The 72,089-nt window shown below is 48.7% G+C and overlaps 1 protein-coding gene across 1 annotated transcript; it reads right to left on the bottom strand.

Annotated features, from left to right (window-relative positions):
- Positions 1-17,499: 17,499 nt before the first annotated feature.
- CLRN3 (clarin 3) lies at positions 17,500-42,286 on the bottom strand. The gene is made up of 3 exons (XM_075352255.1): positions 41,993-42,286; positions 33,987-34,169; positions 17,500-18,202 (listed from the first exon to the last, which is right to left on the bottom strand). The coding sequence occupies exons 1-3, from the start codon at positions 42,225-42,227 to the stop codon at positions 17,928-17,930; spliced, it is 693 nt and encodes a 230-aa protein (XP_075208370.1). The 5' UTR covers positions 42,228-42,286; the 3' UTR covers positions 17,500-17,927.
- Between the last annotated feature and the right edge of the window lie 29,803 nt (positions 42,287-72,089).

A 72,089-nucleotide genomic window follows, 5' to 3' on the forward strand; every position in this document is an offset into this window, starting at 1 on the left:
CCCCGCTAGTAGGATGCATCAAAAACGGATCCGTCGCATCAGTTTATCCACAATCTGAGAGGGATCCGTCAAGAAAACGGATTGTGACTGATGGCAAAAAACTGATGTGTGAAAGGGGCCTAAGACTATGTCCGCACGCTGCAGTTTTTTTCGTTAACAACAAAATTGCCCCTTCTGGAAGAAAACTGGCAGAAAATGCAACCAAAAACGCATGCGTTTTTGCTGCATTTTTTTCCATGTGTTTTTTTGTGTGAAATCAGTGGTTTGAAGGGCAAAAAAAAACGCACAAAGAATTGACATGTTGCACAAAAACTGCCAACAAAAAAAGCAAATCTGATTGGTTCTAGACTTTGCTGGAGAAGGAAAGACACCAAAAAATGCGGCAAAAAAAAAACAAAACAGCGTGCACATGGGGCCGCTATGTGCGCACCAGGCGTTTTTACCGCATTTTTGTACGTTTTTTCGGGTGCGTTTTTGTTCAGAAAACTGCATGACTTTGCTTCACCAGCAAAGTCTATGAGTTTTCATTTTTGCTGTCTTCACACAGCGTTTTTTTTAGCTGTATTTTTGTAGTGCCCTCAAAAACGCAGCATGTCAATTATTCCTGCGTTTTTTCACCCATTGAGTTCAATGAGATGTTCAGAAACGCAATGAAAAAACGCAAATTGCAAATATAACTGTGTTTCTATGTCAAAAAACACAACTATAAACGCAAATGTGCCCCCACCGTGCCAGCAGCCAGGCTCCACAGCGTGGCTCGAGGGATTCTACCGGACCCGGGGGTCGCGCAGACACGTCAAGCAAAAAGGGGACGTATTTGTACAGGGTGTATTGTATACTGTCTGTGACGCCACCCACGGTGTATGGTGAAGTGTAGCACCACCGCTGCTGTTGTATGGTACCCGGGGGCGATGGAATGGCAGCCGGATATTAACCCCTCCGTGGGTAGGGATGGATGCCCCGGGACCCAATGTCTCTGTGCTGGGGATGGTGATTGCAGGGGCCGTCCGACCGGGGACTGCTAGTTTACTCACGATTTTGATAAATAATTCAGACAAGTCCAGTGGTAAACCAAGGTGATGGTGGCCGGCCGCCGTGGCCGGGTGCATTCGGGTCCCATGCCCGGGCTGGTGGTCTGTATCACTTCCCTCTGCACTGTTGTAAGTTCTCTTTGGGCTCTCCGGTATGGAACACGGAAGCCCGCTCCCAGAACTACGGGTGGGAGCCATGCCCGCTGACGCTGGCTCTTGGGATCTAACGGGCCCTGGCGGATGCTCTATCCCCCGCGATAAGCTTTTGGGACTTTTGGTGGGACAGGACCTATAAACCTGCCCTCAATTGGTTAATTAGCTAGGCCGTTGGTTCCGGTCCTGGCTTCAGGATCCAAGTAGCCCGTCTGTGCACGGTTTCCGGGTCGGTTCTCTGGTGTCGGTACAGGCGGTCTCCTACCCTGTCCCGGTCCACCTCGGATCTCCGGCAGCCGTCTTTCCGTCTCCTGCAAACACTGACCACCATCTGCCACCTAGCCAGCACGCCGAAGCTCCAACCCCGACGACTTCCACTCTGGTTTCAGCTTCAAGTCTCACTCCTCACAACTACTCCTTCAACTTGAACTGCCACTTCAGACTGCAAACTTCAACTTCAAAACTTAACTAACTGTTTTTTCCGCCCCAGGTTGTCTAGACTCTTCGGTGGGCGTTCTCCATCCGCCTGGTCCGGACCCCTGGTGTGCCTGTCCTACCCTGGGGGGTTGACTAGGATTTTGTCGGCTGTGTGTAACCCTTTGGTGGGAAGGTGTTGTGCGGGGGCCTAACACTGTGTGACTACCTGGCGTGCCAGGGCGTCACACAAGGGGTGGGTAGTACAGTCACGTGTACAGGAAGAGGATTGTACTCACCCAGCATTTCTTGTGTTGGTAAACACAGTAGAGTAAATCCTCTCGGTACCGCCACCCCTGCTTCCACCTCTCGTCCGGCGCCATGTCCGGGCAGGAGGTGGAAGCGGCTGCGAAATCAAAAGTGAACAGTAGAAAAAAAATCATACTCACCTGTCCGCAGACTCCCGGGACCCGTCCGATCGCTCCAGGACCTGCCAGTGGTCAGTTGATACGGTCACCTTATGGCATCAGCAGACAGTATAAGTCCAGCGGTGAGGCCGGCTTTTTACCGCCCGGCCGGTTTAAACTATCAGCTGATGTTCTCAGGTGAACGCATCAGCTGATTACCGCCAGGTCCTGCAGCGATCGGACGGGAGTCAGTACAGAAGTGTGTAGTTTTTTTTTCTACTGATGCATCAGCTGATTGCATAAACGACTTTTATATAATCAGCTGATGTGTCATGTGATTCACGTCCTTGAACCTGACACATCATCTAATCGCTTTGCCTTCCTTCCGGCAAACTGATCAGATGATATTGGATCCGGATTGGACATCGTGGGACCTTTGACCCAGGATTACTGGGTGGTTCTTTAGTTCAATAAAGATGGAGTCACTAATTGTGTTGTATATTATTTCTAATAAAAATATTTTTCTCTGTGTTGTGTTTTTTTTTATCTTTACTACAAATTCATGGTGGCCATGTCTAATATTGGCATGACACCATGAATTTCGGGCTTAGGGCCAGTTGATAATACACAGCTAGCCCTAACCCCTTATTACCCAGCGAGCCACTCGGCACCAGGGCCACTGGACGAGTTGGATACAGTGCCAGAAGATGGTGCTTCTAAGAAAGCGCCATTTTCTGGGGCTGCTGTGGACTGCAATTCTCAGCAGGGGTGCCCAGAAAGCTTGTGCACCCTGCACTGCGAATTCCAATCCCCAGCTGTATAGTTGTACCTGGCTGGACAGAAAAATTGGGCGAAGCCCACGTCATTTTTTGTTTGTTTTTTTTAATTATTTCATGAAATAATTAAAAAAAGGGCTTCCCTATATTATTGGTTCCCAGCCGGGTACAAATAGGCAGCTGGGGATTGGGGGCAGCCCGTACCTGCCTTCTGTACCTGGCTAGCATAAAAAATATGGCGAAGCCCATGTAATGGTTTTTTACGTTTTTGGGCAAAAAAAACTCCTGCATACAGTTCTTGGAGGGAGCATGCTGAGCCTTATAGTTCTGCAGCTGCTGTCTGCTCTCCTGCATACACTAGTGGATGGAGTATGCTTAGCCTTGTAGTTCTGTTCCGTCTGCCTCTCCCTCCAGCATACAGTCCTGGATGGAGCATGCTTTATAGTTCTGCAGCTGCTGTCTGCTCTCCTGCATACACTAGTGGATGCAGTATGCTGAGCCTTGTAGTTCTGCTCCCCCTGCCTCTCCCTCCAGCATACAGTGCTGGATGGAGCATGCTGAGCTTTGTAGTTCTGCAGTTGTCTGCTCTCCTGCATACCCTAGTGGAAGGAGTATGCTGCGCCTTGTAGTTCTGCTCCCCTTGCCTCTCCCTCCAGCATACAGTCCTGGATGGAGCATGCTGAGCCTTGTAGTTCTGCAGCTGTCTGGTCTCCTGCATACACTAGTGCAGAATGAAGGAGAACAGATTTATGAAGGAAATGACATCAGGTCTTTTTTTTTTCTTCACCAATCTTTAATGGCATTGTCACTGATAAAAAAACGCATAAAAATGCAGTGAACAAAAACGCAGCCAAAACTGCACCAAAACGCAGTAATAACGCATGCGTTTGTGTTGCGGATGCGTTTTTTGCGGCCAAAAACGCAGCATCTTTGGAGCTAAAAAAAAAGTGATTAGGTGCGTACATACCAGCTCCTAGGTTCAATGCAAAATTTGCAGAGATCTCGCTTTCCATATATCGTATTGCATAGTAGCCTCAAAAAGAACCTAAATCCACATTAAATACAAGAACCCCCTCCATGTTGGTAGGCTTATCATGTAGGTATCACCCCAGGACAACATGCAGTAAAATAAAGGAACCACTATTTGTGATACCTTAGGGCCTTGCTAGGTTCCTAAAAGATCAGGGGCCCAACCTCCAAAGTACATTTCTCCCCATACAATCCCCTTCCCACAAGTTAAAAGATGATCTATACTGTACATATAGAATTATTGTATACCAATGCTAACCCTAAAATTATACAAGGACCAATATTACCAAAATTATTACCGTACTATACAACACCAAAATAATACAGCTACACAATGTCCACTACCATTACCACTACATAGTGGATAAATAATATTATAATATGACAATTATCTCTATATAACAAAACACACTGTACAAAGACCACTAAGATCACCCAACACTTTCCACTACATGACTGAAATACATCAAACTGTTACTCAGAGACAGAGCTAGGATTTCCAGCAACAGGGACAAAAATTCAGTTTAGCACCCCCTCCGATACACAGCTTAAACGGTTTGAGTAGTCGTCATGTGACCGCTCAAATGCCGTTTGCGCAATTACAGTGACATACTGACGAGCTGCTCTTCATCATTCTCTCAATGTTCAATGGAAAAGTACAGCCCCTGCTTCATTGAGAGAAGGAGGAAGAGAAGCTGGTCAGTAACGTAAGTATGAAAGTCAAATATGACAGGTCACATGACCGTTTGAAGGGCTGTGGATTGACGGCTGTTGATGAGTGCCATGGTGTGATTACAGCCACCATTCACTGTGTGTTGCTTGATGAAAGAAAATGCACTGGAACGCCATCATGACTGAAAGCCGAAGGCTGCCAGGAGGAATAAAGACAATTTACTCCTGGTAGCCAGGCGTTCAATGTGGGCAGTGGGAAAATTGGAACACTATTAACCTGCAAATTAACCCCATATTTGCAGATTAATAGCATTTGAGGACGTGACAGGTTCCCTTTAAGTGATTCGCCCTCCACGCTGCCCACTTTCCATACTGGGACCCGTCTTCACACTGTTCCCCTACACTTTGTTCTCCGATTACTGCCAAGTCTCTGTACTGTGCAATCTCCTCACACTCCCTCCTTTGCATGCTGTCATTTTCTTGCCTCCCCCTCTCTATACTGACCCCTCACATTACCCAGTCTCTATACTTTGTCACTTAACACTTTCTCCACCCATATAGTCCCCTTACACTTCCTGTTTATACTGTCCCCTTACACATTCCCCCATACTATCCTCTCAGAGGTCCTCTCCCTCATACTAAACTCTGTATCTTCAACACCAATTGGAACACTTACTTCATCGCTGGCGCAGAAGGAGCACTTACTCCTATGCAGCACAGGTGTGATGGCAGTAGTGTGGTCAGATAACATGATGTTGCCCTGATACAAGAAATGCCGATGGTCAGACATTCATTTGTACTCATGCCTTAAAGACACGAGCCCAATTGAGTGCAGGGATTCTACAATGTACATTGTGAGGTAAATCCGGAGATATGACGATAAATCATGATATTCAAGTTATGTCAGGAAGCCCTCTCCTGGTGTCACCCCCCCTTTCCTTCACACAACTCCTTCAATCAGAAAATTTACCACAGGGATAAACGGTTTGTTTAGCAGATAGGTGTCAAAGGAACTGGTCTGTGTTCCACTTACACCTCCAACGGCCATCTCCTGTGATATGGAGATTAGATGATGTGGGAACAATGGACACAGGATGACTCCCTGCCGTGACCCTGTGGTAGGGGCTGCTATCTAATTAGCAAGCTTGGAAGTATCCAGACAGAACGACTCCAGTAAAATATGGTTCATATCTCGCAAGCCATATTTCCGATAAATATGGCAACCATAAAAATGGTGTCTCTGCATGCGGACGATGCTGGCACACCTTTTTTATGGGAGTAGGACATTGGGAAGTACCCCAGGCGTGATATCAGCCAATGGGGAACTAGTAGACAAGTCATGAGTCCTCTCGTTCTGTAGCTAAATTCATAACTGTCACAATGAGAGCGTTGGCGTCCGCCTACGACGCTCCCAGGCAAAGTTATGGCCCATATTCCATGTTGTGGATATTGTCCATAACTCCAGCCAGGGGTGGAGCAGTGCTCCCTCTGAGGTCACTAAGGTAGGAGGGGACCTGGATTTGCCCAGGTTGATAACCCTACTTCGGCCATTTTCCAGTGTTCTTTCGCTGGGGGTCACGTGTAGGAAACATCTGTGGGAAGGATCCTAGAAACCTGGTCTACAGCGCCCCCCTGTGGCCAGACGCACAAGGTAACTGCTGGAACTGTGTATGCCTGTTTGTAAACCATGCTTTATCTGTAACTGTACTCTGACATATGTATATTCTGTAGATTCCCTATTGTATATATTGTAGTTTCTAGTGTGCTTTAGGCTGATTAAATTATATAATTAATCTTGGGCTGTTCTGTTATCTCGATCTTGAATCCCACGTCTGTGTGTTCGGCTAATAGTTACCGTGAAGCGGTTGGTGGCAGCGAGTTGTGCCAAGGATTATTGTGGGGAGGCCAGTGAGATTCGGGGAGGTTTTATATATTCCGCCCGCGGAGGTCGGGGGAATATATACCCTACTCTCACCGGGGACCCTTCAATAATCGGCATAAGTAGTATAGCGGCCTCCTTGCTTATTGTCGGGCAATTCCATAATTGGCCTGACTATAAGAGGGGCGCTAGAGAGCGCGTCACGTGCTCTGTCTGTCGGTCGGGAGGTATAAAGGAGGGGTGACCCCCACTTGTTACCCCCCGATTGTGACGTACTGGTAGCCAGCGCGGGGGATTTCTGAGTGACCCCCCCGGTGGTTCGTGACATATTGGTGGCATAGCGGTGGGATCGAGATAATAGTGTGTGTGAGTGTGAGACCCATACTCCCAGACACTAAAGACTGCCTGCAGCAGCTGTGGCTGCTGGGGTCTTCAGACCAGACCAACACTAGAGTGTCAGAGTGCAGATACTGTAAGGTGTGTGGGTGCATCAGGTGTCAGTTCTGTGTCAGTGACCAAAAGTCTGCAAGAATGGCTGATGGCACCAGGAGCAAAGCCAAAGGAATGGCCGATGCTCAGGCCAGAGACGATGAGGAGGTTGTCCACGAGCCCTCCAAGAGCCCGACGCCAGAGAACAGCTCTGCAGAGGACATCGCACAACCTGGCACTGCTGGACAAAATGAGGAGGAGCTCGCCCAAGGGTCCTCAACGAGCCAGATGCCAGTCCTCCGCTCTGAACTGGACAGTGAATCACCTGGCTCTGCAGCGTGCCGCAGATCACCACTTGCCAATCCCTCCGGCCTGAGAGGTGCAGAGGCCCTCCTTCAAGCTGCCTTGGCCAGGCTTATGGCTGGAGACCGGGATACCTACGAGATACTCATGGCCGAGCGTGAGCGACAGGCAGCGCGTGACGCTGAGGCTGCGGAGCGGCAAGCAGCGCGTGAGGCTGAGGCTGCGGAGCGGCAGGCAGCGCGTGAAGAGCGACAGCAACAGGCAGAGCGTGACCACCAGCTGCAGCTAGCTCAGCTCCGGCCCTCATCAGCCACACGTGACCTTCAAGACACCAAACTTCCAAAGGTCCGTGTTGAGGACTTCCCAGTGCTGGAGAAGGATGGAGACTTGGACTCTTTCCTGACTGCTTTTGAACGGACTTGCTTGCAGCACCATCTGGACAAGGATCAGTGGGCCAAATACCTGACCCCCCGTCTAAGGGGTAAGGCCCTGGATATCCTTGGGGACTTGCCTGCTGAGGCAGATCAGGGCTACGACACCATCAAGCGGGCCCTGATCCAACAGTACAACCTCACTCCGGAGTCCTACCGCAAGAAGTTCCGGACCCTGCAAAAGGGACCAAAGGACTCCTGGGCTGACCACCGGCGGGCACTTGCCCGAGCTGCCGACCACTGGACCCAAGGCCTGCAGCTTTCCACCGGACCGGAGATCCTGGACTTGGTCATCACAGAGCAACTCTTGTGGAACTGCCCTGAGGATCTCCGCCAGTTCATCCGAGACCAGAAGCCAAAGGGGTCCACGGCTACAGCTGCCCTGGCCGATGACTACACCAACAATCGGGCTCCTGAGGCCAGGAGAGCAGCCACCAGCAGCACCTGGAGAGGGGGTAAGATGAATTCTGCGACTGCCCCACCTGCCCCTAGACTGCAGGGGGTGTCCCCCTCAACTCCCCTCTCCAGGCCCGTGGCAGAGCCAAGACGGTGCCACCAGTGCAACCTACCTGGACACTTCAAGGCCATGTGCCCTCAGCGTCCCAAGGCCCCGGCTCCGTCCCCGTCCCAAGGGCCGCCCAAGGTGTATTGTGTGGGTGGGGGTGGTGGTAGGTCCCTGGACAGCTTCCAACCTGTCACCGTCGGCCGGTCTGTGACCATAGGACTGCGAGACAGCGCCTCGGAGGTGACTCTGGTGCGGCCTGAGATGGTGTCTCCCCAAGACTTGATACCTGGAAAAACCCTCGCTGTCTCCGGGATTGGAGGCATTGACCCGGCGCTGCCTGTTGCTGGCATTTATGTGGACTGGGGCGCAGGGCGAGGGGTGAGAGAGGTGGGGGTAACTGATCGGATCCCTGCAAACGTGCTACTTGGGACAGATTTGGGGCAGATAACCTCCCAGTTTGGGCCCCCCCCAAGGGCTGACCCTTCAGCCAGTACTGACATGCCTCCTGACAATGTTAATGTGTTCTCTATGAATGATGTAAGGGAGGAGGGAGTGAACTCTGATTTTTCTGCTTGCATAGACACACACACAGCTGCAGCTGTGACAGGAGGGGAGGGGGTCAGAGAAAGGTGTGACCATGCCTCTACAAGTAATCAGCCTGTGAGCTGGGATCTGTTGCCCTCTGCAGGGATAAGCAGAGAGCAGGGTGCTGCAGGGGGAGAACCAGTATGTGGGGTGGGGGCTACCACAGCAAATGTGGGGTCCCCAGAGATTTCACAGCGGGGTTCTGTTGCTGCAGGGGGGGAACAGGCAGGTGAGATTGGGGCCGGTCCCGGAGTGGAAGTGCTCCCAGGTAAGATCTCGGTGCATGGTTCCCCCACAACCGGGGTGTCAGGAAGCCAGGTAGGTCTGCCTGAACCGGCGACTTGGTCAGGAACGGAGGAGGAGCAGGCACGACCCACGGTCGCAGCGGCTGTGGCCGCTGTCACCCGCAGTGGGAGTGCTGGAAGCCAAGGGGCCTCCCGGAGGTCCGATAGCTCTTCCCCTTCTGACCAAGTGGCAGCCGAGTCAGGTGGAGGCCAGGACACAGGTCCCGGGGTACTGACCGAAGATGTGACAGTCTCGTCGATTCTGGCCACATCTAGTCAGGGGTTTCAGGCAGCGTTAGAAGCTGACGACAGCCTGAAAGCTCTAAAGGAGCAGGCGGCACAGCCTCCCTCGGACTCGGACCCGGAGCGAGTGGTCTGGGACCAAGGACGGCTGTACCGGGTCACGGTCCAGCAGGGTTCACCGGAGGCGTGGCCCAGGGACCAACAGTTGGTGGTACCCTATCCGTTCCGGACGGAGTTGTTGCGGATCGCACATGAGATTCCGATGGCCGGACACCTAGGGATCGCTAAGACCAAGGCCAGGTTAAACCAGCATTTCTACTGGCCAAAAATGGGGGCCGATGTGGTTGCCTACTACCGTTCGTGTGAAACCTGTCAGAGAGTGGGGAAGGCGGGGCCACACCCCAAAGCCCCACTGGTATCTCTGCCCATCATCGATGAGCCTTTCAGGAGGGTGGCTGTGGATCTGGTCGGCCCGCTGGCCATCCCCAGCAGCTCCGGGAAACGCTTCATACTAACGGTAGTGGACTATGCCACCCGGTACCCAGAAGCAGTGGCCTTGTCGTCCATTCGGGCTGACAAGGTGGCCACCGCCTTGCTGGAGATTTTCTCCCGAGTGGGTTTTCCCCAGGAAATGCTCACTGACCGGGGGACCCAATTCATGTCCCAGCTGATGGAGGCCCTCTGTAAGCAGGTCCAGGTGCGACATCTGGTGGCCAGCCCGTACCATCCACAGACTAATGGCCTGTGCGAGCGGTTCAATGGCACCTTAAAGCAGATGCTTAAGATGTTGGTCGACTCCCACGGGCGTGACTGGGAGCGGTATCTCCCACACCTGTTATTTGCTTACCGGGAGGTTCCACAGGCCTCAACAGGATTCTCACCGTTTGAGCTCCTGTACGGGCGACGTGTGCGGGGCCCCCTGGCTCTGGTGAAAGAGGCTTGGGAAGGGGATTTAGCCACCCCTGGAGTGTCGGTTATCGAGTATGTCATGCGCTTCCGGGACAAAATGCAGGCCTTGACGCAACTGGTACACGACAATATGGCTCAAGCCCAGGCCGATCAGAAGCGTTGGTACGACCAGAACGCTTGTGAGAGGACCTACCAAGTGGGTCAAAAGGTGTGGGTACTGGTCCCCGTACCACAGGACAAGCTTCAGGCAGCCTGGGAAGGCCCATACCTCGTGTACCAGCAGCTCAACCCTGTAACGTACCTGGTCACCCTGGACCCTGCCCGTGGAAGGCGGAAGCCCTTCCATGTGAACATGATGAAGGCACATCATGAGCGGGAGGCATGTGCACTCCCGGTGTGCAACCTGCCCGAGGAGGGAGAAGCGGAAACCCTCTTGGATATGCTAGCCCAGGTTAGGGCAGGCGGATCCATTGAGGATGTGGAGGTTGGCCACCAGCTCTTGGAGGACCAACGGTCCCAGCTGTGGGCCACCCTACACCCCTTCCGGGGGTTGTTTACCAACCAGCCCGGAAGGACTGACTTGGCTGTCCATCACGTGGACACTGGGGATCATCCCCCGATCCGGCGTTCAGCATATCGGGTCTCCCTGGAGGTGCAGCAACACATGCGCCAGGAGATTGACGAGATGCTGAAGCTGGGGGTGATCCAGGCATCCAACAGCGCTTGGGCCTCGCCTGTAGTCCTCGTCCCTAAGAAGGACCGAACCACTCGGTTCTGCGTGGACTACAGGGGGCTCAATGCTGTCACGGTCGCCGATGCGTACCCAATGCCACGCATCGATGACCTGCTCGATCAGTTGGCCGGGGCTCAGTACCTGACCATCATGGATCTGAGCCGGGGATATTGGCAGATCCCCCTGACTCGCAAGGCCAGGGAACGCTCTGCCTTTATTACCCCATTTGGACTGTACGAGTCCACGGTGATGCCATTTGGGATGAGGAATGCCCCTGCCACTTTCCAGCGGATGGTCAACACCCTGCTCAAGGGACTTGAAGGGTACGCGGCCGCGTACCTGGATGACATTGCCGTCTTCAGTCCCACCTGGGAGGACCACCTAGAGCATCTAGCACAGGTGCTCAGGCGGATCCACCAGGCAGGTTTGACCCTCAAGCCGGGAAAGTGTCAGCTGGCCATGAGCGAGGTCCAGTACCTCGGTCACCGGGTAGGCGGGAGAACACTGAAGCCCGAGCCTGAGAAAGTGGAGGCCATCGCGTCCTGGCCCACCCCCAGGACCAAGAAGCAGGTGATGTCCTTCTTGGGGACCGCTGGGTACTATAGGAGGTTTGTTCCATGCTATAGTAGCCTGGCAAAGCCCTTGACGGACCTCACCAAGAAGAAGCTGCCCTCTGCAGTCGATTGGACAATGGACTGCGAGACAGCCTTCCGGGCCCTAAAGGACGCCCTGTCCAGCCCGCCCGTGCTACAGGCAGCCGACTTCACGCGGCCGTTTGTAGTACAGACCGACGCCAGTGACTTCGGCCTCGGTGCGGTGCTCAGCCAGGTGGACTCTGCGAGCCAAGAGCACCCAGTCTTGTACCTGAGCAGGAAGCTGTTACCAAGGGAAGTGGCCTATTCCACGATGGAAAAGGAGTGCCTGGCCATAGTGTGGGCCCTGCAGCATCTGCAACCCTATCTATACGGGCGCCACTTCATCGTGGAGACGGACCACAATCCCCTCAGCTGGTTACACACTGTCTCCGGGACGAATGGCAGGTTGTTGCGATGGAGCCTGGCGCTCCAGCAATACAACTTCACCATTCGACACAAAAGGGGCCGTGACCACGGTAACGCAGACGGGCTGTCCCGACAAGGAGAGGTCGCGGACGGGCGCACGGGGGAACACCGGAGTGTGCTGCCCCCTAGCGCCCTCAAAAGGGGGGAGGTGTGAGGTAAATCCGGAGATATGACGATAAATCATGATATTCAAGTTATGTCAGGAAGCCCTCTCCTGGTGTCACCCCCCCTTTCCTTCACACAACTCCTTCAATCAGAAAATTTACCACAGGGATAAACGGTTTGTTTAGCAGATAGGTGTCAAAGGAACTGGTCTGTGTTCCACTTACACCTCCAACGGCCATCTCCTGTGATATGGAGATTAGATGATGTGGGAACAATGGACACAGGATGACTCCCTGCCGTGACCCTGTGGTAGGGGCTGCTATCTAATTAGCAAGCTTGGAAGTATCCAGACAGAACGACTCCAGTAAAATATGGTTCATATCTCGCAAGCCATATTTCCGATAAATATGGCAACCATAAAAATGGTGTCTCTGCATGCGGACGATGCTGGCACACCTTTTTTATGGGAGTAGGACATTGGGAAGTACCCCAGGCGTGATATCAGCCAATGGGGAACTAGTAGACAAGTCATGAGTCCTCTCGTTCTGTAGCTAAATTCATAACTGTCACAATGAGAGCGTTGGCGTCCGCCTACGACGCTCCCAGGCAAAGTTATGGCCCATATTCCATGTTGTGGATATTGTCCATAACTCCAGCCAGGGGTGGAGCAGTGCTCCCTCTGAGGTCACTAAGGTAGGAGGGGACCTGGATTTGCCCAGGTTGATAACCCTACTTCGGCCATTTTCCAGTGTTCTTTCGCTGGGGGTCACGTGTAGGAAACATCTGTGGGAAGGATCCTAGAAACCTGGTCTACAGCGCCCCCCTGTGGCCAGACGCACAAGGTAACTGCTGGAACTGTGTATGCCTGTTTGTAAACCATGCTTTATCTGTAACTGTACTCTGACATATGTATATTCTGTAGATTCCCTATTGTATATATTGTAGTTTCTAGTGTGCTTTAGGCTGATTAAATTATATAATTAATCTTGGGCTGTTCTGTTATCTCGATCTTGAATCCCACGTCTGTGTGTTCGGCTAATAGTTACCGTGAAGCGGTTGGTGGCAGCGAGTTGTGCCAAGGATTATTGTGGGGAGGCCAGTGAGATTCGGGGAGGTTTTATATATTCCGCCCGCGGAGGTCGGGGGAATATATACCCTACTCTCACCGGGGACCCTTCAATAATCGGCATAAGTAGTATAGCGGCCTCCTTGCTTATTGTCGGGCAATTCCATAATTGGCCTGACTATAAGAGGGGCGCTAGAGAGCGCGTCACGTGCTCTGTCTGTCGGTCGGGAGGTATAAAGGAGGGGTGACCCCCACTTGTTACCCCCCGATTGTGACGTACTGGTAGCCAGCGCGGGGGATTTCTGAGTGACCCCCCCGGTGGTTCGTGACATACATGTATTTTGCACCACCTGTCGGAGAATGGGCAAAACGATGCCGCCTGTGAGACACCTGAGACTGGTTTATTCAGTTTTCGTAAACTATATAATAAAACAAACTGAAAACACTCCGCTTCCAACACAAGGATACAAACTGAAAATTCCATATAAAGCTGCAGGGTTCACCTGCTTATTATAATGTCCAGCTCTTAGCAAGCGCAACATCTGTGGAGGTCTGCACACCTCCACACACAGACACCTGAATGAGACTAATGGTCTCCGTTTTACCTCTTTTACCACACCCTAGGGTGGATATATGTGAGCAATCATTCCAACCCATCTCACAGACTGCCCTGACATGCTCTATTAACTCTCTCAGCATTAACCATGCTGGAGCCTGCTTCCGGGCTTATATCACTGAGGCTACCAACCTTGACCCACAATAGCTCATGCTGGATAAAAAAAACGTTAGTAACTTAGCATATCTTTAGTAACTTTCTGATTAACTTGACACCATCCCATAGGTTGCTTACTTTGCGACACTTTTTACATCTAAACTGCAAATTGGTGCATTGTGTAGAATTTGAAGCCACATCCCCCTTTCTGCCACTCTTCCTTTCACATGTGCAATAAAGTATTTTAAAAACATAATAAATAGATCCACAGTCCTCTGAGCAGGTATCCGGTTCTTATGTTCCTGTACCCAAGTGTCAGAAGAACGAAAGAAGCGGGGAAGCATCTGCAGCAACCTAGTTACAGTACAAACCAGAAGTTTCCATCCAATATCTAAAAAGACACACCTGCAGGTTTTTCCCTCCGCTCTCTATAGACACACCTGCATGTTTTTCCCTCCGCTCTCTATAGACACACCTGCATGTTTTTCTCACTATCTGACATGAAATAAGAATAAACCTTTCCAGTTTTTGGTCAATTAGGAACCAAAATTATTTATATTTGTCAAATGCCAGAATAATGAGAGAGAATGTTTTACGGCATTTTTATTACTTTCTGCAAAGTCATACATTCATTAGTATTCGGTACTATTGCTCTTAAACTGTATGATTTCAGTGAAACATTTTCTATCTCCTTCCACAAGCTTCTCACAATAGTTGGTGGGAATTTGGGCCCATTCCTCCTGACAGAACTGGTGTAACTGAGCCATTTTGTAGGTCTCCTTGCTCGCACCGGCCTTTTCAGCTTTGCCCATACATTTTCAATAGAATTGAGATCTGGTCTTTATGATGGCCACTTCTAAACATTGACTGTTATCCTTAAGCCACTTTGTAACCAGTTTAGCAGTATGCTTCGGGTCATTATCCATTTGGAAGACCCATTTCCGACTGTTGTGAATGTCATCCGAGGGGGGTGATGGTTTGGAGCTCCCTCTGGTGCTCAGGACTGGGGGTGAAGCTGACTGTGCCTCAACACGTGTGGGAGTTAATTGGGAGTTTAGGAAGCCCAATTGCAGATCAGCCTGGGTTATATAGAAGAGCAGTGTCTGCTGGCTGAGGTTGGTTATTGATGTTGTTCCTCTGTCTCTGAATTGACTTGGAGTTGTCCTTCCAATTATCTTGTGCCTGTCCCATTCCAGATAAGTTGCAAGTTATTTGTTTTATTGCCTGATCCACATCTAAGGGTGTTTGTTTTTCTTTTTGTTTTGCTTAAAGTCTGTTTGCTTGCAGTAGAGGAATTGTCTTTCTGTTTTGATGAGCATGGGGGTTTCTCCTCTGCAGTTACCACTGCAAGAAAAGTGAGATTCTCTCTGTTCTATTTGATTATTTGCACTTTTGTATTTCTTGTGTTATTTTTGGTATTTTGTTTCTCCCATTACTTATAAGAGTACCTGATATAGTGGGGAAGAGTCCGTGTGGTCTTAGTATTTTTCTTATCAGGAGATTGGTATTTTTCCGCAGTGTTTTTGCACTGACTGCAATCAGTTATCTGTGCTGTCCTGTTCTATCTAGGAAGTCAGGCCTCGCCTTTGCTAATCTAGATTGCCTATCTGTGTATAGTGTTTTCTTACATCACTGTTGCCGTTATATGTTGGGGGCTTGCTATTCTTTTGGGGACTACTCTGAGACAAGATAGGTTTCCTCATTTCTTTCTGTGAGGTGTAGTAAGTTTCTCCAGCTGTGACATGGCCTCTAGGTGTGTTTAGGAACGCTCCACGGCTACTTCTAGTGTGGTCTGACAGATAGGGGATTGCGGTCAGCTCAGGTTCTAACTACTCTTCTGTTTTTTCTGCTTATGGGATTTTTGTGATCATCCACGGTGACCAGCTCATAACATCCGACCTAGCTTTAAGTTCTTGGCTGATATCTTGAGATGTTGCTTATTGCCACATAATCTTCTTTCCTCATGATGTCATCTATTTTGTGAAGTGCACCAGTCCCTCCTGCAGCAAAACAACCCCACAACATGATGCTGCCACCCACGTATTTCACAGTTGGGATGGAGTTCTCCCTTTTTCATCCAAATGTAACAATCTACATTATGGCCAAACAGTTCAATTTTAGTTTCGTCAGACCACAGGACATGTCTCCAAAAATTAAGGTCTTTGTTCCTGTGTGCATTTTCAAACATTAATCTGGCTTTTTTTATGTTTCTTTTGGAGTAATGTTTTTTTCCTGGCAGAGTGTCCTTTCAACCAATGTTGATACAGTACTTATTTCAGTGTGGATAATGGCACAATCTTACCAGCTTCCACCAGCATCTTCACAAGGTCTTTAGCTTTTGTTCTTGGGTTGATATGCAAATGTCTGACCAAAGCACATTAGTCTGGTACAAAGAACCCTTCTCCTTCCTGAGCGGTATGATGGCTGGACATTCCCGTGTTGTTTGTATTTTCATATAATTATTTGTATAGATGAACGAGGCACATTCAGGTATCTGGAAATTGTATCCAAGGATGAACCAGACTTGTGCAAATCTGCAATTCTCTTCCTAAGATATTGGCTGATTTCTTTTGACTTTCCCATGATGCTACACAAAGAAGCAGTGTGTTTCAGGTGTGCATTAAAATACATCCACAGGTGTGTCTCTAATTAAATCATATTTTACCAATAAAACTATCAGAAGCTTCCAAAGACCTATCAGAAGCTTCCATCATCATATGGACTGTCCCATATTGTTTAAAGGCATAGTACTCTTAGGGGGGCTTTGCACGCTGCGACATCGCTAGCCGATTGTAGCGATGCCGAGCGCGATAGTCCCCGCCCCCGTCGAAGATGCGATCTCTTGTGATAGCTGCCGTACCGAACATTATCGCTACGGCAGCTTCACACGCACTTACCTGCCCTGCGACGTCGCTCTGGCCGGCGACCCACCTCCTTCCTAAGGGGGCGGGTAGTGCTACGTCACAGCGACGTCACACGGCAGGCGGCCAATAGAAGCGGAGGGGCGGAGATGAGCAGGACATAAACATCCCGCCCACCTCCTTCCTTCCGCATAGCAGGTAAGGAGATGTTCCTCGCTCCTGCGGCTTCATACACAGCGATGTGTGCTGCCGCAGGAACGAGGAACAACATTGTACCTGTCGCTGCAGCAAAATTATGAAAATGACCGACACTACACAGATCACCGATTTACGACGCTTTTGCGATCGTTTATCGGTGCATCTAGGCTTTACACGTTGCGATGTAGTTACTGGCGCCGGATGTGCGTCACTTTCAATTTGACCCCGACGATATCGCAGTAGCGATGGTGCAACGTGCAAAGCCCCCCTTAGTGTATGTAAACTTTTGACTTTGCAAAAAGTAATAAAAATGCCTTAAAACATTTTCTCTCTCTAATTTTTCTGGCATTTGGCAAATATAAATAATTTTGGTTCCTAATTTACCTAAAACGAGAAACGTTTATTCTGATTTCATGTCAGATAGTGAGAAAAACCTGCAGATGTGTCTTTAAGGAAAACTTCTGGTTTCAATTGTATAACGTGTTTTTATATTGTAACTGCTCCAGGCTTTCAAGAGTAACCTGCATAATTGCATCCGACTAGTCGTCATTTCCAGGAATCAGGTGCATTCATTGCAGAGAATTTCTGATTAATCGGAATCTTAAATTTTTGGAAAAATTATAAAAAATCGATTTGTTACAGGGCGATTTGCTCATCTCTGCTAATGAGGGTTCTGTAATTGAGAACTAAAGATAAAGAGAATATCATCCAAATATAAAATTTAATAAAACTTCAGATTAATTAACAAACGCTTCATATATTATAACCAAGTGACTGCTCTCCGGCTCGTCTCGGCTCCCCCGGTGGGATCCTTTACACCGTCCCTACAAATAATGTCAGCGCATGCTGTGTGGAAGGATACAACTCCTGCCGTTAACAAAGAGAATAATTGTTTAATATAAATTGGCCCCCACAGTTCGGAAACGTCTCCTAACCTAACAGTATATACAGCTATTCACTTGTGGAATCTCGTCAACCTAAGACGTCCAATAATTATGGGGTATTAGAGTATTAAACGATCGGCAAAGCACGATCGTCCCCAGGAATTCCTGCTGCTTTATTACGAATGTCTGGTAAGACACATAATAAAAGGCAATTAAATAATAAGTCTCTTCCTCGGTGAGGAGTAGTGGCCTTTCTTTCAGAATAGGATAACGTCCCGGCTCGCTGTCTCCATGGGTCTTTCTTTTTCTACTTGTTGGCTGTTTCTCATATGTTGGTAATAGTTAATAATTAATATTGTGCCGATATTGAGGAATAGGCTGAGTAGCAGGAGCCAGAATGAATATCCATACGTGTTCTGGGTAGATCCAAAAACATCATTTGTCCCGTCCAGAACGATTGCAATTTCCTTCGGCAGTTTGTTGACTTCTACATTTATTGCAAACAGGATCATGGCGAGAAGGATGGGGATCCCTGGAAGAAAAAAAAAAACAGTCTATTAATTACAAGAAATAATCAAGAAGTGTCAGAGACGACCTTCCTTGTCTCATTCCAATTAAATATAGGTATAAGAAATTTGTACAAATGCAGGAGATACATTTTCTTTAAAGGGAACCTGTCAGGTCCCCTATGCCCCCCAACCCAGCAGCATTCATAGCTGTATGACTAAAGTCCCCCCTAACCAGCCCTGTATAATGCTATTCACTAATACAAATGTGTAAAAAAAAACACTTAGAAACCTCACTTACCCTGTGCTAATTAGGCTTTTATGGCGCCTCTGCGGCTTCAGGCGTCACAGGGCACTGCACCTCACCCAAGGTGCAGTATTCATCTTGGATATGGAGGAGGTCGTCACCGGTAATCATCACTAACACAATCATCCAACACATAATTACGGGAGCTCTTCCACTGGGACTGGGCTAGGGTAGGTGCTAGGGTGGCCATCACGAGCTATGGGACCTCTTGCCCACTAGTTTAGCTACCCGGGAGGCAGGGCACCGATAGGGGAAGTTAGGAGCTACCTCAGACACAATTCAGTCAGTCGGAGGGGAGCTCCGGGTGCAGTAAGCGTCAGGAGGAGACTCAGGCACAGACAAGCAAGCAAAGGAACGGATAGTTCAGGGCCCGTGGTCTGGAGTTGGAGGCTCGACCTGGGTTCTTAGGAATGAAGGCAGATCCCAGGATTCGCAGGGAGTGTGGAAGGCACCCGTGACCCATTCCACGGCCCAGGAGCTGGAGTGAAGGGAAACCGTAGAAAGGTGACGCACAGAAGGAAACACCAGCCTTGACCTCCGAAGTATCCAGGATCAGCTGAAGCCCATCACAGCGCAGCCCGGCATTCCAATGGCAGCGTGTTTTCAGTGACTAAAAGAACTTAAACTGTCGTCCCTGCCGGCGCTTGCAACCTTGCGCCCCTCCGCCATAGGCAAATACTACCTCAATCATCTTCCCTGGGGCCTGAGCTCTGCCTGTGGAGAGCTGTACCATATGAGCTGCGTTATCATCCGCCCCAGAGAATAAGTCCCGCAGCGGCAGCTAATATTGGCCGCACACCATAGGTGGTGTCACGAACAACTACTCCCATCATTCCCATCTTTATTGACACCGCCGGGGTCACGGAACTGGGCAAGGCCACCGCGGCGACCCAGGAGAAGAACCGCAACCTGGTAACGAGTAGCTCCCCGACCCCGTGGGCGCGTCACTTGTGGCTAGTCACAGGGGTGTTCGTTCCCAGACTAGTCGTCCCTCTTTCAATGTTATCACGCCCCTGTGGGTAAGATAACAAGATTTCCATGAGCCGGCGTCACTGCCAGCTAATGGAAATCTCGCACATGTGAAGAGGGGAGCCAGGTCATGGCCGGCAGTCCTTCCCTTTGGATTATGTGCATGTATTCCGCCCCAGCTGGGGGGTGCGACATTTACTTGCGCCTTAGATTTATCGTCCGTCACCCCCTTCGCCAGTCACCATCATAGACATCGTACTTGGGCAACACACCACAGAAAACAGTTTCTCTCACTGTAAAAATTAACCTACCCTTAAAATTATAGACTGTTCATATCTTTGTCAGTGGGCAAACTTACAAAATCAGTAAGGGATCAAATAATTATCTCCTTCACTGTATGTACACAGGTAGAGTTTGTCTGAAACCCGCCTGAAAAAGCACTAAAGAACACTGCAAAGAATGAACACGTGCACGGTAACGTCAGAGCGTCATTTTAGTGGACGTTGCGTTTTACTTTGTTTTTTTTCTTTCTTTCAACCGCCTAACGATTCAAAAGTCATGAAGTGGCTGGAAGAAGTAACATGGTCAATCTTCGGGCATCTTCTGCTTGGAAACTGCTCTTAATTTATAGTTTAAAGTTCCAGCAAAAAAGATGGTGGTGAAGACGCTTCGAGAAAAAGACTGCCAAAGTTTTCCTAATCTGTGCCTTGAAAAACTCAGCAACTCCGCTGCAGTCGTCTGCACATAGCCTAAAAGTAGTTTTATTTTTGGAAAGGGAGACAAAACTTTTGGATTTCTGCTAGGGTTCACCTTGCTACAGATCCTACAAACAGTGCCCCCAATGTGAAGTTATGGGATGAGCGGAGCTGTGCTGTAATACATCATGCGTTGCTAATCAAGAGCATCGTTAATAAAGATAACATGGGCTGAGCTGACATTAAGCTCTATAAGAGCATTCTGCACTGACCTTTAGAAAATCAAGACCTTTAGCTGAATGTCTTGGGGGATCGGAGGAGGATTTTCCATTTTTATATAGACAAATATTGACCCATGAAAGCAAAATCCCCTTTAAGAAAACCTGTGTACAGTCAGCCAAGCATACTCAGCAGCTAGTACCTCTCCTAAAATGCATTTGTGCATTAATAGGGATCTTTAAATTGACCCCGTACCAAAATTATTATACTGAGACTACAGGTCGTTATTTTTTTTCCAAGGCCACGTCATTCATCTCATGAAACAAGAGTGACTACATATAAAACGTAAAATATCCTCTATGTTATTTATCCAGAGGAGCAAATGAGAGACTGTGACCGGTGTGGAAGTGTACCGCCCAGTGGCCTCGGCTGCGACCGCCGAGCCGCTCGGGTCCGGGGGTCACGTCGCTCTGGAAGGGTGTAGTGGCGGTGCACGCAGGTGTTGTGGGGTGGTTGTATTGTAAAGTTCGTGACGCCACCCACAGGTTGTGGTGATGGTGGACACCACCGCTGCGGTCAAGGTGCGGGGAATCCCGGGAGCAGTGTAGGGGCGCAGCTAGGTGTTGACCCCTCCGTGGGTAGGGGATGTTGGTCCCGTGGGCCGGTAGCGAGGGCCGGGATGCAAGGGCAGTATTGCAGTGCAGCGCAGTGCGGTTCCCGATGGCACTGGTGTACTCACAATTAAACCACACAGAGTCACTGGTAAACCAAACGGGGTGACGAACGGGGCCCGCAGCCGGCTGCAGCTTCTCCAGATAGGTTGGTAATGTCCGCCTTTCTCCTGCACCTGTATGTGATCTTGGCTACCATGCCTGGGCACGGGTAGCCCACTCCCCGGCGTATATGTGTCGTAGGAGCCCATTTGCCCGCAGACGCTGGCCCTTGGATCTCTGGCGGTGGCTACTATCTGGACAAGTTGGGCTGTTGCCTTCAATTGGGACTTAGGTGGGAATGAACCCCTGAGGTCCAGACCGCAATCAGTTGATTTGACTATGGTGGTGGCATATAGCCTAGTTCGGGGTCTGAGTACCCTGCCTGGTGCTCCGGTCTCCAGTTAGCTCCCCGGTTCGGTTCCGGCGGGCCACTACCCTGTCCCAGTCCCTTACGGTTCCGCTGGTCGTATTCCCCGTCTCCTGCAGGCAGCCACTACCATCTGCCTGCCTGACTGATCTGGGGTCCTAGGCTCCAACCCAGGCCCCACACAGAACTGAGCTCCTCACTCTCCAAACTCTGAACTTGAACTCCCTAGTGTTTTCCTGCCTCAGGCCAGCAGACTCCTCGGAAGGCATGTCTTTCTGCCTGACTCCGCCCACCTGGTGTGCCTGTCTGACTCTGAGGGAGGCAATCAGGTCTTTTGGTTGACTGGTGATACCTCACTGGGGTAGGGGTGTATGTGGTGAGTGTAATGACCTGTGACCCCTGGGTGTCCAGGGCGTCACAGAAGGCTAAACCACCCGGCTGCACGCCTCGTCCCGCCACCACCACCACCCCACTGCCTCTCCCCCTTAACAAAGCGACGTGGCCCCTGGTCCGGAGGCGCTCGTGCTACCGCCAACCCGAGCCTGGACCTCGAGCGGCTCGGCCCGAGCAGCGGAGAAGCGGCCGGGCACCTCCCAGGGCGGTACACCTCCATCTTCACTCAAGGAATGTGGTAGAGAGCCTGGTTGCTAAGTTGCGTAGGCAGGCACAGTGGGGAGGGAGTAGTGAGCCGAATCAGTTAGTGAAGCTCAGGGAGAGCAGTCGCAAGGAGGAAACCTGGAGGCTGTCACTAGTCGGACACCACAGGTGTAGTGGTTGCTGACGGGGGAGAACGGTCACCTGGGAGTGCCACCCGAAATCCACCTAAGGCCGGAGTGCAGAGAGGTGGCTGAGTACGGGTACTGCCAGGCGAGGACCAGGCCCGCACGGGGTTACAGGTACCCAGAGCAGGGGCCATTCAGTTGGCCTGCTCAACCTGCAGTTGGGGGTACTTCATACCCTCCACCAAAACACCACAAAGTCCGCAGCCACGTAGCAATGAGAGGGCCCATAGATCACAAGAGGCAAGCAACCGGAGTGACCTGGTCCAGGCTACAAGCAGACGGGCCGAAAAAGGGGAGAACAGGCAGCAGAAACTTCCCTGGGTGACCCCGTAGGACTACAAGTCTGGGTCACCACAAAAACACGAGGGCTAGGAAGGCGAGTCAGTAGCCACCCCCTAAGTCAGCCTGAAGGAGCCTGGTTCCCACTTGGAGCATCACAGCATCGCCCGGGTTAACTCACGCCTGCCACCTGAAGTGAGTAAAAACCCTGAAAGACATTCCTGTTGTGCGTGTGAGTTCTTCTGCGACCTGTGGTACCACCAACCTACACCGGGCCCTGGGGCCAGCCTCACTCTTGGGAGGCCACCACATCTAACTGCACCTACCATCAGCCCCAGGTGTCCCCTAAACTGCAGTGGAGGTCGCCCTGACCGCAATACCGAGAGTGGCGTCACGAATCCCATAGAAGTGAACCTACCTGTGACCAGAAGGACCCAGGACGCGCCGTCCCTGAAGACCCTGAGACGACATGAAGGTAACTGACATCCCCTTATATACAGTATGAGCCCTCACATAGCATTCCTATATATAGTATGAGACCCCATATATCCCATACATAGAGTATTAGGCCCCACATAGCCTCTTATATGCAGTATGAGCCCCCACATAACCTCCTATATACAGTAACCCCCACATAGCAGCGCCCTATATACAGCATGAGACCCACATAGCCCCCCATATACAGTATGAGCCCTTACATAGCCTCCCTATATATATAGTATGAAACCCTGTAAAGCCCATATATACAGTATTAGCACCCAGATAGCCTCCTATATACAGTATGAGCCTCCACATAGCCTTCTATATACAGTACGAGCCCCACATATCCTCCTATATAAAGTATGAGCCCCCACATAGCCTCCTATATACAGTATGAGCCCCAACATAGCCTCCTCTATACAGTATGAGCACCCACATAGTCTCCTACTTACAGTATGAGCTCCATATAGCCCCCGTATATACAGTATGGTTCAGATTAAGGAGTTTTTACTGGAAAACGCGTTCCTTGTTCACTCTGCCATGTTAAGGTTTTTATGAATATGGAGGAACCTTTGTAAGATGTTTGTATCTTTTTGATAAAATAAAAAAAATCCATTTTAATATAGTCTGGAACTGTATGCTGGATTTTTTCTTCTTCTGCTACGTTGTCCCCCATATATACAGTATGAGACCCACATAGCCTCCTGTGAGGTAAAGCCTGGGATATGAAGAGGAATTATGACGAGAAGTCATAATTGCTCTCATCACTCCCTGGCAGTGCCCCCCTCCCTTCTTGTTCCAAATGTACAGCATCTGGAAGGTGTCACATTCCACTTACACAACTCATGGCCATCTCCTCTGATATGGAGATGAGATAATGTGAGGACAATGGATCCAGGATGACTCCCTGCCGTCACCCTGTAACAAGAGTTGTATCTCATTAGCAAGGCTTGGAAGTAGCCAGACAGAACGACTCCAGTAAAAAATGGTTCATATCTCGCAAGCCATATCTCCGATAAATATGGCAACCATAACAATGGTGTCTCCGCATGTGGACGATGCTGGCACACCCTTTTTATGGAAGTAGGACATTGGGAAACACACCAAACGTGATATCAGCCATATGGGAACTCGTAGACAGGTCATGAGTCCCCTCGTTCTGTAGCTAAATTCATAACTGTCACAATGAGAGCATTGGCGTCCGCCTACGACGCTCCCAGGCAAAGTTATGGCCCATATTCCATGTTGTGAATTTGTCCATAACTCCAGCCAGGGGTGGAGCAGTGCTCCCTGTGAGGTCACTAAGGTAGGAGGGGACCTGGATTTGCCCAGGTTGATAACCCTGCTTCGGCCATTTTCCAAGGTTCTTCTCGCTGGGGGCACGTGCAGGAAACATCTGTGGGAGTTCCTGGAAACCTGGTCTACAGCGCCCCCCTGTGGCCAGACGCAACAAGGTAACTGCTGGAACTGTGTATGCCTGTTTGTAACCCATGCTTTGACTGTAACTGTACTCTGACATAACTGTATATTCTGTAGATTCCCTATTGTATATATTGTAGTTTCTAGTGTGCTTTAGGCGATTAAATTATATAATTAATCCTGGGCTGTTCTGTTATCTCGATCTTGAATCCCACGTCTGTGTGTTCGGCTAATAGTTACCGTGAAGCGGTTGGTGGCAGCGAGTTGTGCCAAGGATTATTGTGGGGAGGCCAGTGAGATTCGGGAAGATATTATATATTCCGCCCGCGGAGGTCGGGGGAATATATACCCTACTCTCACCGGGGACCCTTCAATAATCGGCATAAGTAGTATAGCGGCCTCCTTGCTTATTGTCGGGCAATTCCATAATTGGCCTGACTATAAGAGGGGCGCTAGAGAGCGCGTCACGTGCTCTGTCTGTCGGTCGGGAGGTATAAAGGAGGGGTGACCCCCCACTTGTTACCCCCCGATTGTGACGTACTGGTAGCCAGCGCGGGGGATTTCTGAGTGACCCCCACGGTGGTTTGTGACATATTGGTGGCAAGCGGTGGGATCGAGATAATAGTGTGTGTGAGTGTGAGATCCATACTCCCAGACACTAAAGACTGCCTGCAGCAGCTGTGGCTGCTGGGGTCTTCAGACTAGCTCAACACTAGAGTGTCAGAGTGCAGATACTGTAAGGTGTGTGGAGGCATCAGGTGTCAGTTCTGTGTCAGTGACCAAAGTCTGCAACAATGGCTGATAGCACCAGGAGCAAAGCCAAAGGAATGGCCGATGCTCAGGCCAGAGACGATGAGGAGGTTGTCCACGAGCCCTCCAGGAGCTCGACGCCAGAAAACCGTTCTGCCGAGGACATTGCACAACCGGGCACTGCTGGACAAGATGAGGAGGAGCTCGCCCAAGGTTCCTCAACGAGCCAGATGCCAGCCCTCCGCTCTGCAATGGACAGTGAAGCACCAGGCTCCGCAGCGGGCCGCAGATCACCACGTGCCATTCCACCGAGCCTGGGAGGCTCGGATAGCCTTCTTCAAATGGCTATGGCCCTTCTCCAGGCTGGAGACCGGGATACCTACGAGATACTCATGGCAGAGCGCAGGGCAGAGCGGCAGGCAGCGCGTGAAGAGCGCCAGGCAGAGCGTGACTACCAGCTGCAGCTAGCTCAGCTCCGGCCCTCATCAGCCACACGTGACCTTCAAGACACCAAACTTCCAAAGGTCCGTGTTGAGGACTTCCCAGTGCTGGAGAAGGATGGAGACTTGGACTCTTTCTTGACTGCTTTTGAGCGGACTTGCTTGCAGCACCATCTGAACAAGGACCAGTGGGCCAAATACCTGACCCCCCGTTTAAGGGGTAAGGCCCTGGATATCCTTGGGGACTTGCCTGCTGAGGCAGATCAGGGCTACGACACCATCAAGCGGGCCCTGATCCAACAGTACAACCTCACCCCGGAGTCCTACCGCAAGAAGTTCCGGAGCCTACAGAAGGGACCAAAGGACTCCTGGGCTGACCACCGGCGGGCACTTGCCCGAGCTGCCGACCACTGGACCCAAGGCCTGCAGCTTTCCACCGGACCGGAGATCCTGGACTTGTTCATCACGGAGCAACTCTTGTGGAACTGCCCTGAGGATCTCCGCCAGTTCATCCGAGACCAGAAGCCAAAGGGATCCACGGCTACAGCTGCCCTGGCAGATGACTACACCAACAATCGGGCTCCTGAAGCCAGGAGAGCAGCCACCAGCAGCACCTGGAGAGGGGGTAAGATGAACTCTGCGACTGCCCCACCTGCCCCTAGACTGCAGGGGGTGTCCCCCTCAACTCCCCTCTCCAGGCCCGTGGCAGAACCAAGACGGTGCCACCAGTGCAACCTACCTGGACACTTCAAGGCCATGTGCCCTCAGCGTCCCAAGGCCCCGGCTCCGTCCCCGTCCCAAGGGCCGCCCAAGGTGTATTGTGTGGGTGGGGGTGGTGGTAGGTCCCTGGACAGCTTCCAACCTGTCACCGTCGGCCAGTCTGTGACCATAGGACTGCGAGACAGCGCCTCGGAGGTGACTCTGGTGCGGCCTGAGATGGTGTCCCCCCAAGACTTGATCCCTGGAAAAACCCTCGCTGTCTCCGGGATTGGAGGCATTGACCCGGCGCTGCCTGTTGCTGACATTTATGTGGACTGGGGCGCAGGGCGAGGGGTGAGAGAGGTGGGGGTAACTGATCGGATCCCTGCAAACGTGCTACTTGGGACAGATTTGGGGCAAATAACCTCCCAGTTTGGCCCCGCCCCAAAGGCTGAACCTTCAGCCAGTGCTGACGTGCCTCCGGACAATGTTAATGTGTTATCTATGAATGATGTAAGGGAGGAGGGAGTGAACTCTGATATTTCTGCTTGCACAGACACCATAGACACACACGCAGCTGCAGCTGTGACAGGGGAGGGGGTCAGAGAAAGGTGTGACAATGCCTCTACAAGTAATCAGCCTGTGAGCTGGGATCTGTTGCCCTCTGCAGGGATAAGCAGAGAGCAGGGTGCTGCAGGGGGAGGACCAGTGTGTGGGGTGGGGGCTACCACAGCAAATGTGGGGTCCCCAGAGATTTCACAGCGGGGTTCTGTTGCTGCAGGGGGGGAACAGGCAGGTGAGATTGGGGCCGGTCCAGGAGCGGAAGTGCTCCCAGGTAAGATCTCGGTGCAGGGTTCCCCCACAACCGGGGTGTCAGGAAGCCAGGTAGGTCTGCCTGAACCGGCGACTTGGTCAGGAACGGAGGAGGAGCAGGCACGACCCACGGTCGCAGCGGCTGTGGCCGCTGTCACCCGCAGTGGGAGTGCTGGAAGCCAAGGGGCCTCCCGGAGGTCCGATAGCTCTTCCCCTTCTGACCAAGTGGCAGCCGAGTCAGGTGGAGGCCAGGACACAGGTCCCGGGGTACTGACTGAAGATGTGACAGTCTCGTCGATTCTGGCCACATCTAGTCAGGAGTTTCAGGCAGCGTTAGAAGCTGACGACAGCCTGAAAGCTCTAAAGGAGCAGGCGGCACAGCCTCCCTCGGACTCGGACCCGGAGCGAGTGGTCTGGGACCAAGGACGGCTGTACCGGGCCACGGTCCAGCAGGGTTCACCGGAGGCGTGGCCCAGGGACCGACAGTTGGTGGTACCCTATCCGTTCCGGACGGAGTTGTTGCGGATCGCACATGAGATTCCGATGGCCGGACACCTAGGGATCGCTAAGACCAAGGCCAGGTTAAACCAGCATTTCTACTGGCCAAAAATGGGGGCCGATGTGGCTGCCTACTGCCGTTCGTGTGAAACCTGTCAGAGAGTGGGGAAGGCGGGGCCACGCCCCAAAGCCCCACTGGTATCTCTGCCCATCATCGATGAGCCTTTCAGGAGGGTGGCTGTGGATCTGGTCGGCCCGCTGGCCATCCCCAGCAGCTCCGGGAAACGCTTCATACTGACGGTAGTGGACTATGCCACCCGGTACCCAGAAGCAGTGGCCTTGTCGTCCATTCGGGCTGACAAGGTGGCCACCGCATTGCTAGAGATTTTCTCCCGAGTGGGTTTTCCCCAGGAAATGCTCACCGACCGGGGGACCCAATTCATGTCCCAGCTGATGGAGACCCTCTGTAAGCAAGTCCAGGTGCGACATCTGGTGGCCAGCCCGTACCATCCACAGACTAATGGCCTGTGCGAGCGGTTCAATGGCACCTTAAAGCAGATGCTTAAGATGTTGGTCGACTCCCATGGGCGTGACTGGGAGCGGTATCTCCCACACCTGTTATTTGCTTACCGGGAGGTTCCACAGGCCTCAACAGGATTCTCACCGTTTGAGCTCCTGTACGGGCGACGTGTGCGGGGCCCCCTGGCTCTGGTGAAAGAGGCTTGGGAAGGGGATTTGGCCACCCCTGGAGTGTCGGTTATCGAGTATGTCATGCGCTTCCGGGACAAAATGCAGGCCTTGACGCAACTGGTACACGACAATATGGCTCAAGCCCAGGCTGATCAGAAGCGTTGGTACGACCAGAACGCTTGTGAGAGGACCTACCAAGTGGGTCAAGAGGTGTGGGTACTGGTCCCCGTACCACAGGACAAGCTTCAGGCAGCCTGGGAAGGCCCATACCTCGTGTACCAGCAGCTCAACCCTGTGACGTACCTGGTCACCCTGGACCCTGCCCGTGGAAGGCGGAAGCCCTTCCATGTGAACATGATGAAGGCACATCATGAGCGGGAGGCATGTGCGCTCCCCGTGTGCAACCTGCCCGAGGAGGGAGAAGCGGAAACCCTCTTGGATATGCTAGCCCAGGTTAGGGCAGGCGGATCCATTGAGGATGTGGAGGTTGGCCACCAGCTCTTGGAGGACCAACGGTCCCAGCTGTGGGCCACCCTACACCCCTTCCAGGGGTTGTTTACCAACCAGCCCGGAAGGACTGACTTGGCTGTCCATCACGTGGACACTGGGGATCATCCCCCGATCCGGCGTTCAGCATATCGGGTCTCCCTGGAGGTGCAGCAACACATGCGCCAGGAGATTGACGAGATGCTGGAGCTGGGGGTGATCCAGGCATCCAACAGCGCTTGGGCCTCGCCTGTAGTCCTCGTCCCTAAGAAGGACCGAACCACTCGGTTCTGCGTGGACTACAGGGGGCTCAATGCTGTCACGGTCGCCGATGCGTACCCAATGCCACGCATCGATGACCTGCTCGATCAGTTGGCCGGGGCTCAGTACCTGACCATCATGGACCTGAGCCGGGGATATTGGCAGATCCCCCTGACTCGCAAGGCCAGGGAACGCTCTGCCTTTATTACCCCATTTGGACTGTACGAGTCCACGGTGATGCCATTCGGGATGAGGAATGCCCCTGCCACTTTCCAGCGGATGGTCAACACCCTGCTCAAGGGACTTGAAGGGTACGCGGCCGCGTACCTGGATGACATTGCCGTCTTCAGTCCCACCTGGGAGGACCACCTAGAGCATCTAGCACAGGTGCTCAGGCGGATCCACCGGGCAGGTTTGACCATCAAGCCGGGAAAGTGTCAGCTGGCCATGAGCGAGGTCCAGTACCTCGGTCACCGGGTAGGTGGGGGAACGCTGAAGCCCGAGCCTGAGAAAGTGGAGGCCATCGCATCCTGGCCCACCCCCAGGACCAAGAAGCAGGTGATGTCCTTCTTGGGGACCGCTGGGTACTATAGGAGGTTTGTTCCATGCTATAGTAGCCTAGCAAAGCCCTTGACGGACCTCACCAAGAAGAAGCTGCCCTCTGCAGTCGATTGGACAGTGGACTGCGAGACAGCCTTCCGGGCCCTAAAGGACGCCCTGTCCAGCCCGCCCGTGCTACAGGCAGCCGACTTCACGCGGCCGTTTGTAGTACAGACCGACGCCAGTGACTTCGGCCTCGGTGCGGTGCTCAGCCAGGTGGACTCTGCGAGCCAAGAGCACCCAGTCTTGTACCTGAGCAGGAAGCTGTTACCAAGGGAAGTGGCCTATTCTACAATGGAGAAGGAGTGCCTGGCCATAGTGTGGGCCCTGCAGCGCCTGCAACCCTATCTATACGGGCGCCACTTCATCGTGGAGACGGACCACAATCCCCTCAGCTGGTTGCACACCGTCTCTGGGACGAATGGGCGATTGTTGCGATGGAGCCTTGCGCTCCAGCAATACGACTTCACCATTCGCCACAAAAGGGGCCGTGACCACGGTAACGCAGACGGGCTGTCCCGACAAGGAGAGGTCGCGGACGGGCGCACGGGGGAACACCGGAGGGTGCTGCCCCCTAGCGCCCTCAAAAGGGGGGAGGTGTGAGGTAAAGCCTGGGATATGAAGAGGAATTATGACGAGAAGTCATAATTGCTCTCATCACTCCCTGGCAGTGCCCCCCTCCCTTCTTGTTCCAAATGTACAGCATCTGGAAGGTGTCACATTCCACTTACACAACTCATGGCCATCTCCTCTGATATGGAGATGAGATAATGTGAGGACAATGGATCCAGGATGACTCCCTGCCGTCACCCTGTAACAAGAGTTGTATCTCATTAGCAAGGCTTGGAAGTAGCCAGACAGAACGACTCCAGTAAAAAATGGTTCATATCTCGCAAGCCATATCTCCGATAAATATGGCAACCATAACAATGGTGTCTCCGCATGTGGACGATGCTGGCACACCCTTTTTATGGAAGTAGGACATTGGGAAACACACCAAACGTGATATCAGCCATATGGGAACTCGTAGACAGGTCATGAGTCCCCTCGTTCTGTAGCTAAATTCATAACTGTCACAATGAGAGCATTGGCGTCCGCCTACGACGCTCCCAGGCAAAGTTATGGCCCATATTCCATGTTGTGAATTTGTCCATAACTCCAGCCAGGGGTGGAGCAGTGCTCCCTGTGAGGTCACTAAGGTAGGAGGGGACCTGGATTTGCCCAGGTTGATAACCCTGCTTCGGCCATTTTCCAAGGTTCTTCTCGCTGGGGGCACGTGCAGGAAACATCTGTGGGAGTTCCTGGAAACCTGGTCTACAGCGCCCCCCTGTGGCCAGACGCAACAAGGTAACTGCTGGAACTGTGTATGCCTGTTTGTAACCCATGCTTTGACTGTAACTGTACTCTGACATAACTGTATATTCTGTAGATTCCCTATTGTATATATTGTAGTTTCTAGTGTGCTTTAGGCGATTAAATTATATAATTAATCCTGGGCTGTTCTGTTATCTCGATCTTGAATCCCACGTCTGTGTGTTCGGCTAATAGTTACCGTGAAGCGGTTGGTGGCAGCGAGTTGTGCCAAGGATTATTGTGGGGAGGCCAGTGAGATTCGGGAAGATATTATATATTCCGCCCGCGGAGGTCGGGGGAATATATACCCTACTCTCACCGGGGACCCTTCAATAATCGGCATAAGTAGTATAGCGGCCTCCTTGCTTATTGTCGGGCAATTCCATAATTGGCCTGACTATAAGAGGGGCGCTAGAGAGCGCGTCACGTGCTCTGTCTGTCGGTCGGGAGGTATAAAGGAGGGGTGACCCCCCACTTGTTACCCCCCGATTGTGACGTACTGGTAGCCAGCGCGGGGGATTTCTGAGTGACCCCCACGGTGGTTTGTGACACCTCCTACATGCATTATGAGCCTCACATAACCTCCTACATAAAGTATGAGCCCACATAGCCTCCTATATACAATATGAGATCCACATAGCCCCTATATATAGTATGTGCCCCACATAGCCTCCTATATAAAGTATGAGCCACCACATAACCCTCTATATGCAGTATGAGCCCCAACATAGCCTCCTATATACAGTATGAGCCCCCATATAGCCTCATATATACTTTATGAGCGCCATATAGCCTCCTATATACAGTATGAGCCCCACATAGCCTCCTATATATACTATGAGCCCCACATAGCCTCCTATATATAGTTTGAGCCCCAAATAGGCTCTTATATACAGTACGAGAACCCACATAGGCTCCTATATACAGTATGAGCCCCATGAAGCCTTCTATATACAGTATGAGCCTCATAAAGCCTTCTATATACAGTATGATCCCCACATAGCCTCCTATATAAAGTATGAGATCCACATAGCCCCCTATATAGTATGTGCCCCACAGAGCCTCCTATATAAAGTATGAGCCACCACATAACCCTCGATATCCAGTGAGACCCCACATAGCTACCTATATACATTATGAGCCCTACATAACCTTCTATATACAGTATGAGCCCCAACATAGCCTCCTATATACAGTATGAGCCCCCATATAACCTAGCCTCATATATACGTTATGAGAGCCATATAGCCTCCTAGATATACTATGAGCCCCACATAGCCTCCTATATACAGTTTGAGACCCACATAGGCTCTTATATACAGTACGAGAACCCACATAGGCTCCTATATACAGTATGAGTCCCACATAACTTCCTATATACAGTATGAACCTCACAAAGCCTTCTATATACAGTATGAGCCCGACATAGCCTTCTATATACATTATGAGCCCCACATAGCTTCATATATACAGTATGAGCCGTCATATAACCCCTTATATAAAGTATGAGCACCCACATAGCCCCCTATATACAGTATCAGCCTCATATTGCCTCCTATATACAGTATGAGCACCTCATAGCCTCCTATATACTTTATGAGCCCCACATGTCCTTCTATATACAGTACATTATGAGACCTACATAGCTTCAAATATACAGTATGAGCCCCCACATAGGCTACTATATACAGTATGAGCCCCCACATAGGCTACTATATACAGTATGAGCCCCCACATAGGCTACTATATACAGTATGAGCCCCCACATAGGCTACTACATACAGTATGAGCCCTCAAATAGCTCCTTATATACAGTATAAGCCCCCACATAGCTTCATATATACTTTATGAATCCCCACTTAGCCTCCTATATACATTATGAGATCCACATAGCCTCCTTTATCCAGTATGAGCCTCCACATAGCCTCCTATATACATTTCTGAGTCCCCATATAACCCTCTATATACAGTATGAGCACTGAATGATACATGAAAACATCCTATAATATACATGAAAAAACCCACCACATACTCCCCTTGCTCCCGTTCCCTTGGCGCTCTGCACCGGCCTTTGGTGCACTGACACAACGCACAGTACACGTGATAATGTGATGTCATGACATCTGCTGTGCTTCACTCTGATTGGTGGAAAACAGAGCCAGTGGCCCCTCCTCCACCAACGTGTTCTCGACCGTCTTCATTCTGTGGATGCAAACACCGATGATGATGGGCAGTGGACAGCAGCGGCAACCAGTCGGTCATGGTTCTGCTTGCGGTTCACTGTTTTAAGCCCTTAGGGCCGGATATGGCTCATGTGCTGCTCTTTGCTCAGCCCTGCTCCATGTAATACGTTGTATATTTTTAACACTTTTTTGTTATTTTTCAGTTCGCTCATATTTTGTGGAGCACAGAAAAATTTTTTCCTACCTGGAAACCATCAGTAAAATACTGTTGATGGATCTTGTATACCTATTATGTCGCTCTGCTACTGTGAACTTGGTATGTCGTTATATTAGTTATCTACATTTGTTTTAAGATTTAAAGGGTTTTTCAACCTTTCAACTGAACAGTGCTAGAAGAAGCCATCACTTTCTGATTAGTTGGACCCCTAATCCTTAAAATAAGAGCTGCTATCCATCATAGTTATATTCACCTGACCCAGTGGCCGGACCCCCACTAATAATAATGTTATGGCATATCATGGAGATTAAATGTTTATATATGGGCTATTTGGATGTTCATGTGTTAATGAACTGACTTAGATAAGAATCTTGCTGATGGTTTCCAGATTGCTGATGGTTTCCAAAGTTTAGGAAAACTGAAGAAATACGTGAAGATTAAAAATAAATAAATAAATAAATAATAAAAAAAAATGATGGAGCTATATTATGAATATACATTTGTTGATGAGAGTAGCAACATTAATCATAAATTAAGCTTATTCAATAGTTAATAATTTGATTATTATCAGAATTTATGATCCCGTTTACCATTGATTCCAGTCCAGACATAAACTCCGAGAGGTCCCAGGAATGTCAGATAAGGATTGCTGACGCTGTTCAAGCATGTAGTCAGCGAGCCCAAGAATGAGGAAACAAGGCCGATAACCAGCAATATTATGACTAAGATGTGGATGATTTTAATACCGTTTGTGTCCGTCAATATCTGCAAAACTGAAGTTTATGTTCCGTTAGTAACTGGCAAAAGTATTTGTCATTAGGCAACAAAACATATCATAAAGTCGTTCCTTAAAAGGGGTATTCCCATCTCCAAGATCCTATACCAATATATAGTAGGCCTAGTAATAATAATAATAATTAATAATATTAGCAAATACCTCTAAAAAGAAATGTAGTATAGTTCTATTGATTAGCTATGTATATTACCTCATGTGCAGGTTATTGCAGTAGCTTAGGTATCCATGGTTGTGACCAAGAGCAACTAACTCTCACTATATATGGTGGTAACCATGGATCTGTAAGCTACAATGTTCTGCACATGAGGTAAGAGACATAGCTAATCAGGAGAACTATACTACATTTCTATGTCTCTTACCTCATGTGCAGGGCATTGCAGCTTTGGGATCCATGGTTACAACCATATATAGTGACAGTTAGTTGCTCGTGGTCACGACCATGGATACTTAAGCAACTGCAATGCCCTGTACATGAGGTAAAACACATAGCTAATTAGGAGAACTATACTACATTTCTATGTCTCTTACCTCATGTGCAGGGTATTGCAGCTTAGGAATCCATGGTTACAACCATATACAGTGTGTCCACCTATATCCTGTCCAACGCCATTAACTTGATACCTGCGGCAGCTATAGGCACAGAAGTGGTGTCTAGGTATAGTAAAGTAGCCATGCGCTACGCAATGAAACCACCTATAGCGCCACCTGGTGGAAAACAACAGAGTTAGCAATTTTATCTCGAAAATGGAACGAGATAGAGAAAAAAAGTGAATTACAAAGTTGTAGGGCGTCATCAATTCAATACGAATCGACACCTTGCATACAGAAATGCTATGATATCAAATCCATGACTCCCCCAAAACATTGAATGCTGGTCACGCATATGGCGCTCATTTAACGTTGATGCTGAAAGTGGCCCCCGTCAGCTGCAATGCACATCTGGGCTCTGCACAGCATACTGTATCTTGCTGCACGTTGTGCAATATGGTAGGGGACACGTTTGCACAAGCATCTGTGATACGTCGTCGTAGGTCCTGCAATGTTGGTGGAGGGGTCGCATACACCTGCTGTTTGATGTGACCTCACAGAAAGAAGTCCAATGGGGTCAGGTCAGGTGAGCGTGGAGGCCACTCCACACAGCCAATATGCCCAATGACTTGTAGGAAGGTCTCCATGAGGTATTGCTTCACGTCCGCAGCCTTGTGAGTTTTACACGTTCTAATCATAGCATTTCTGTATGCAAGGTGTTGATTCGTATTGAATTGATGACGCCCTACAACTTTGTAATTCACTTTTTTTCTCTATCTCGTTCCGTTTTCGAGATAAAAATGTTAACTCCGTTGTTTTCCACAAGGTGGCGCTATAGGTGGTTTCATTGCGTAGCGCATGGTTACTTTACTATACCTAGACACCACTTCTATGCCTATAGCTGCAGCCATTATCAAGTTGATGGCAGTGGACAGGATATGGGTGGACACACTGTATAGTGACAGTTAGTTGCTCGTGGTCATGACCATGGATATCTAAGCTACTGCAATGCCCTGCACATGAGGTAATAGACATACAGTAACTAATCAAGAGAACTATATTACATTTCTAATTGGATATATGTGTTAATATTATTATTAATTATTATTATTATTATTATTACACCTACTACATATTGGTATAGGATATTGGAGATGGGAATACCTCCTTTAAAGGAAATCTCCATCATTGTTAACGTGGGTACGTCATATTGAGCATGCTGCAATATCTGCACAAAGCATGTTATAGAGCAGGAGAAGTCGAGCAGATGGGGAAAGATTAATTCATATATCATTGGTTTAAATGCATGAATATTTAGAGTTTATGAGTCTGCCGGGCGGTCCTACTTAGTGATGGACTGTTTTCCCAAGATGGGTGACACCGCCCATTGGACTTCAAGCTGGTCAGAGATTTAAAGGGGTTTTGCCATGAGCAACGTTCATTTTAAAGTTGATTTTAATCAATAGATCTTGGAATATTAATTAGTTCCACAATTGGATGTGCTTAAAAAAATGTTCCTGTGCTGAGATAATCTTATATATGTGTCCCTGCTATGTGCTGTGTAATGGCCGTGTCTGACCATACAGGGACATGGTCTTATCATACCACATCTGGCCTGGGTAAGAAGTAATAAAATGTACAGACATTAGAACATGGGATCGCAAATTATTGTTTCTATGAGGTAAAATATTTTTAAAAACAAGCAGGAAAATGTTTTACCTCACAGAAAGAATCAGATACGATCCCATACTGTGCCATCTGTATACTCTCTTTTTCATCATCTGCCCAGGAGCTGTGGTATGATCAGACCATGTCCCTGTACATAGAAAAAAAGTCCACAGCACCTTGGTCAAAACACACAATCAGCAGTTTAGAAACGCACAAAAGAGAAAGGATGACATCGTCTCACCATGTTCCTGTACAGTCAGACACAGCCATTACACAGTACATAGCAGGGGCACATATATAAGATTATCTCAGCACAGGAACAGTTTTTTTAATCACATCCAATTGCGGAAATTATTCTTATTATAAGATCTATTGATTAAAATCAACTTTGAAATTAACTTTGTTCGTGGGGAAAATCCTTTAAGTATAAAATATGTTTTCTTGACTCTTTTTCTATAACGTTACACATCAATCTACTCTCCTCTTGCTCTAAAACTATATTCCTGATTCATCATTTGGCTTTTTTTAAGCCCCTTTACTTTTTCTTATCTTGAGGTATTTGCTGATGTTCTTTGCACCAAATTCATCAAAATGGCACTCGTGGTTCATGAATTTGGAGAAACGTTTTAAAAAAAACGTATTCTTTCCTGTCATTAACCATTTTTATGACTTTTCAAACAAAAAATTTTGTTCATGTTTTTTTAAATGAAAAAAAAGGGATTTTTGAAAAATCATGCCTAAAACCCACACTCACACTAGGGGTAATTAGGGTAGAGTCGCACAAAAATTTTGCAACTTTTTAAAAAAATAGCAATTGATGAATTTGGCGAAAACATGTAAAAACAAAACAAGAAATAAGAGAGCAAATATACAGTACAATAGACCTCAAAAAAGGCACAAATAGAATAATGAATTGAGTGCAAATATAAAAGGCGCAAAACACATAAATAAATAAAATAAATTCTGGATTTTACTGAAAAATGGATTGTGGGATTTTTTATTTTCTTTTGATTTGCATTATAATGTAAATCAAAAGAAAATCAAAAATCCCACAATCCATTTTTCAGTAAAATCCAGAATTGATTTTATTTGGAACCTGGAACATATATTTTAATCTTTGATGTTTAAATAAATTCTGGATTTTACTGAAGAACAGATCGTGGGATTTTCTTCTCTTTTCATTCACATTACATATGATGAGAGGTTGGAAAAGTTAGATATGTTTAGCTTAGAAAAAAGACGTCACAGAGGAGATCTCATTTATATGTGTAAATATATGTGTGGTCAATATAAAGGACTGGCACATGACTTATTTCTTCCAAAGACAATACTAAGGACCAGGGGGCACTCACTGCGAGTGGAAGAAAAGAGATTCCGACACCTAAATAGGAAAGGGTTCTTTACAGTTAGAGCAGTCAGACTGTGGAATGCCGACCACAAGAGGTAGTAATGGCAGACACTATAACAGCTTTTATATCAGGGCTGGATGATTTCCTCACTACACACAACATTGTTGGTTATACATGACTTAATGACAAAATGTATAATTGGTGGAGGAAGGGTGAACTAGATAGATCTAGGTCTTTTTTCAACCTATGTAACTATGTAACATATTGGTGGACACCAGCCACCGATCCCCGATGTGTGGATCTATGAAGAGAGTGGTGAGCCTACGTTTTTTCATTATTGACTATTTGCAAACCACATAAACCGGGAGAGAAAAAACAGGAATAAAAGCAGTAATATATCGTGTATCCCCTTACTATTTTAAAGCTTTCCATTTACCAAAAATCACATAAAAATGTATTATATAGCTGGGTTCTGATTAATTTAATCTGGTAAAAAAAAGGCGATTTTGCTTTCACGTTGTCATCTTTATACTTTTTTTTTACATTCAAATCACATTCGTTTTATACATTAAAGATGTAAAATATAATACTGGACCAAAGACAAGCGGCTCAGACAAGTGCATGCTGTTCTTTTTTTTTTCATGTGAAAAACACTCATCTGATCTGCCCTATTCTATAACATGGGCCTGGTACGATTTTAGTGCACCATGCCACACAGCTAGGTCAATCAATGTGTGGATGAAGGACCACCACATCAAAACCCTGTCATGGCCAACACAATCTCCAGACCTTAACCCCATTGAAAACCTCTGGAATGTAATCTAGAGGACAATGGATAATCACAAGCCATCAAACAAAGAAGAACTGCGTACATTTTTGCACCAGGAGTAGCATAAGGTCACCCAAAAGCAGTGTGAAAGACTGGTGAAAAGCAGCCAAGACGCATGAAGGCTGTGATTAAAAATCATGGATATTCCACAAAATATTGATTCCTGAACTCTTCCTGAGGTAAAACATTATTAGTATTGTTGTTTGTAAATGATTATGAAGTTGTTTTCTTTGCATTATTTGAGGTCTGAAAGCAATGCATTTTTTGTTAATTTTGACCATTTCTCATTTTCAGAAAATAAATACAAAATTTATTGCTTGGAAATTCGGAGACGTTGTCAGTAATTTATAGAATAAAAGAACAATTTACATTTTACTGAAAACTATAAAGAGAAAAATCAGAAAAACTGAAAATTTTGTAGTGGTCTCTTAATTTTTGCCAGAGCTGTATATATAAGGTTATCTCATTCCACCAATGCTCATGTGCATGGTGGAGTCGGGAGTGAAAGGATGAATGAACACATGAAGGCTCAAAGGCCACTTTGCCAAAAAGTAGTATAAGTGGCACATATTGGTGTACAAGGCCCTATTACAAGTTTAGTATTGCATTGGGGCTTAGTAGCTTCAAGTTATGCCACTGATGAAAGCATAATACTAGGGGTCTTTGATGCCAAAGCTTGTGCGGTGTCAGGGCCTCACCCTAAACTCTAATTACAGCCAGAGTCACACTTGTGAGTGACTCGCGCGAGTCTCACATCGCATCATCCGGTACAGCCGCATACTCTCCTGACAGGAGCGGGTCGGCTGCATGTATTTCTATGCAGCTAAGACGCTCTTGTCCGGAGAGCATCAAGCCATGCCAGGTGATGCAATGCGAGACTCTCGCGAGATACGTGCAAGTGTGACTCCAGCCTAATATGTGTTAGCAGCTACCACATTGTCTGGAGAGGTTATATCAGGGTGCCATCCCTTCTCCATGTAGTGTCCTCCTGAATTAAGAGGCATTTTCCTAAGCAGGTCATGGACCAACTACACAACAGATACAGGTCTGCTAACCATCTGAGCAAATAAGGGACGTTTGGCCAGTGTCCATAATAAAGAATAAACAGGCCCATGGGGGTCTTTTTACATATATTTTTTATTTTTTATCAATCCTTTTTATTTTTCAGGTGTCCATAATTTTCGGTTAAGTGATGAAGTCTTCTGCACATTCCTTAGTGGTTTGTTGGGATGTTCGCGAGACCCATATGAGGAGATCTTGGGGCAAGAAGACAACAGTTGAGGAATCAACGGAAAGAGTCATCTCAGCTCCAATTCAGCCCGAAAGGGTTACGAGGGTTTGACGTTACTGTACAAAGCAGCAGGTCCCAGCGCTTATATTGAATACATTACATTGCCAAACTTGAGCTGAAAACATTTTGGGTAGTTTCAAGCCGAAAAGTGCAATCAAGTCGCAGAACTTTGGCAAAGTATATCTAGTCTAGTTCTGCTTTAAAAAAATGGAAGTAATGAATAGAGATAAATCAGCTCACCATGTTCCCTGATTAATTCCTGGTCCTACTAGTCAGCACGGGAAAAACCTTGGCATGGCATGGGTAATACAGGAACAAAATCATGGAAAATGCCGCAATATAGAACCGTTTCACACGGAAGAAGATTTTTTTTTACACAGAAAATACAATTTCTCTAGTATTACATCTTGGTAAAAAATTAGTTACATGGCAATCAGAGAAGGGTAAAAAAAACCACTGTGGAGAACAAACAACCGAATCCAACGCATTTTGGCTACTCCTTAATCATGGTTCTTCTACATTGTGAAATGGTTCTATATCGCCAGATTTTTCAAGATTTTTTTTGGCCAATTTTTAAGCTGGAATAAGTTGGGAGGAGACCACAGAGTAAAATAGTTGTTGGTGGCCACCATCCTAGCCCTTGAAATCAGCCCCTGCCTAACCCCTTATCATAGCTATATTGATTAGGTGGCCATTTGTATTTTATAGCCTGTGGGACTTATGGAAACGGGCAAGACCTTAAAATCATGGCTTTATTACACAGAAGCGAATGTGTGTGTAAGAACCTCTACACTGGAAAGGTGGAGCGGTCTTCTCGTAGGGCTTCATAGTGGTGAATGCCTCATGGTCCATCATAGTAATCAGGGCCCTTCTCCTTTATATAAATGGCAGAGCAATGTGATGTACGGGGCCTATTAAGCATTATGTGGTGTGTCGTATCAAAGCTGCAGAAAGTACAGATGCAGCAGAGCTGAATTTATAATGTGGCACCCCTGAGGCGTCAGGTGCCACAGGGTATTGCATGCAGTAACAGGTGCAGTGCTAACCTAGGGTTCCTGGAAGACCAGTGCCGGTAAACACCAAACAGACATACACAATTCTGCCCGTTTTCCCAGGTTGGGTAACAGGCTAGAGACTGACCTAATGGATGGCTACCAATAGTTTGGACTTATCGAACCCGGTAGTCAGAAACCCGGGAGGGGGAGGGACCAGTGAGTGCAGTTGACAGTAGTCAGACATCTTGAGAGGGGGTCTGAAGTTGGTGTGCAGACAGAAAGTGTAGAGTGACTTGTGCTAAAGGAGTACGGTCACTGGGGGAGTACGGTGTCAGTACTCACGGGACCAGGCACTGGCGGGGTGCAGAGTCCTAGTTCAGGAAGATGCTTCAAGCTCATCTGATAAATCTGTTCGGTGAGGGAATCATCAGGGTTCCTCACCAACGTTAGTGTCCGGGGCACAGCAGCAAAGAGGGAACCCAGGGAACTGAGACAGAGATCCAACCCAAGAGAGGTTCAAGCTGCCTGCCATACGGGCCAGGACGGAGACAACAGGAGGGGACCCCAAAATGCTTCAGGCTACAGGGGCCCACCAATTACAGATGGGTGCATGGAAGTAAAGCTCACCAGGTCACAACACCAGCACTGGGACAAAAGGAATACCGGATTACCTGAGGCCCAGATGGGTAGACCAACACCAGCCAGGTTGCAGCTTCACAAAACCAGTGAGTAAAGAACAAGTTAAACCGCAGCTCTTGTGTTGTCTGAATTCTTCCTGTACTTGTTTCACCAACTTTCACCATACTACAACCACCATCATTCTTCCCTGGGGCTCAGCTCTACTTGCGGAGGGCCCTAACATCCAACCTGCTCAGTACCACCAGCCCCAGCAGTGAGAGACTTTACAACGGCGGCTTTCCTCATCTAGCCGCATACCACAAGTGGCGTCACCAAAAACATTCCTTTATTTTTATTTTTCCTTTAAACCCCTTTTTAAGCAACCCCCAAGGTCACGGACCCGGGCATCCGCCAACCCCGTGACCTGTCTCTGTGATTCAAGGCCCGGGACCTAGTATCACAAGGCCCTTGGGTGTGTCAATAACCTGTATATAAATCTCAACTATAAAAGTCAAGTGTTACCTTCATGTTGGGTCTTTGGGGTGTGGAGCCCAACACCGCCAGTGATCGTCTTGGCACGACTGGTCTGGAATAATCCGAGGTTTACATCCGCAATTCCGGAATAATTTGTACCGGTGAATTGGATCTTACTGGATACCCATTCTGGAGTGCCCAGACAAGTGCAGATGATGACAAAAGAGCCTATACTTGACACAAAGCCAGCGGAGAACAGCAGGGTCTTCTGCTTGGACGGCATTCTTTACCGCGTGTTCCCCTATACACCGTCCTCACGGACTGCAGTCCACACTCATGACACTTCGCCGCTCCTAGTAAGACATTTAACAGGATTTAATATTTGCAGACTTTCTCATTGAACCTTGCACTCTCGGTAGCCATAAATGTTCCCAGTAATTAATGCCTGATCTTTAGTACTGCGCTGTGTTGCTGTAGTCATAGCAGATAAAAAGTGACAGGGAAATCTGCAACTATTTTTGTAGGTATTTGAATATGATATACAAATGTAGCAGAGCCAAGCTAATTATTTGGCGCTGCTCGTCGTGAAGTCATATGTTTGACTTCCCATATTATTTCAGGTCTATCTACTGCTGGAGGTTGGGTAATGGAAATGTAATGACTCTACATCCTGTTAAAATGTAACTTTTACTGCCTTCATTTATGTCTAAATTATGTAGTGTATTCTAATCCTTCACATACATCGGATCAAAGTCTGGGATTTACCAACCTGGGAGGCTCCAGACAGATATTTGAATTCATCCAAGTCTTTTGTTTTCCGGACCGAAAAGCCGCGACAGCAACGTTCTCCTCTCTCCCCATTCAAATCACATTAACACTTGACTCAGTTATCAGGCGTGTATGGAAGCTCTAAATAGTAGAACACTATAGGACATGGCATGATTTTGGTAGTCTTTCAATCCCTGCGCCATATAACACCCCTTTGGTTTTGCACCAATTTTTATCTTATATATTCTCCACCACTGCAGCTTTCACAGGCTATGCCATTTATATGTCACGATGTGACTGCACTTGTAGTGCCAGGTCCAAGATGACACCCGGCGAGCGGCATAACAGACAGAGGACACTAGGGTAACAATACAACGGAAGGCCCTGGCGCTAAGGAGAGGGGAGCGGGGTCACCTCGTCACACTCAACTGAGGCTGATACCTTGACTCCCTAATGTCCCTAGACAGGTCCTTCCCTCATACGCTGATCACACGCCTAGGTCATCACTAGCCCTGTACTCATCGTGACTAGTGAAGGCCAGTGAGATGCCAGTCTCGCCATTGCAATAAGATAACACGAGGTATGAAAGACAAATATGAGGGGAAAGACATATGAAATAACACTCCAACAGGAACTTCTCAGCTGCAACTGAAGCAACACCTCCGCTTTCTCCGGAGTCTGGCTTCTTCCAAGTGGACAGCATAGGTATGAGCTATAGCCCGCATAAGAAAAAGTGGATATTTATAGCAGAAGGGAGTGGCAGCAGCTGACATTACAACTACCTGCTAGATCACTGCAGGATAAAAATGGCCCTTAACCCCTTCAGTACCAGAAGGAGTTAAATATGCTAAAACTCAGGGTAAAACGAGCAAGCACTAAAGCGGATCTGTGATCAACGACATTCTGTGACCTTCTGATCTCCCCGAAATCACATCAGGCTGTGACATACTCGTGACATTATATTAGTCAGTAACAGGACTTGTGCACAATTTAACAATGTGAGGGTCTTCCCTATAGTGCATGCATGGGTTACAGTTGCACCAAGCCCATTGAGCCTGTAAAGGCCCTAAAGGGACCTATGGTCTGTATGACCAGTACTATTGAAGATTCATGATGTTGGGGAACCCTGTTGGAAGGTTCCATCAGCTGAGGGCCCATGTTACACTACTGACTGTTTCCCTAAATCACAGATAGTTTACTACCGATATGTTGTAATTATTGCCATTGTAATGCAAAAAAGTATTGAAGATGCGGCAACTTTTTTTTATGACAAGCTTGTCCAGGACTAAAATATTGATGACCAATCCACAGTCTAGATCATCCATATGAAATTAATGGGGATCACTTGAATGGGAGATTAACTGCATTGCCTGACAGCGGCCACTAAACAATGGCTGGCGCTATGGTGTTCTTCTCCGTTGATTGCTTGCTTACATTCGGAGTAGATATTAGGAAATTAGTGGGGGCACTGGGAGTCGGACCCCCACTAATTTGATCAATCGTTTAGACTCAGATAACCCTTTTAAAGCTCCTTAACCTTTGTCCGGCTGAATAGGTACAATTGTAACTATTCCGTTTTAAAATTGCAATACATTTTTTTTTCCAAAAGCCGTAGAGGGCTGAAATTTCGTGACATCTCTGCAGTTTTGGTCCAGAATATATTGGCCAAATTTCAATAAAATATCTCTACCCCCTTCCGAGATAAGGGGTCGCTGTTAACGTTGTAAAATTATGCAGCCTGACGAAGGTTAAACAGGTATGCCCTTTATTCCACCGGATATGGTATGAACGTCTGACTAATGTGGGTCTTGCAATCTGGAGGTCTTAAGGGTACTTTACACGCTGCGATATCGGTACTGATATCACTAGCGAGCGTACCCGCCCACGTTGGTTGTGCGTCACGGGCAAATCGCTGCCCGTGGCGCACAACATCGCTAACACCTGTCACACGGACTTACCTGCCCTGTGACGTCGCTCTGGCCAGCGATCCGCCTCCTTTCTAAGCGGGCGGTTCTTGCGGCGTCACACGGCAGCCGTCCAATAGCAAAGGAGGGGCGGAGATGAGCGGCCGGAACATGCCGCCCACCTCCTTCATTCCACATTGCCGGTGGACACAGGTAAGGAGATGATCGTCGCTCCTGCGGTGTCACACATAGCGATGTATGCTGTGGCAGGAACGAGGAACAACATCGCTACTGACCAGACAACGATTTTTGGTAAATGAATGACCTCTCATATACCAACAATTTTTGTCTGTTTTGCGATCGTTTAAGGTCGCTCCTGCCTGTGACACGCTGCAATGTCGCTAACGACGCCGGATGTGCGTCACAAACACCGTGACCCCAACGATATATCGTTATAGCGATGTCGCAGCGTGTAAATGGCACTTTATAGGTGGGGCTTACATAGTTTTGAAATGCCATAAATGTGTAGACTGATGGCTCCCTTACTAGATAGGTGATAAGTGTCATGTCAATGGGATCTGACCTCCTCTTTAAAAAATTAGTCTCTAGTCTTGACCCCCACCTTGCAGTAGAAAAAAAAGTGTTGGGGATTGTCAGTAGCATGAAGTGGATACGTTAGGGATAATTTCGGCCAGAAAACCCCATTAATAAAAACTTCTTTAAAGTGCTGCAAGTTAATTGGTGCCGTAATAAACTGTCTCTGTATAATATAATATTATGACACAAATATCACAAGAATTCTGACACTGATAATGAAACTCCCTTATCGGTATCATTGATCTGACCTCGTCTTGTGAGTGAATATTCTGACTCACCCGGATGACGTCCGCCGGACATCATAGGAGTCCGCCCGCCAATATATACAGACATCTGCAACTTCATCATCTGTTGATCATTAAACTTTCCTAGATAACTGGAGATGTAGGATTTGCCTCTGCTCCGTAAAGCTGACACAATGGTCATTTATCCCTTTTATTGCTTGTTACTTTTATGTTCAGCATTACACTGTAATTATATTAGTTGTGAAATAATATTAGTTCTGTGAATGTTTATATGAAAGGATAAAATACAAAACATAGATGTATACAGTACATGAATATACACAATAATTTTAATGTACACTGACGAGCAAAAGGGTAACAATGTTTTTAACTTTTGTCTTTCAGGCTCCATATCTCACCATCCACTCCGGCTTTGAGCGTGAGACGACCTTCATTTTATAGACAATCATCTTGGCTATCTCATACATAAATCTCACTTGCAACTATTTAGCATATGATTAGTTATGCAGATTCTTGTCTTGTCACTGCATTGTTACTGTTTTGCTATACATCTATATTTAATTTTTTATTACTAGTTTCTAAATCTACCTCTGGCTTTTAGGGCTACCTGAATCCTTCTGGTCTCTTGCTCATTCAAGCATGTCTCGACCAAAATCTGATCCCTATCTCTTCAACACGTTCCCAGTGTTGGTGTATACTGGTCCGCTCACTTTGGTATGTATACAGCTTTTTCTTCAACTCTACCCACAAGTGTTTGGGTTGAGGTTTAAGAACTGTGAGAGACAATCCAACACCTCTACTTCATTGTCATTGAACCATTTCTTCTCCAATCTCGACATATACTTCGGGTCATTGTTCTGCTGGAACACTATGTCATCTTTTTCAGATCCATAGAACTCAAGTGCATGAAGTAACTCCTCTTTTGGGATAGTGACTAGTGATGAGCAGACCCACATATACCCAGGATTGGGGGGTGCAACCGGGTTTAAAAAAAAATCCCGGTTCCGTCCCGAAATTGATCATGGATATCTGCCTGGATGCCGATCTCCATACAAGTCTATGGGAACCAGAATCCGGAGGCTTTAAAATGGTGGTAGAAGGGATAGGGGGATTAGAGCATGTGCATTATACTTACCAGCCTCCTGTGCAACTGTAATGTTACTTCCAGAGTAGCTCATTAACCTCATACATATTCACTGCTTTCCCCGCCCAACGACAGTCCGGCATTGCTGATTGGTTGCAGTTAGACAAGCCCCCACCCCGTGTGACAGGCAGCGTGTCTGAGTGCAACAAATTACAGATGCTATGTGCAAAAGTGTAAAAATAAATAAATGAAAAAAGTAGGGTCCCCCTATATTATGATACCCAGCACAGATAAAGCAAACAAATACAGGCTGTATTCCCCAGTCATGTGCTTATCTTGGCTGTGTATCAAAATAAGAGGAACTGTCTGTTGCTTTTTTCAAATTATTTAAATAAATCATTAAAAAAACAGCATGCGGTCCCTCCCTCAATTTTGATACCCAGCTATGATAAAGCCGACAGCTGGGGGCTGGTATTCTCAATCTGGGGAGACTCATGGCTATTGGGCAACCCCCCCAGCCTAAAAATAGCAGCCTTTAGCTGCCCAGGATCCATTAGATGCGACAATCCCGGAACTTTACCCAGATCATCCTGATCGTCCTGGTGCATTGGCAATTGGGATAATAAGGGGTTAATGACAGCTCAAAGCTACCTCTAAGCCCTAGATTAGTAATGGGGAGGGTCTATGAGACCCCCCATTACTAAGCTGTAAGGTAAAAGAAATAAACACAAACACCAAAAAAATTCTTTCTTTGAAGTAAAATACAAAAAAACCCTCTTTCACTCTTCTTTTAATCTCCAAAACACCCAATTCCAACATAATCCACACGAGTTACTACGGCGATTCCAACTCTGCTACATTACTGAAGTGACAGCGCGCGAGCACAGAACATGTCTGCATGTTGTGGGCTTCAGGCACAGATTGAGCTACAGCAATGCGTGGTGTCATCACTCAGTTTATTTGCTGTCACAGCTGAAGGTTCCCACAGTCCTCCACCTGTGACCGCAGGTAACCTAATCTCATTAAACTCAGTGACCTCACCCATAGCTGAACCAGACTTGTGCAAGTCCACAATTCTCTTCCTGACATCTTGGCAGATTTCTTTTGACTTTCCCATGATTCTACACAAAGAAGCAGTGTGTTTCAAGTGTGCATTAAAATACATCCACATATGTGTCCTTGGGTTCATATGCACATGTCTGACGAAAGCACGTTCATCTCTTGTACACAGAACCCATCTCCATCCTGAGCGGTATGATGGCTGGACATTCCCATCTTGTTTGTACTTGCATATGATTATTTGTACAGATGAATAAGGCACATCTGGACATTGCACCCAAGGATGAACCAGACTTGTGCAACTCCACAATTCTCTTCCTGAGATCTTGGCTGATTTCTTTTCACTTTCCCATGATGCTACACAAAGAAGCAGTGTGTTACAGGTGTGCATTACAATACATCCACAGGTGTGTCTCTAATTAACTCAGATGTTGCCAATAAACCTATCAGAAGCTTCCAAAGACATGACATCATCATATGGGCTGTCCTATATTGTATAAAGGCATAGTATTCCTAGTGTATGGAAACTTTGACTTTGCCGAAGGTAATAAAAAAGCCTTAGAACATTCTCTTTCTCATTTTTCTGGCAAATGTAAATCATTTTGGTTCCTAATTGACCTAAAATGAGAAAGGTTTATTCTGATTTCATCTCAGATAGTGAGAAAAACCTGCAGATGTGTCTTTTTAGAAAGTGTATGTAAACTTCTGGTTTCAACTGTATATTTCTGTCCTCTTTAGCTTTGAACCTGTTTAATCCTTAATGATACATGAAATATAGAAATATACTATAAAAGATATTTTAGTTTCAATAGAATACCTCCTCTAGCTGCCCGGCCGTTACTGTTCCTCCTGGATTTTATTTTTCATATTGGTCTATTCGAGCTTACCTCTGACTCCATATAAAGATTGATGGAGCAGGGAAGCGCTGGCTTATTCAAAACTGAGAGCGTGCGAGTCCTTGGGAATTGGATTGTAAAGGCCGTTATTCATTCACGATATGAACATTAATCTTCAGATTCTACTCAATCAAGAAGGAACGCAGAAATAGGCGCCGGCAAGAAAGAAGCCATGTTTTATCATCAGCTGGAAGGAAAACTCACGTCTGTGTGCAGCATACTCGATAAATTGCTCTGTCCTTTGGATAGTTTTTCTCTTTTTTTTTTTTTGGAAGAAGAAAAAATAAAATCGAAAAGTAAAAATAGACATTCCCGCGAATCACATCGTTACATTCAGAGATGGCTGAATACATTGTCTATATACCCGCATTTAATAGACTTAACGTTAATCAATAAATTACTTTAAAAAAAAGTTACAAATTAAGGAAAAATAATTTATTACAACCCATAAATTTACTAGGTACAAAAAATATCCCAGGACTTCACTATTTCAGCCTTAAAGGGGCGGCTGAAAGGCAGAAGAAATTTCAGTCTAAATCACTATCGCCTCAATCTAAACATTTCTAACATGAATGTATTAAAAATTTCCTACCCCCTTCCCTGACTACACTATCTACTACTGATTCCCCCCCTACTTCCTGTTTGATGACGCTTCGTTTGAGAATCCTATTGCATTCTGGGATACTCAAAGCGTCATCAGATAAGGGAGCAAAGACTGCGGTCGCTGTCAGCCTCTGCCTCATGTCTGAAATGAAGCGTCATCAGTGATGCTCATTTCAGGGACTGCTTTATCCCTTCTGTGTCCCTGCTGTCCCTCGCTGTGCATTGTGTGATCTGCATAGTGACAACGTACGCTCTGTGGCCAGCTCAGATCAGTAGAGCCGACAACACACAGCAGTGTGCACTGTCAGTGCGCTCAGAGTACCCGGCAATGTGCAGAGACCAGTGCCGCTCCCGGAGTAATGTCTGAAATGAAGCGTCATCAATGAAGCTCATTTCAGGGACTGCTCTATCCCTTCTGTGTCCCTGCTGTGTCCCTTGCTGAGCATTGTGCGATCTGCACATTGACAGCGTCTGTTCTGTTGCAAGCTCAGATCAGTAGAGCAGACAACACACAGCATTGTGCACTGTCAGTGCGCTCAGAGTACCTGGCAATGTGCAGAGACCAGCGCCGCTCCCGGAGTAGTGTCTGAAATGAAGCATCATCAGTGATGCTCATTTCAGGGACTGCTCTATCCCTTCTGTGTCCCTGCTCTGTCCCTCGCTGTGCATTGTGTGATCTGCATAGTGACAACGTACGCTCTGTGGCCAGCTCAGATCAGTAGAGCCGACAACACACAGCAGTGTGCACTGTCAGTGCGCTCAGAGTACCCAGCAATGTGCAGAGACCAGCGTAGCTCCCAGAGTGATGTCACTTGCAGGGGCAGGATCTGGTGTCTGAACACCTCCTGGTAATCTGAGTGCACTGACACTGTGTGCTGCTCTGTGTTGCTGGCTCTACTGATCTGAGCCGACAACAGAGCAAACGCTGTTACTGTGCTGCTGAATGTAGATTGTAAGCCCTAATGGGGATAGTGTTTCTGATGTATGTAGAGTGCTATGGAATTAATGGTGCTATATAAGTGAATGAATATTATTATCAGTCTGGATAGAAATAGTCATGATCACATTAAACTACTAATACATACTTACAGCTGGTAGCCTCCTTGCTGATGGTTTCCATGTATTTACAAATAGTTTTTTATTAAATCCACAGAAAAAAATGAAAAATTTAACATCTCCTATTTATTATCTTTACCAAACGATTCCCACTGTGCCTCTTAGGATAGTGTTATATTCTGATCAATAACCCACTACCATTCCTGACCTTGTGTCTTTCATTAATGGAACCGTAATTGTGGAAACATCAATAATCGTCCATGTTCTAGTTAAATATGTAGGATCGATGGATGTAATGTAGTCAGGTGCGGGGAGCGGGCAGCATGTGCACTGTGCGGTCTCCATCTGTGCTCTGCCTGGTGTGCATTTCATTTCATGTTAGAAAATTGCACTGGAAATCCATGTATCGAGGCCAGAAAACTGTGATACATTATCCAGTGCTACCAACTTGTGAAACTCAACTTCAGGCTGCAGCCATCATCTATATTTCTTCACCCCAGGAGGACAAATAGTTGTGTGATATTTTTACATTATTATCATATCATGTTATGGATGGAGGGATGGATGGAGGGTTGGAAGGATGGATGGAAGTGTGGATAAATTGGATAGATGGATGGATAGCTGGATGGATGGATGGATGGATGATGGATGGGTGGATGGATGGAAGGATGGATGGATGATGGATGGGTGGATGGATGGATGATGGATGGGTGGATGGATGGATGATGGATGGATGTGTGGCGCCCCTGACCTGGTCAGGCACCACTGAGTACTGCACCCATGCTGGGGACAGTACAATACAGGTAATCCAGAAGGCTGACCGGGGTGTGGTACACAGGCGCATAGTAATCAGGTCTCACACATGTACCCATGAGAGGACCCCTGGGGATCCCAGGAGGGGGAAAAGCCTTCACCTTCACTGGAATAGTGGAGGGGGCCAAAAGCCTCCATCTCCTCTCAAGGGGTGTGGTAAGAGAGTCTGGTTGCTAGGTGGCGTAGGCAGGCACAAAGGGAAAAGAGAAGGAGGAGTAGACAGTCAGGAGTCTGAAGCAGAGTGTGGAGGAGTGAGGAGCAGGAAAGTGAAGCTCAGACAGGAGCAGCAGTGAAGGTCCCAGATGGGAGCCGGTTCAGAGCAGAGTCCAGGGAGCTCCGAGGAGAGCTGACCCCTTCCCCTGGGCTGCTGTAGTCTGACAGCGCCCGCACAGTGGCTACTGACGGGGGAGAACGGTCAACTAGGAGGGCTACCCGAAATCCATCTTCAGCTAAAGAGAGAGCACGGAGTGGGAAGTAAGGAGACTGCTAGAGAGTACCAGGCCCAAACGGGCGGCAGTTCCCGAAGCGGAGATAGATCCAGCTTTCTTTTGCTAAACCTGCCGGTGTGGGGCTCTCAAAGCCCACGCCACAACACCACAAAAGCCGCAGCCACGTAGCCACAGTTAGGGCCCATAGGTCACAGGAGGCAAGCAGCTGGAGTGGCCTGGTCCAGGCGACAAGCAAACGGCAAACGAAGGGGAGAGAGGCTGCAGCATCTTCCCTGGGTGACCCCCATAGGGACTCAAAGTCGGGGTTACCCCAAACCACCAAGGGCTAAGGAAGGCGAGTTAGTAGTCACCCTCACAAGTCAGCCTGAAGGACACCTGGCTCCCACTTGGTTCATCCCAGCTACGCCCGGGTCACTCACCCTGCCATCAACTGTGAGTAAAAACCCTGAAAGACATCCTGCTTGTGTGGAGTTATTCTGCGCCTTGTGGTACTACGCACCTACACAGGGCCCTGGGGCTTGCCTCACTCTCAGGATGCTATTCCAACTAACTGCACTCACCATCAGCCCCAGGCGTCCCTCAACCTGCAGTGGCGGTCCCCACTGACCGCAATACTGAGAGTGGCGTCACGACAAGAAGAAGATCTCCTACCTGTGACCAAGATCCAGCTGAGTGGAGTCCCTGAAGGTAATGCACCGACACAACACCTGTGGGGCTTCACATCTGGCGTCACGAACAGGATAAGGACTAGACCTGTTCAGACAGGTGACCATGTGCCTGGGCGGTCCGCCTGAAAAATTGGAAGCGCCGCCATATTGCCACCATGAAAAGCGCGCTGAAAAACAACAGCAGCCCGCGCTGGAAGAAGTTACCGCCCACGAAGAGGTGTGGCTACCCAGAGATCCCCTGCAGAGTTCTGACCTCGCTTGTGAAGAGAACGGAAGCGTTCAGAGACGTCGGGACAGAAAGGGAGCCAGAAGCCTGCTGCTGGGAGAGGAGCTGCTGAAAGAGGCAGAGCGGAAACTGAACAGCTTGCTACTAGAGGCAACGGCGAGTCCACAGCTGGAGAGTCGTGCAGGAGAGGGCGCAGAGGAAATGGCGTCTGACCGCAGAAACCCAGAACCGGGCTCCGCTGCCTGGTGGTATCGGGAGCTGGCCCAGTTCTGCGACCGACTGGAGACTCGGGTCGTGGAGCAGATCAGAGAAGAACGCATGGAACTTCTGGAGATGGCTGCCGCGGTTCAGGCCTATGAAGGGGGAACCGCACGACGAGTGCCAGACCGAACGGCGACGACTCAGACCCCGATGCTGCCACCGATGGGTGAGTCCAGTATTACCCCTGCCGGCCCGGATGCCCCGACCCCTGCTGCCACGCCCGCGGTCCCTGAAGAGGCGCCCGGCGCGGCGACGCTGAGCCAGGCCGCAGCCACGCCAGGTGCGGCCCGCCAAGCCCAGGCCGCCGCAGCGATGCCCTGCGCGGCCCGCCAAGACCCGGCCGCCGCAGCGATGCCCTGCTCGGCCCGCCAAGCCCCGGCCGCCGCAGCGATGCCCTGCTCGGCCCGCCAAGCCCCGGCCGCCGCAGCGATGCCCTGCTCGGCCCGCCAAGCCCCGGCCGCCGCAGCGATGCCCTGCTCGGCCCACCAAGACCCGGTCCCTGCAGCGACGCCCAGCCCAGCCTGCACAGATCCCATCGCAGCTGCGACGCCGATCCAGGCCGCCGCCATACAGGGCGCGGCCCGCCAAGACCAGGCCGCCGCCATGCCGGGCGCGGCCCGCCAAGAGCAGGCCGCCGCCATACAGGGCGCGGCCCGCCAAGACCAGGCCGCCGCCATGCCGGGCGCGGCCCGCCAAGACCAGGCCGCCGCCATGCCGGGCGCGGCCCGCCAAGACCAGGCCGCCGCCATACAGGGCGCGGCCCGCCAAGACCAGGCCGCCGCCATGCCGGGCGCGGCCCGCCAAGACCAGGCCGCCGCCATACAGGGCCCGGCCCGCCAAGAGATTGCATCACCATTTACCCCGGCCTGCAAGGCCAGAGCAGACACCGCTCCCCAGTCCAAAGAGGTCCCTGCTGGAAAGCCCACGCTGGGGGAGGACCCCGCGTACTGGCAGCTGAAGGCTGACATGGAGGCCAAGTTTCCACAATGGTTGGTGGACAAGTACATGCTCCCTCCGCATACCCCCAAGAGGATTCCAGCAACCCCTGCAGCAACCACGCCAAAGAGTCCCCCGCCTGGGCCTGTTGAAGGAAGTTCATCCCCAGCACCGCCACCAAAGGGGTGCCAAGAAGAACTAAGGGGGAGAGGAGGCCAGGAAACTGAGGAGCTGACTCAGGAGATACCAGCAGTGGATTCATGCCCAGAGCCGGAGATGCTGCCGTATTCCCGCTGGGACGAGGAAGATCTGACACCGTCTGCTGAGGAAGATCTGCCCCAAAGCCTCACCTGGGAGCTTGTAAGCTGCACCTCGCAGAATCCAGCCCGCAAGACACGGCGCCGCAGCAGAACCCAGTCTTCCCCTGCGCCGCCATCCCCAGAGCAGAGAGAAGTCACGGCCAGAGACCTACAAGAAAAACGGTTCCTGAGAAGGTCCAAAGCCCAGGTCAGAGGACCCCTTTGTAGAGGAGTAGTGGAGGACTTCAGCCTAAAGTCAGGATACGGGTTCATTGTTGCACCTGGTATCAAAGAAGGTATCTTCGTCAATAGAAGAGATGTGAGAGCTCATCTGCCCAGAGGACACCCTGGCAGAAACTTAAAAATGGGAGACTCCGTACAGTTTACCCTGCATCAAGGCGAAAGAGGGTGGTACGCGCTAGATGTAGTACCATGTCCTAAAGAAGAAGATAAAGAAACAGACACAGGAAAAGAAAGAAAAGACAAGGAACCTATCGATGAGACCACTACAGATGAGGAAAAAGGTCAAGAAACCAACAGGTGCCGCAGCCCTACAGGCCCAAGCCCTGGTGAAGAGGAGTCTGCATAAGTTCAAGTAAAGTACAGCAAGTTTTGACCAGTTGGAAAGTTTGTTTGCAACGTTTTCAAGTTTAAGAGATGTGCCCACATAAACTATTGTGAGAAATAAACCTTAAGGCTATGAACTGGCTATAGCCACAAACTCTCGCAGTGTAAATAGTTACACCAGAGGGCACCACCACCACCAGAGTCAGCCTGTTTAGGGGCTTGGCTCGTCTGCAACCAGGAGGAGCCCGTCCGTATATAGGGCCTTGGCTTACCTGCGACCAGAGAGCATGCCTGTTTATGGGGCCTGGCTCTCCACCACAAAGAGGGTACCTGGTCAGCACCAACTGTGGAGGCCGCCTCTACATCCTGCCAGAAGAGGCTGAAGGCGCGGATCCACCAGGCCAGGTATACCCTGAAACCACCAGCCCATGAAAGCCGCCTCTACATCCTGCCAGAAGTGGCTGAAGTCGCGGCCAACGTGAAAGGGTTTTGGGTGGGTTAACGGACTTGTGGGTGGAGGGTGGTGATGTATGGTACCTGGTGCTTTTAAATGTTTTAACATGTTTTAATGTTTTATGCATTTTAAAATGTTGTCTTGCAGCCCGAGGACGTGCTGGTGATAACTAAGGGGGAATGTGGCGCCCCTGACCTGGTCAAGCACCACTGAGTACTGCACCCATGCTGGGGACAGTACAATACAGGTAATCCAGAAGGCTGACCGGGGTGTGGTACACAGGCGCATAGTAATCAGGTCTCACACATGTACCCATGAGAGGACCCCTGGGGATCCCAGGAGGGGGAAAAGCCTTCACCTTCACTGGAATAGTGGAGGGGGCCAAAAGCCTCCATCTCCTCTCAAGGGGTGTGGTAAGAGAGTCTGGTTGCTAGGTGGCGTAGGCAGGCACAAAGGGAAAAGAGAAGGAGGAGTAGACAGTCAGGAGTCTGAAGCAGAGTGTGGAGGAGTGAGGAGCAGGAAAGTGAAGCTCAGACAGGAGCAGCAGTGAAGGTCCCAGATGTGAGCCGGTTCAGAGCAGAGTCCAGGGAGCTCCGAGGAGAGCTGACCCCTTCCCCTGGGCTGCTGTAGTCTGACAGCGCCCGCGCAGTGGCTACTGACGGGGGAGAACGGTCAACTAGGAGGGCTACCCGAAATCCATCTTCAGCTAAAGAGAGAGCACGGAGTGGGAAGTAAGGAGACTGCTAGAGAGTACCAGGCCCAAACGGGCGGCAGTTCCCGAAGCGGAGATAGATCCAGCTTTCTTTTGCTAAACCTGCCGGTGTGGGGCTCTCAAAGCCCACGCCACAACACCACAAAAGCCGCAGCCACGTAGCCACAGTTAGGGCCCATAGGTCACAGGAGGCAAGCAGCTGGAGTGGCCTGGTCCAGGCGACAAGCAAACGGCAAACGAAGGGGAGAGAGGCTGCAGCATCTTCCCTGGGTGACCCCCATAGGGACTCAAAGTCGGGGTTACCCCAAACCACCAAGGGCTAAGGAAGGCGAGTTAGTAGTCACCCTCACAAGTCAGCCTGAAGGACACCTGGCTCCCACTTGGTTCATCCCAGCTACGCCCGGGTCACTCACCCTGCCATCAACTGTGAGTAAAAACCCTGAAAGACATCCTGCTTGTGTGGAGTTATTCTGCGCCTTGTGGTACTACGCACCTACACAGGGCCCTGGGGCTTGCCTCACTCTCAGGAGGCTATTCCAACTAACTGCACTCACCATCAGCCCCAGGCGTCCCTCAACCTGCAGTGGCGGTCCCCACTGACCGCAATACTGAGAGTGGCGTCACGACAAGAAGAAGATCTCCTACCTGTGACCAAGATCCAGCTGAGTGGAGTCCCTGAAGGTAATGCACCGACACAACACCTGTGGGGCTTCACAGATGGAAGGATGGATGGATGGATGAATGGATGGATGGATGGATGGATGGATGAGTGGAAGGATGGATGGATGAGTGGAAGGATGGATGGATGAGTGGAAGGATGGATGGATGAGTGGAAGGATGGATAAGTGGAAGGATGGATGGATGCATTGATGGACGGATGGATGAGTGGAAGGATGGATGGGTGGATGGATTGATGGGTGGTGGATGGATGAATGGAGGGATGGATGGAAAGATGGATAGATGGATGGATGAAAGGAAAGATGGATTGATTAAGGGATGGATGGACGAATGGATGGAGGGTCGGCAGGATGGAAGGATGAAAAAAAAGGTGGATCGATGGATGGAAGGCTGGATGGCAGGATTGAGGGATGGAAGGTTGGAGGGATGGATGGATGGAAGGATAGATGGAGGGATAGAAGGATGGATGGAGGAAAGGATGGATATTGGTGGCATATGTTGGCTTGCTGTCAAGATTCTCTGTGCAGAGCATCTCTCAGATCTGGAGATGCTCTGTAGGGCTTGCACATCTGACAGTGTGTCCATTCCTTGTGCAGAGCATCTTGCCTTTGAAGATGCTCTGCGGCACTTACACATCTGGCAGTGTGGTAGAAGAGGGTTCCTGAGCATGATAGTACCTGCTCATCACTAGTTACAAGTACAGAACACCTAAGCATGGTAGTGCTCACTCATCACTAGTCAGGAGTACTGAGCACCCGAGCATGGTAGTGCCCACTCATCAAAAAGGATAAATGGGAGCAAAACTTTCAAGTAAAGGTCCAGGCCTCAAAATATAATAGAAAAAAATTGGAAGTAACACTCCACAGGTAGATAAATTGGAGAAACTGTGTATTTTATCTGCCCAAAACAGCAATGGTTTGGTCCATATGTTGACCTTTCTCAATTTATCTACCTGTGGAGTGCTACTTCCATTTTTTCCTGTGATCGGAGATAGATAGATAGAGGGATAGATAGATAGATAGATAGATAGATCTTGTATTTCATGGCCCAATGTGTTATATTACTGCTGTTTTTAGAGGGTCATTTTGGTTCCCTTTGGCACCAGAGCTGGATACATCAGCCTCCTCTACACTTCCCTACGGCTACTCCCTTGTTTTACATATTTAATGACCCTGTGACATGGCAGATACAGTTACATTTTTCACATTGGATTTATTACTGTTTTCTCCTGCTCGTCATCAATCACTTGCTTAAGGTGCTGAAATCCAAGGAAGCAGATCCTCTCTGATGATGGTGAAGTCTATTTTCTTCTCATCAGTCTGCTGACATTATCTCATGCAAGAGGAAAGCACTGGAGACAGCAAACCTGGAAGCAGCGAGCGATAACACAATGGCGAATGCACCATGGCTCTTCATAAGGGAAATTACAACTTTGGATCTGAATGTGATGGAATGATGGATGACCGGGCTCATCTTTGTATCAGCAGAATGCAGACTGCCACAGGGATCTGATGCATTTCATACTTTTCTTTATCTTTTTTTGGACTATCCCTCTCTGTAAGGCCTTATTCACACATCAGTATTTGATCAGTATTTTGTATCAGTATTCGGTCAGTATTTTGTATCAGTGTTTGGTTAGTATTTTTCACCAGTGATTGTATACCAAAGCCAGGAGTGGAATTTACACAGAAAAAAACTATAATTGAAAGGTTGACCCCCTGCTCTGTGTTTTGGAGACACTCCTGGTTTTGACCTAGAAATACTGATGAAATACTGATCAAAAACACTATTGTGGGAATAAAGCAGCTGATCACAAGGCGTCCCACAGCTTGAATTCCTGGCGATTATTTGCTCTGGGATTTTCCTGCAGTGCCCCCACAGGGGAAATTAAGTATTACACTCTTCCCAAGAAAATTAATAGTATGTTTCTGTGCTTTATAGATATACTCGTAAAACACATAACCCGCGGCTTCTCTCAAGAAAATTATATGTTAAATTCTTAGTTACGCTTGCTAAGGTTAAATTTTCAATTTTATCCAGATGTTGACATCTTCAGCGTTTAAAATTTGTTTTCTTTCAGCTCTTTTTTTGTTAACAGTTGTTTATTTGTACAAATTTGTCGTCACACTGAAGCGAACAACAACTACTTCTTAAACAAATTTTAATAAATGAAAAAATTCACTCTCTTGCCCAATAGATGGACGTTTTTTGGATGGTATTTTAAAATAACAGCCCTTAGTATTATCACCTCACACTGATCAGCAGTAATAACCTCTAATAGATGAATATATATATATATATATATATATATATATATATATATATATAGCAGAAAATGTCTGCCCTGAAGGATCTCAAATCTCAGTTATGAAAACTTCCGCCTCACAGTCAGACTGTTCTAGTTAAACATAGCAACCAATCAGATCTCAGCTTTCACTTTAGCTCAGGAGCTTCAATGCTGAAAGCTGCACTCTGGTTGTTATAGGCAATCAGAATGATCTTACTGTGAGGCAATTCTCATAAATGAGGCACTATTTACTTCTGCAGTGGCTATAGGAAACCAGAACGATCTTGCTGTGAGGCAATGCTCTGCAAATGAGGCCCTAATTACTTCTGCAGTGGCTATAGGCTACCAAAATGATCTTACTGTGAGACAGTTCTGATAAATGAGCCTCAGTTACTTCTGCAGTGGCTATAGGCAACCAGAATGATCTAACTGTGAGGTAATCTTCATAACTGAAGCCTCAGTTACTTCTGCAGTGGCTATAGGCAACCAGAATGATCTAACTGTGAGGTAATCTTCATAACTGAAGCCTCAGTTACTTCTGCAGTGGCGATAGGCAACCAGAATGATCTTACTGTGAGGCAATTCTCAGAAAATGAGGCCCCAATTACTTCTGCAGTGGCTATAGGCAACCAAAATGATCTTACTGTGAGGCAATTCTCATAAATATGCCCGTTACTTCTGCACTGATTGTTGACAGCCGTTGCTATAGTTACAGACTTTAGAGCGCATTATCAGGTTGCCCCACCTTAGCGACTATATGGTTGCTGCAACTTTAAGACCCTTTGGGTAAAAACTTTGGTTTTGTATTCAACACATAGACATCCATTTTCTCTTTTATTTCTATACAATCTAATTTTGGGGGGTTGAAAAGTGTGATTTTTGTATTCAACTGGCTCCACAGCCAGATTTTCGGCTTTATCTGTATAGATTGAAGACTACAGAAAGACAGCGACTCTGCGGAGTCCCCCCTTGCATACCAGACAATTTGAAAATGAGTTTCTCCAATCAGAAAACCCCTTTAACATTTTATTGAACCTTGTTGAGTAAATGCCAGACCCCTTAAAGGATGCCATTGATTTGTACGTGACTCAAACTGACTGCAAATAGAATCAGTAATGCATTAACTCAATCAGGGCCGTATGCGAAAATGCAGCTCAGAGTCCGTCCACACGAGGGCTTTGCTAAAGAAAATCAAACACATCCATCAATAAATCCATGAATTTCCAGTGTATCAGCCAAAGGAATAAAAGCTCTCAAATCGCCTGAGCCCTGCGAGGATTTTGGCCATCATAATGATTTCTTTATTACTTAGCCAAGGTTTATTTTGTATTTTTACTGTATTATCTCAAAAATAACAAATATATATATATATATATATATACACACTGGGTGGTCCAAAGGTAGGTGGACAGTATGTGTAATAGGGATATCAAACATGGTGTAAAGTGAAACTGACTCAGTTGCCCTTAGCAACCAATCAGATTCTACTTTTCATTCTTCACAGACTCTTTGGAAGATGAAAGGTGGAATCTGATTGGTTGCTAAGGGCAACTGAGTCAGTTTCACTTTACACCATGCTTGATAACCCTATTACACATACTGTCCACCTACTTTTGGACCACCCTGTATATATTAGGAAAATGAGTATTTGATACATTGCCATTTTCCCACCTATAAAAAATGGAGAGGTCTGTAATTTTTATCGTATCGAAAAACAGAACTTAATATTTGGTAGAAATCATTGTTTGCAGTTACAATGGTCAGGCGCTTCCTGTAGTTCTTGAGGTTTCAGGGCTGTCGTTGGGCAACATTTAGTTTTTGATCACTCCAAAGATTCTCTATTGGGCTCTGGTCTGGAGACTGACTAGGCCACTCCAGGCCCTTGAAATGCTTCTTACGGAGCCACTCCAAAGTTGCCCTTGTTATGTGTTTCAGGTCATTCTCATGTTGGAAAACCCACCACGAACCATCTTCAATGCTCTTACTAAGAGAAGGAGGTTGTTGGCCAATATCTCGCAATACATGGCCCCATCCATCCTCCCTTCAATACGGTGCAGTCATCCTGTCCACTTTGTGTGTTTCTGGTCATTCTCAAGCTGGAAGACCCAGTCATCACCTATCTTCAATGCTCTTACTGAGGGAAGGAGGTTGTTGGCCAAAATCTCACGATACATGACCTAACCCATTCTTCCTTCAATATGGTGCAAACATTCTGTCCGTTTTTCAGAAAAGCACCCCCAAAGTATGATGTTCCCACCCCCATGCTTCACAGGGGGGATGGTGTTCTTGGGGTTGTACTCATCCTTCTTCATCCTCCAAACAAGGCGAGTAGAGTTGATACCAAAAAGTTCTATTTTAGTCTCATCTGACTACATGACTTTCTCCCATGCCTCCTCTGGATCATCAGTGAACTTCAAAGGGCCTGGACGTGTGCTGGCATGAGCAGAGGGATGTTGCGTACCCTTCAGGATTTTAATCCATGACAGCATAATGTGTTACTAACTGTAATCTTTGAGACTGTGGTCCCAGCTCTCTTCAGGTCATTTAACTGAATAGGATAACTGAAGTGAGCACTAATATATATATTATGAGTGCAAGCCAAAAATTACATACTATATACTGATAAGGCTGCACATCAAACTTAGATAATAGTATAATGCCTCAAGCATATGGACAAATATTGGAATATACAATGAAAAATGCTACTTGCTAATTTGAACATGTGAATAATGAATTGCATACCTGCTATGAATATTAGGAAAAGGAGATATTTAGCAATCGCATTGATCAATGTAACTGAGCCCCAAGGCCTCGTCAAGGCATATCTCTATATTGGGGTCCCTAGCTCTGTGACCCTAACTGTGTGTCATCTCATTGCAATTAAAAACTGCTGTGGGTGGAGAGGGGTAACTAAGGACTTTCTTATATAGGAGATGGAAAAAACATGGCCGAAAGGGGCGGAGCTGTGTTCACATTCAGAAAAAAACTACATATAACTGAATAGGATAACTGAAGTGAGCACTAATATATATATTATGAGTGCAAGCCAAAAATTACATACTATATACTGATAAGGCTGCACATCAAACTTAGATAATAGTATAATGCCTCAAGCATATGGACAAATATTGGAATATACAATGAAAAATGCTACTTGCTAATTTGAACATGTGAATAATGAATTGCATACCTGCCATGAATATTAGGAAAAGGAGATATTTAGCAATCGCATTGATCAATGTAACTGAGCCCCAAGGCCTCGTCAAGGCATATCTCTATATTGGGGTCCCTAGCTATATAAGAAAGTCCTTAGTTACCCCTCTCCACCCACAGCAGTTTTTAATTGCAATGAGATGACACACAGTTAGGGTCACAGAGCTAGGGACCCCAATATAGAGATATGCCTTGACGAGGCCTTGGGGCTCAGTTACATTGATCAATGCGATTGCTAAATATCTCCTTTTCCTAATATTCATGGCAGGTATGCAATTCATTATTCACATGTTCAAATTAGCAAGTAGCATTTTTCATTGTATATTCCAATATTTGTCCATATGCTTGAGGCATTATACTATTATCTAAGTTTGATGTGCAGCCTTATCAGTATATAGTATGTAATTTTTGGCTTGCACTCATAATATATATATTAGTGCTCACTTCAGTTATCCTATTCAGTTATATGTAGTTTTTTTCTGAATGTGAACACAGCTCCGCCCCTTTCGGCCATGTTTTTTCCATCTCCTATATAAGAAAGTCCTTAGTTACCCCTCTCCACCCACAGCAGTTTTTAATTGCAATGAGATGACACACAGTTAGGGTCACAGAGCTAGGGACCCCAATATAGAGATATGCCTTGACGAGGCCTTGGGGCTCAGTTACATTGATCAATGCGATTGCTAAATATCTCCTTTTCCTAATATTCATGGCAGGTATGCAATTCATTATTCACATGTTCAAATTAGCAAGTAGCATTTTTCATTGTATATTCCAATATTTGTCCATATGCTTGAGGCATTATACTATTATCTAAGTTTGATGTGCAGCCTTATCAGTATATACTCTTCAGGTCATTGACCATGTTCTCCTGTGTAGTTCTGAGCTGATTCCTGATCTTTCTCAGAATCATCCTTACCCTAGAATACGAGATCTTTCATGCATCCCCATACCGAGTAAGATTGACAGTCATCTTGTTTTTCTTCCATTTTCTAATAATTGCACCAACAGTTGTTGCCTTCTCACCAAGCTGCTTGCCTATTGTCCTGCAGCCCATCCCAGCTTGTGCAGGTCTACAATTTTGCCACTGGTGTTCTTAGCTCTTTGGTCTTGGCCATGGTGGAGAGGTTGGAGTGTGAGTGATTGATTATGTGGACAGATGTCTTTTATGCAGGTAACAAGTTCAAACAGGTGCAATTAATACAGGTAACGAGTGCAGAGTAGAAGCTTCTCAAAGAAAATTCTTGCTGGTTGGGAGGTGATCAAATACTTTTTTCAAGCAATATAATGCAAACTAATTATTTAAGAATCATACAATGTGATTTTCTGTTTTTTGTTTTTTTTTTTTATTCTGTCACAGTTAAAGTGTATCTACGATAAGTATTACAGATCTCTCCATTCTTTGTAGGTGGGAAAACTTTCAAGATTGGCAGCGTATCAATTGCCGTACTTATTTTCCCCACTGTATATGTAGATCTACTTTATTTCAAATAAAACTGAAATTTGGTATTCACTGTTGCAGAATCTTTCCGTTACAATGCATGTGTCATGTCCTGGTGGGGGATACTCTGGGCCGTGCACCGGACTCCTCCAGTGAGGCAACCTGGAGCTAACCCCTGTACAGGGACTGTCTGATCACCCCACCAGAGGGCCTAGATGCACGGTAGCTGAAGCTCTAACAGTACAGGAACAGAGTCCTTCTGGAGACTGGGAAGAAGATGTCTCTGGGAGGTAGTCCAGCTGACGAGGCTCAGGTTCAGGTGCTGGGTAGAGATGTCAGGCGGGATCCAGGTCCAGCTGAACTAGAGGGCTGAGGTCAGCGGGTGAAGCCGAGGATCGGAGACGGGTTCAGGCTGAAGAAGATGGTGGGGTCACAGCCAACAGTCACCGAAAGTCTTCCTGAGCAAACCGTGGTCAGGACCGGGTTAGAGTGGCAGGACGGGCTCTGCGAAAGACACAGGGTTAATAGGAGACAAGGCAAGAGGGGACCTGAACACCTAGCTTAGAGAAACCCGTTGAACCGGCACCGCCCACATGGAAGGAAGGTCCTAATATACCCTGTACCTGAATTTGGCAGTATCCTGTTTCTGGAACGCTGGCCCTTTAAGCGGAGGTCAATGACCGTGCGGAAGCGGTGAAGAGGATGCAGGAGAGCCCGACAGTGTGTCCTGGGTCGCAAGGGAATGCCGGGAGCGGGGGACAAGAAGCATGGAGGACGCAGAGGGTGAAGAGTGAGATGTGTGGTCGTGGGCAGGAGGACCGGGAACCGGAGCGGTGAGTGAGGGACGGCGCCAGGGCCCGGGGAGCATGACAGCATGTAAGATTAAAAAGGGAACAACTTTGCAAATAGTAAAATTCTACAGTTTTTTTTGTCTGCAGCTCCTGTGCAGTGTCATGTGTCACCAGGCTTAAGGATCACAAACAAACCTCCTTAATTGTCAGTCATACTCCCATCCATTGGTTTCTCACTTCTTCTAAATTTACTAATTGTATGATGCCCAGAATTAGGGGAGTAGATGATATGGTGTAAGAATGCAGGATCAGACTACACAGGATTTGTTTGTAGTCTGCTACCATGGTGACTAGTAGATGTATATAGCAGCTGTAGACAAAAACCAGTAGGACATCTTTAATGAAAAGTACACAATGTTGTATGCTAATGTCGGGGGCGGAGGAGGGGACGCTGCGCTCTCCCAAAGCTCGGGTCCGGCCACAGCTGCTGCGGCTGCTGCTGCTCGGTGGTGGCTCGAGCGGTGGGCCGGATCCCGGGGACTCGAGCGGCGCTCCTCGCCCGTGAGTGAAAAGGGTGGGGATTGGAGCGTGGGGATTTGGTTATTGTCCGTGACGCCACCCACGGTTGTGGTGATATTGGTGACACCACCGCTGCTCTGGACGGGGATCCCGGGAGCGATGACAGGGAGCAGCCTGGATGTTAGTTCTCCCCTCCGTGGGTAGGGGGTTGGTTGTCCCGGGGCCCGATGATAGGGTAGGGATGGATGGCAGGCGGGTTACGGGGCCTGGTGAGGTGCAGGGTCGCGGGGGCAGCGCTGTGCCGCACGGCACGGTGGTACTCACTCAGCCAATGATGAGGACACAGTTCTCGGTAAAACACACGGCTGGATGGACGGGTCCCACAGACGGCTGCGGTGTTGTTTCTCCCGGCAGGTTGATGGTGACTGCCTTTCCCTGCACCTGTGTACTGTAAACGGTCCCAATGGGTTCCCACCGGTAATCCGCTCCCCAGCTTGGATGGTTGCCGAAGGAGCCCCTTTTGCCCGCAGGCTTTGGCCCTGGGAACTTTAGCCTTGGCGGTGACTGTGTTTCCCTCTCTCGGTTGGACGGTTGCCTTCTGACGGGACTTGGCTGCTGGGAAACCCAGGAGGTTCTCTTCGCTAACGGATTTGGCAAATTCACGGCGACTCCTAGCCTTGCCGGGGTCCGTAAGCCCCTGCCGGATGGTGCTGGCTTCTCTTTGCATACCGGTCCGGTACCGCCGGGCCACCGCCCGTCCACGGTCCTTACGGCTAGCTCCAATAGGCCACTCCTGCAGACGGTCACCACCGTCTGCCAACCTTGCTGATCCGTCCGGGCCACACACCCGGACCAACTTCAGTCTGCTCTACTACCACTTTCCTTCCTTCCACTTTCAACTCTCTAACTGATCTGTCTTCTTTTCCCGCCTCCAGGACTGTGAACTCCTCGGTGGGCAGGGCCAACCGCCTGGCCCACCCCCTGGTGTGGACATCAGCCCCTAGAGGAAGGCAACAAGGGTTTTTTTGTCTGACTTCGGTGTGCCTGACCGGGAGTGTGGGGTGTGTTGGTGTTGTTCTCTGTGGCCCCTGGCTTGTCCAGGGCGCCACATTCCCCCTTAGTAAAATGCAGACCGTCCGCGGGCTGCCCATCCATCACCAGTTTTATTTTTACAACTGAAAAGATAAACGGTAAAACAGAGATTACAATTAAAATAACATCTTCCCACATCGGGTGGTACTCTTACTTTAACATTGCAAACGGTTACGGCTTCCGCTCTCTCCCACCCAAGCAACCTGGCCCTGATGCTACCCCTAAGCAAATGGGCAACACCCCTTGACCCCAGTCCAGCACAAGTTGCTCGAGCGGGTTCTGTCCTTTTCAGGGGACCCAGGTCCATGGGGAACCCCTGAAACCTCCAGAGGATTGCCACCGGTTCCGGTGGTGGCTGGGCTCCAGCCTACTCCACTGCGGGCCCTTCCTCCAATCTGCCTCTCCGGAGGCGGCAACGGTGAAAGCCACAAAACATTTTTATTTACAAGCCACAAGTTCATGGTTGCCTTGCTAGTTCTCAGGCTTGTCCATAAGGAGTCCCTCATGCAAAACTTGTAGACAGTCCCCACGGGGACAACGGTGCCGGCAACGACCGGTCTCAATCACAGTTAGTCAATCAGGTAAATTTTCTTTCTGTTAATTGGCTTATCATTCATAGAACTTTAAATAGCACTCTGGTGCTCCCAACGGGGGACAATTGCAACGGGACTCCACTGCCATTATTCGGATTCCTCGGCATCGGTCGGGGGAGGGGGCGCGGTACACACACGGGCCTCTTGGCTGCCCCTCAACTTTGCATCTAGCGCAAACCACCCTCTCTCCCCGCAGTGACGGGTGTACTGTACCAGGTCTCCGGGCATTAGATTGCGGCCTGGATGGTCCTCTTTCAGGTGGGCATTAACATCCCGCCGGGCTATAAAGACCTCGGCCTCCAGGCCCGGTTCGTAGATGAAACCATAGCCCCGGCGGACATCAAACCGCCTCACCTGCCCTTCATACAGGGGGCCCCGGACACGGAAGGTTGCTTGCCTCAGACTCTCTTTTTCCCGGATCGTACGGGCCACCATCTCCGCCTTCTTCCTCTCTCTCTCGGCAATCTCTGGGCCCAGCGGTGTCGGGTCCCTGTCCCAATACGGAGCTGCTGCGAGCTCCGGCGCACGGGTCGGGCCCCGCGAGACCTTCTGGACACTGCCCACCACTGGTGATCTGGGTGGAAGGTCCCGCGGTGACTTGGCCTGGGGTGCTGCCTTGCAGCGACAACCCGGCGCAACCTCAGCCGAGGTGTGGGGGATGGGCACAGGGGTCCTCTTCCGCCGGGCCTCCTGCACGGAGCGGCCTGTCGGCTCCAGCTCAGGAAGTTTTTCGGGGGATGCCTCCGGCTCAGGCTTGTGCACCTTCCAGGGTAGCACTTCCGGTCGGTCACGGGCTCCGGCTACAGGTCGATCCGCCTGGGCGGACATGCAGGATACCGCTACCGGTTGCGGGGGTAGCGGGGCTAGTGGCGGGGCCGCGGCGGCCGGTACGGATAGCGGGGGAGGTAGCAGGGCGAGCAGGCGTGGACCGGGTCCCTCGGCCGCGATGACCGACCCACTAGGGGTACAGGGGCGTGGGTCACTCACCCTCCCTTCCGAAGCTCCCTCTTCCTCGCGTCTCCGCACGGTCGCTACAACCTCCGCCATGTCGGCTTCCCACTCCTCCAAGAGGAGCTGCATCTTGACCTGCAGCCGTTGTTGGAGCTGCGCGGTCCAGATCTCCACCCACGCCGCGGTTCCAGGCGCGGGGGCTATGGGGCTACAGGACGGCATGAACATCTTTCTGGCAGCCTCTTCCAGGAACCAGCAACAAGATGGCCGCAGGGTCCTGGCGTCCCTGCTTTTATAGCCGCGGGCTACATGCGGCCAGACGCCATCAGTCCCCCTTAGTTTCTTTCTGGCTCCTCCTCTACAGGGGCGGGGTTTTGGCCTTCGCGCCTCCACTACTCGAGGAGACGCTCGAGCGGGAATTTTTCGCGCCCAAGATGGCGGCTTCACAAATTTTTCGGCCGGACACCTCCGGCAGTTACACAAGGCGCACTTCCACCAGTTGGTAGAACGGTAGGATCCTGTTCGTGACGCCAAGTTGTCGCGGGTGGAGGAGGGGACGCTGCGCTCTCCCACTGCTCGGGTCCGGCCGCGGCTGCTGCGGCTGCTGCTTCTCGGTGGTGGCTCGAGCGGTGGGCCGGATCCTGGGGACTCGAGCAGCGCTCCTCGCCCGTGAGTGAAAAGGGTGGGGATTGGATTGTGGGGATTTGGTTATTGTCCGTGACGCCACCCACGGTTGTGGTGAAATTGGTGACACCACCGCTGCTCTGGACGGGGATCCCGGGAGCGATGACAGGGAGCAGCCTGGATGTTAGTTCTCCCCTCCGTGGGTAGGGGGTTGGTTGTCCCGGGGCCCGATGATAGGGTAGGGATGGATGGCAGGCGGGTTACGGGGCCTGGTGAGGTGCAGGGTCGCGGGGGCAGCGCTGTGCCGCATGGCAGGGTGGTACTCACTTAGCCAATGATGAGGACACAGTTCTCGGTAAAACACACGGCTGGATGGACGGGTCCCACAGACGGCTGCGGTGTTGTTTCTCCCGGCAGGTTGATGGTGACTGCCTTTCCCTGCACCTGTGTACTGTAAACGGTCCCAATGGGTTCCCACCGGTAATCCGCTCCCCAGCTTGGATGGTTGCCGAAGGAGCCCCTTTTGCCCACAGGCTCTGGCCCTGGGAACTTTAGCCTTGGCGGTGACTGTGTTTCCCTCTCTCTGTTGGACGGTTGCCTTCTGACGGGACTTGGCTGCTGGGAAACCCAGGAGGTTCCCTTCGCTAACGGATTTGGCAAATTCACGGCGACTCCTAGCCTTGCCGGGGTCCGTAAGCCCCTGCCGGATGGTGCTGGCTTCTCTTTGCGTACCGGTCCGGTACCGCCGGGCCACCATCTGCCAACCTTGCTGATCCGTCCGGGCCACACACCCGGACCAACTTCAGTCTGCTCTACTACCACTTTCCTTCCTTCCACTTTCAACTCTCTAACTGATCTGTCTTCTTTTCCCGCCTCCAGGACTGTGAACTCCTCGGTGGGCGGGGCCAACCGCCTGGCCCACCCCCTGGTGTGGACATCAGCCCCTGGAGGAAGGCAACAAGGGTTTTTTTGTCTGACTTCGGTGTGCCTGACCGGGAGTGTGGGGTGTGTTGGTGTTGTTCTCTGTGGCCCCTGGCTTGTCACTAACAAGTAACAAGTAAAGTATGGGCAATATCACCAAACCTGCGGTAGATCTCTCACCATATAGTGGGATCTTGCAGGATAGATTTAACCAATTTAGCCGAGGCGCAGCACCATCTTAAATGCAGCTTATTCTCTATCTGAATTTGGGAAGCACATATTATTTTATAGCTCTGGCTCACTTTTCAAGTATACACGGTGTAATGCTCATTTTCTCCTGTGGTGGCGCTGCAGCAAAATTATATAGTTATTGCAAAGTTTCTCTGACAATTTAAAAAGAAAAAAAGTCTACAAATACCACAAGACAAAAAAAAAGAAAAGGAACTTTAAAAAATGCCTGCAAATTATGAATCAGGTTCTACATGGAGTACACCTTTAAGAACATTTGTATTAGAAAACTGTAATTCCCTTTGCAATAAATATATAAAAATATCCCTTTAAGAACAAATTTCCATCTTTCTATAATTTCGATCAATAAATTTGAACTATAAAGAAAATCGCTTTGCGACTATTTCCCGAAGGGCTTGGTATCATATGTCAAGTGTCAACTGCTCGGCGCGGAACGTTTCCCATTACCTTATGTCATCGTGATACATTTTCCTCAGGCAAAGAAATCATTACCAGGCAACGCACTGAAAGACTAAAGCTAATGTCTTCTCCAATGTATGAGATAATACCACTGACCTGGGAAAACAAAAGCCTGAATACAGTACATAGGTTCTTACATAGCATGTATATAGTGATGCATATCGTACCAAGGCAACACTGTGCTCAATCATCTCTGTGCCATGAGAGTATTCAATACAGATCCTACTGTAATCTATAGGCATGATTTTCTTTCAATAGTTAGCAGTTCTCTTATCTGAGACATCTGCCTTCTTCCCCTCTGTAGCGGTGCCCATGGTGGTAGCCAGAGGAGGGCTGGATCGGGGGGCAGGGGGGGCATATGCCCCTTGGGCTGGTCCCCTAACAGCAGTACAAGGCCGCCAGGGGATCGGTAGCCATGAGTGAGTGGGGAAAGTTCAGCCCCTCGGCTCACCCCATTTAAATTAGAGTCCTGGGTGTGTTTACTAATGCTGATACCTTGAGAATCTTCAGGCTGGTCCCATTGCATTCCTCACCAGGTCCATGGGACTTCCTGATTAGGACGACAGACACGTTGATAACAACGAAGTACTCTTTACATAGCAGACTTCATGGTATATTCTGTATAACACAGAGGCACAATTGTTGCTCTTTCTAGTGACGACACTTTAATAGTGAACAGTCTATTAGCCAGGCAAGTTAAATTAGCCCACCTTCTTTAAGGCACCGGTCAATATGTTTCACTGAATATCCTTCACCCACAGCCTTCATCAGTGATCCCTTACGAGGGTCAATCTTAGAGCCATATCAGTCTTTCTTGTCTTCTTATGCAAATAAGAAAGCCGCGGAGACACCATCACGTGTTTCTCAACGCTGGCAGGAAACTAGACAGGTCTTTCACCGGGAAGGAACAACCACGGGAAGGGCAGTCTCCAGTCAAGGAGACCACCTATACCAAACATGGTATCCATCCACAGACAGCCGTTTCGGGGTATTTGCCCCTCATCAGTGTGGAGTAGGAATCTGGCTAGTGGGGGCAATGCCTAGGATAAGACTACTTAAGCAAGCATTGTTGACCTTAGGGAGATCAACATATCCACTGCGGAGACACCATCACGTGTTTCTCAACGCAGTGATTCTAGAGCATTGCCCCCTGGGAAGTATGCAAATAAGAAAGCCGCGGAGACACCATCACGTGTTTCTCAACGCTGGCAGGAAACTAGCCAGGTCTTTCACCGGGAAGGAACAACCACGGGAAGGGCAGTCTCCAGTCAAGGAGACCACCTATACCAAACATGGTATCCATCCACAGACAGCCGTTTCGGGGTATTTGCCCCTCATCAGTGTGGAGTAGGAATCTGGCTAGTGGGGGCAATGCCTAGTATAAGACTACTTAAGCAAGCATTGCCCCCACTAGGCATTGCCCCCACTAGCCAGATTCCTACTCCACACTGATGAGGGGCAAATACCCCGAAACGGCTGTCTGTGGATGGATACCATGTTTGGTATAGGTGGTCTCCTTGACTGGAGACTGCCCTTCCCGTGGTTGTTCCTTCCCGGTGAAAGACCTGGCTAGTTTCCTGCCAGCGTTGAGAAACACGTGATGGTGTCTCCGCGGCTTTCTTATTTGCATACTTCCCAGGGGGCAATGCTCTAGAATCACTGCGTTGAGAAACACGTGATGGTGTCTCCGCAGTGGATATGTTGATCTCCCTAAGGTCAACAATGCTTGCTTAAGTAGTCTTATACTAGGCATTGCCCCCACTAGCCAGATTCCTACTCCACACTGATGAGGGGCAAATACCCCGAAACGGCTGTCTGTGGATGGATACCATGTTTGGTATAGGTGGTCTCCTTGACTGGAGACTGCCCTTCCCGTGGTTGTTCCTTCCCGGTGAAAGACCTGGCTAGTTTCCTGCCAGCGTTGAGAAACACGTGATGGTGTCTCCGCGGCTTTCTTATTTGCATACTTCCCAGGGGGCAATGCTCTAGAATCACTGCGTTGAGAAACACGTGATGGTGTCTCCGCAGTGGATATGTTGATCTCCCTAAGGTCAACAATGCTTGCTTAAGTAGTCTTATACTAGGCATTGCCCCCACTAGCCAGATTCCTACTCCACACTGATGAGGGGCAAATACCCCGAAACGGCTGTCTGTGGATGGATACCATGTTTGGTATAGGTGGTCTCCTTGACTGGAGACTGCCCTTCCCGTGGTTGTTCCTTCCCGGTGAAAGACCTGGCTAGTTTCCTGCCAGCGTTGAGAAACACGTGATGGTGTCTCCGCGGCTTTCTTATTTGCATACTTCCCAGGGGGCAATGCTCTAGAATCACTGCGTTGAGAAACACGTGATGGTGTCTCCGCAGTGGATATGTTGATCTCCCTAAGGTCAACAATGCTTGCTTAAGTAGTCTTATACTAGGCATTGCCCCCACTAGCCAGATTCCTACTCCACACTGATGAGGGGCAAATACCCCGAAACGGCTGTCTGTGGATGGATACCATGTTTGGTATAGGTGGTCTCCTTGACTGGAGACTGCCCTTCCCGTGGTTGTTCCTTCCCGGTGAAAGACCTGGCTAGTTTCCTGCCAGCGTTGAGAAACACGTGATGGTGTCTCCGCGGCTTTCTTATTTGCATACTTCCCAGGGGGCAATGCTCTAGAATCACTGCGTTGAGAAACACGTGATGGTGTCTCCGCAGTGGATATGTTGATCTCCCTAAGGTCAACAATG

The sequence above is a fragment of the Anomaloglossus baeobatrachus genome, chromosome 5, assembly GCF_048569485.1.
Source record: "Anomaloglossus baeobatrachus isolate aAnoBae1 chromosome 5, aAnoBae1.hap1, whole genome shotgun sequence".
In the NCBI taxonomy this organism is placed as follows: domain Eukaryota; kingdom Metazoa; phylum Chordata; class Amphibia; order Anura; family Aromobatidae; genus Anomaloglossus; species Anomaloglossus baeobatrachus.

What these genes read in the sequence shown, in the direction of transcription:
- CLRN3 (XM_075352255.1), bottom strand. Translation starts at nt 42,227, where the DNA reads ATGCCGTCCAAGCAGAAGACCCTGCTGTTCTCCGCTGGCTTTGTGTCA. An exon ending in CCCAAAGACCCAACATGAAG is followed by an intron (nt 34,170 to 41,992) that starts GTAACACTTGAC and finishes CATAAACTTCAG; the next exon opens with TTTTGCAGATATTGACGGAC. An exon ending in TGTCTGGACTGGAATCAATG is followed by an intron (nt 18,203 to 33,986) that starts GTAAACGGGATC and finishes TTTTTCTTCCAG; the next exon opens with GGATCCCCATCCTTCTCGCC.